Source organism: Mus musculus, chromosome 3 (genome assembly GCF_000001635.26).
Source record: "Mus musculus strain C57BL/6J chromosome 3, GRCm38.p6 C57BL/6J".
NCBI classification, from domain to species: domain Eukaryota; kingdom Metazoa; phylum Chordata; class Mammalia; order Rodentia; family Muridae; genus Mus; species Mus musculus.
In genome coordinates, this window is record NC_000069.6 from 38,657,093 (window position 1) to 38,729,181 (window position 72,089).

Here is a 72,089-nt window from a genome sequence, read left to right on the forward strand (position 1 = left end):
CCTCTGCTCTGAGTGTCCAGTCCCTTCCCCTGTTTTAATCCACTAGGGCTCATCACTCAGCTTTGTTTGCCCCTGAGACACATGAGGAACAACTTTGGTCTTTGCTCACCTTCAGTTCTTGATCTCTGCATCCATCAGTGAAGCAAAACACAGGATGACCACAGGCTGGCCTCTGGGCCACCATTTCCTGCTCACAGCACTTTATGGATTCCATTGTCCATGTGAAACAGAATCAAATGACCAGCTCCGACCCAGCAGTTACCAGGATGAAATGGGACAATGGCCATAGGCACCTGGTCAAGGCAGGTACCCAAGTTACATAACCCCTTATTTTTTAGGGCAATGCTGTTTCTGGGATGGTTAGCTGTACATAAGAGGACAAGAGCTGATGGTGGATTAGAACTGGAGGCTGGCAGTGTTTAAACTTCGCTTTCCTAGCCAAGTCATCATGATAATTTCAGGAGAGGTTTTCTGTAGATTTAGATCTAAGTTGATAATGGGTTTTTGAGACACTGTAGATGGCCTTAGAATTCTTCACGTGGCTCAACTTGAGCCACGGTCATTTTGGTCTGTTGTTATAACTAATAAGGATAAGCCTTTAAGATGGTTTTAGATAAGCTGTGGTAGCTTACAGATACCTCTGTCTACACACAGGTACCAGTGTGCATATCTTTGACATGTCTATTTTGCAATTTCTGTTTGCCCATGTCTCTATGCAGGATCTCGTGGTTTTGATTTGTGCTTTTATTTTTAGCTTTTAACTGTGTGTGTGTGATGTGCTTGGGTCCCCAGAGAACCCAGAAGAGGGGTTCAGATCACCATGGGGCCGGAATTCTATATAGGCAGGTGTGAGTACTTGATGTGGGTGCTGGAAACAAATGAAGCTCTTGTGGAAGAGCAGGAAGTACTCTTCACCCCCAGTCAACTCTCCAGCCCCGGTTTGGGCTTTTCTGAGGCAACGAGTGCCCTTGTACAGGATCTGAGATACAGTACAGTCGGCCTCTTACTCCAGTAGATTGCTGGGCTTCCTCAACCCTGCCAGTATCATTAAGTCAGCAGAGATTCAGCACACAGGTATAGGAAGAGCCAGCCGCAGAGGATGTGCAAGGCTGGCCTTCCAAATAGACAAAGCAGAGAAAAGGCTGTCTGCTCTCTGGTCCCTGGTTGCTACCAGGCAAAGAAGGCTTTTATTTGTGTAACAGATGAGCTCTGGGTACCATCTACCCAGAGGACAGTATATTCCAGGTAGAATAAGGAGATATGGTTTATTGTGTCTTATGAAACTATATTCTTATAAAGCATTTGGGGGAGCAAAATTCTGGGAACCAACTTTCATTTCGGAGACATGAATTCCCAGATGAACACTTCTGGCTCCCTGTCTTTTTGTTAACAGTGTCTTCTCTGAGCCACGGTCAGTCAGGGTCCGAGTTGCTTTTCTGCATTTCATGTCTGTGGTTGTGGTGCTCACTTTCAGCTTCACAGGTCATAGAAGCTCCTGGGCGTGCTTTTGAGGGCTTTTCTTCACCGAGCGCGCTGAGGTGGGAACATGCACCGTAAAGTTGCTCCTCGACTGAATGAAAAGAAGACAGGAAGCCGAGCGCCAGCCCGCACTGCTCTCTACTGACCGAGCTGTGAGCAGCTGCCTCAGCTCCTGCTGCCTCGACTTCCCCATCACGATGCACTGTGAGATGGACAGCCCCTCCCTTCCTTACATTCGGTGTGTCAGAATACCTCAACCCAGCAACAGGAAAAGAAAGAGTGACTTGTGGTCTAACTGTGTGAGTCCAGACACACCGTTTTATAACTGTTTGAGAACTCTATAGGTGCTTATGTGTTTTGCTTAAATCGGCTCTCCTTCTCTCCACCCCACCCTCTCATCCCTTTTCCCTCCCAACTTTGCATGCTTTATTTTAAAGACCACTGAGCACACATCGTACTGTCGACATGTGTATGGATGTAGGAGCATCTAACGGAACACAGGTGCCAACCTCTCAGGGACCACATCCATGAAGAACATTGACCCCGCCTTACCAACAGCCACCAGCTTCCCATCAGCTAGGAGTGAGACACCATGAGCCACCCAGGCTGTGATTTTCTTTTTTCTTTTTTTTTTCCATTTTTTATTAGGTATTTAGCTCATTTACATTTCCAATGCTATACCAAAAGTCCCCCATACCCACCCACCCCCACTCCCCTACCCACCCACTCCCCTACCCACCCACTCCCCCTTTTTGGCCCTGGCGTTCCCCTGTACTGGGGCATACAAAGTTTACGTGTCCAATGGGCCTCTCTTTCCAGTGATGGCCGATTAGGCCATCTTTTGTTATATATGCAGCTAGAGTCAAGAGCTCCGGGGTACTGGTTAGTTCATAATGTTGTTCCACCTATAGGGTTGCAGATCCCTTTAGCTCCTTGGGTTCTTTCTCTAGCTCCTCCATTGGGAGCCCTGTGATCCATCCATTAGCTGACTGTGAGCATCCACTTCTGTGTTTGCTAGGCCCCGGCATAGTCTCACAAGAGATAGCTACATCTAGGTCCTTTCAATAAAATCTTGCTAGTGTATGCAATGGTGTCAGCGTTTGGATGCTAATTATGGGGTGGATCCCTGGATATGGCAGTCTCTACATGGTCCATCCTTTCATCTCAGCTCCAAACTTTGTCTCTGTAACTCCTTCCATGGGTGTTTTGTTCCCAATTCTAAGGAGGGGCATAGTGTCTACACTTCAGTCTTCATTCTTCTTGAGTTTCATGTGTTTAGCAAATTGTACCTTATATCTTGGGAATCCTAGGTTTGGGGCTAATATCCACTTATCAGTGAGTACATATTGTGTGAGTTCCTTTGTGAATGTGTTACCTCACTCAGGATGATGCCCTCCAGGTCCATCCATTTGGCTAGGAATTTCATAAATTCATTCTTTTTAATAGCTGAGTAGTACTCCATTGTGTAGATGTACCACATTTTCTGTATCCATTCCTCTGTTGAGGGGCATCTGGGTTCTTTCCAGCTTCTGGCTATTATAAATAAGGCTGCTATGAACATAGTGGAGCATGTATCCTTCTTACCAGTTGGGGCATCTTCTGGATAAATGCCCAGGAGAGGTATTGCTGGATCCTCCGGTAGTACTATGTCCAATTTTCTGAGGAACCGCCAGACTGATTTCCAGAGTGGTTGTACAAGCCTGCAATCCCACCAACAATGGAGGAGTGTTCCTCTTTCTCCACATCCACGCCAGCATCTGCTGTCACCTGAATTTTTGATCTTAGCCGTTCTGACTGGTGTGAGGTGGAATCTCAGGGTTGTTTTGATTTGCATTTCCCTGATGATTAAGGATGTTGAACATTTTTTCAGGTGCTTCTTTCGGGCTGTGATTTTCGATGGCTGCATCTTGTGCACACTGCCACAGCTTCTGTGAGTTCATGCTGATGAACGTTTCTGCCTTTTCTGAGACAGGGTTTCACCATGTAGAATAAGCTGGCCTCAAAACCCACAGAGATCTGCCTGCCTCTACCTCCTAAGTGCTGGGATTAAAGGCCCGTGCCACCGCACCTGGCCTAGAAGCACACCTATAAAACAAAATTTCCGAGATAAAAATCACTACATTCACAAGGTAGTGAGTGATCTGGAGCAGATGTTATGAGGCAGCAAGTTGGGTCTCGTGAACAAATAAATCTCAGAATCTCAGACTCTGAAAACTCATCCCTACTGTGACAGGGAAAATAATGTGTTTAAAGAGACATTCAGGGAAAAGCTCAAGCATCGAACAGGTTTGAGACTTTGTTTTCATGACTTCTAAGAAGATGTAGAAAAGGTCAGAAGTTATTGTTAGGTGTCTTACCTGGTCTGGTGCTGTGGGCATATAGCTTTTAACTGTCACTCAGATAGTTAGACTGAAGTCACTCTGGATGAAAATCAGCAGACACCCAATTCAGAATTGACATCGATCTCTGCTGGCAGTAAAAAGCTTGAATGTTCAAGAGAGCAGCACGTTAGGGGTTGTGGCGCTCTTTCAGGTTTCAGGAGTTAGAATGTCTTTCATCTCTGATTGCTTGTGACCACACCCCCTCCACTCTAACACTGTGCTAACCTTTGTTGTCACATAGATAAAGACCCCTTAGAGTACAGTTGAAACAGTTCAGAGTCCTCATGGTCGGACCCGAGGTAGGAATGTAGCAGTCATGATCTGGGCAAGGTGATAAACGCCTTTAATCCCAGGACTAGGAAAATGGAGGCAGGCTGATCTGTAAGTCTGAGGACAGCCTGGTCTCTCTAACAAGTTCCAGGCCAGCTTGCCCAAAGAAAGGAAGGAAGGAAGGAAGGAAGGAAGGAAGGAAGGAAGGAAGGAAGGAAGGAAAGAAGGAAGGAAGGAAGGAGGAGAGAGAGAGAGAGAGAGAGAGAGAGAGAGAGAGAGAGGAGAGAAAGAGAGAAAGAAAGAGAGAAAGAAAGAAAGGAAGGAAGGAAGGAAGGAAGGAAGAAAGAAAGAAAGAAAGAAAGAAAGAAAGAAAGAAAGAAAGAAAGAAAGGAAGAAAGAGACAAACAGTAGCATTCAGACTGGGAAGCCACCTCAGGAAAGTGCTTTCTGGGTAAGCATGAGAACTTGAGCTGATTTCCCCAAAGCCCACCTGAAAAGCCAGCATTGGTGATAGATGCTTGTCATCCTGTCCCTGGGGGATCAGGAGGATCCTGGAGCTGGGTGGCCATCCAACTAGCCTAATCCTCAAAACCAAAATCCACCAGAGAACTTGTCTCAAAAACAAGGTGCAGAGCTCCTGAGGGACAGCACCCATGGTTGACCTCTGGCCTAAACATGTGCTTGAGCGAGCACATGAGTATAACCACACACATGTGTATATCCACGTACACACAAACGTGAATACACACTGACAAGTGTACTTGCAGGGTAACCATGACAACTGAAAGGAGGGAGAGATTAAACAATGTCTTTAACTTTGTCAGTGAGGTGCTTATAGTTCATTGAGCATGAGGAGTGGGAAAAGAGCAAAGAAGGGTCTAGGTGTGTGTGTGTGTGTGTGTGTGTGTGTGTGTGTGTGTGTGTGTGTGTGTGTGTGTTTGGATGATGGGTCATAAGTAAAAGCCTCATCTCAAGTGTCATATGAAGGAAGGACACTTGGGGGAAAGACCTGAGGTCAGGGTTGCAGTGCTCATGTGACTTGCCCACTTAGTGGGATGTCAGGCAATCTCCCAAATGTGTGATTTAGAGCTCTGGACTCAAGGTGGAGAGAAGCAATTGGCTGTCACTGGGGAAAACTGGGCACTGAAGTCCTATCGGTAAATCTTTCACTCTTATGCAGCACAAGCAAACAGGGACAAAAAGTCAGAGACAGTGAAAGTGTACTACAGCAGAGGGAAGCCAAGGGCAGGCACAGACATCCCTAGGTCACCCCCTAAAAACTGGTGCATTAGAACAGGGGAGAGGGGCTGTGAAAAGCACAGATACTCATGAGCAAAGTCACAGTGCAGAGTGACTCGACTCCCACCAGGATCCACGCCTGGAGATAATTAGTAACCTTGGGAGGGGGGCTTGCACAAGACAGTGTTGAACTTGAGGCCTGATTAGTACGTGAATGTAGACATAGGTGCCTTTCTGGGGAGACACATACCTGGGAAGGGCCAAGGGAGGATTTTTGTTTCTATATTTAAGAAGATAGTGACTTAATTTTGTACACAGAAGGGAGTCGACAGGAAAAGGACAGAGAATGAGGCAAGTAAAACTAAACCAGGGAGGGAGTGTCATGGATCAGACCCCTACAATGAAAATCAAGGAACAGCACGTTATATCAGCATGAAATATCTATAATAGAAAAAAATCACAGTACATAAGGTAGATTAGGAGTTTCTAGATGTTGATAGAGGTGAAAAATTATTATTTCATTACTGAATGAAAAATGTGGGTTCACCTGGATTCTCTGTGTCAAGTCCATCTCTTTCCTTTTTTTAAAAAAATATAATAAAATGTTTTTTTTAAAAGAAAATCAAGGAACAGATAGAAAATTAGATTTAAACAGAACCAGAAAATGTTATAGCTAATATAGTAAATACTATAGTTCAGGTTTAAAGATTGTATGTGTGTAGTACCTAAAGAGGCCATTAGAGGGCGGCAGAGCCTCCAGAGCGGGAGTTACAGGCATCTGTGAACCACGTGATGTTGGTGCTGGGAACCGAACTTAGGTCTTCTGCAAGAGCAGTATGCACACCACTGAGCCACATCTTTAGCCTCCCTAATTTTATTTTATATCGATAATCTCATTACCTATGAGATCAGAGATAAACTAGCCAATAAGTAACAGATGGTGGTGCTATTGTTTATTCCACAAAAGTTCAACGTTCTAGAAGCTTTATCCCCTCCAACCCTATTTTAGGTGATGGCTCCTAGAAGAAGGGAAGATCACATGACCACCACTTTCCTGAATGAATGAAGGCTGATGTGGGAATCCCATGGTTCACCTCTCTATTTATACACACGATGTCACCACAAGAAGGGAAGCATTATGCCAGGAGCCAGAAAACATCTACTCTTGAGCCAACTCCCTCTTTTCCTAAGGATCTCTGATGAGCAAGGGTCAGAGGGAAAGACCCCCCACCCCTTTTTTAAATCATGTGTCGTGTATAGGGTTTGAGCTGATGTGTACAGATGTTCACAGCTAATTCCTCCTTCTGTCCTTTGTCCACTGTGGGTGCCTGCTGGTTGGCTTAGTTTCCTACCACTTCCCACCTTCCGTGGCCTCTCTCATGCCACACTAATCGCTCCACGGACATTTCCGATTCCTTTGCAGACGGCTATGGTAACTATGGTAACCAGTCCCGTGAGAGTCCCCTCTGGTTGAATTGCTCCCTTAAAGTGGAACAGACGCTAATTCTGATGAAGAAGACTTCGCTATCAGCCTGTGCCCTGCCAGAGCTCTGGTCAGTGGCTGCCCAGCTTGCTAAGATGTCATTTCTGTCATGAGGTTATTCCCACAGGAACCTCAGTGAGTACTGGCACTTTACAGGCGGCACTCCAGGACAGTCGTGAGCACTGCCTAACACACAATGGCAAGGTTGCAGTGTCGTGAGGCTTGGCTTTTTTTTTTTTTTTAATCTATTGAGGGGTTGCTGTGCATGAATTTTGTGGACACTAGTGTGGCACGCTAAGGGAAAATTGGTGCATGTCTGTGGGGTCTTTCCACTCTCTGCCAGTGTCAGGCTGCAGGCCCGCACCTCTTCCATGGCCCCAGCTTGCTGGTGGCTGCATCCAGCCTCGTTTTGCTGACACAGTCTTTGAAATGCCCTTTCTTTATTCTAGGTGCGTTCTCTATTGTAAGCAGAAAATCACTAAAATATAATTTCTCCATTTCTCCTTTGTAATCAAAGGGCAAGCCACAGCTTCAGTCACGGCTGGAGGCCTTCAGTGTCATAGAAATGTGGTTTATCTGACGATCTGAAAGCTTAGGTTTTATGGTTCAATTACAAGTTTGGTTGGAATCCAGGTTTGAAAATTATATTTTACAAGCTCTGTAAATACCAGAATAGTATATTAAGTTCACCCCTAAGCAAGCAGCCAAACTGCTAGACAGAAGACAAAATGTTCGGAGATTTGGAGAAAGAAACAGAAAATTTTAACTTTTAAGAGATGGTGGCTCTGTTCTAAATGGAAAATTAATGACAGCCAGGAAGCTGCATTTTTGGTCGCCGTTCAGTGTTTTCTGCCTTTTTGCCCTACGCCTGCTAAATTTCTTCTCACTCATAAGCTCTCTATGTGGGAGATTATTAAAGCCTGTGGCAATTGGTTAAAGGATAATGACATTTGGCATTTGTGTGGGATACAACTGTCACACAGTTTAGTGATCCTCAGACGCATTTGTCAGAGGGAAATAGTTTAGTGTTGCTGTCAAAGCTTACAGCACTTGAAGTTGAGCTCCCCAGTCCACCCCGCCCATGTGTGTGTGTGTGTGTGTATACCTTTGAGTACCCTCAGAAGACAGAATAGAGTTTCAGATCTCTTGAAGCAGGAGTTAGAGGCTGCCTGATGTGGGTGGTGGGACCTGAACTCGGGTCTTCTGCAACTGCTTTTAACACATGAGCAGCCCCTCTTCCCTCTCCACCCTCAACTTTCTCTTTATACAGGTACCTCTATGAAAGGATGGTGATGTGAATTGCTCTCACTTCCTTTTACTGGGTGTTATAGAGAGGACGAGAGCCAGGACGCGTAGAGACACAGGCACACAGAGAGCAAGGCTCCCAGAGCCATGCTTCATCAGCTGTTGGAACAAGAAAAGGAATTCAAGTGAACAGGTCCCCAACTTACTTACTTCCATTTTGTTAATGTGGTTTCTCAGTTATTTATGCTTACAGTTTTTATCTTTTTAAATGGAAAATGTTTGAAAACGGGGAAATGAATAGAGAGGACTCTTCGGGGTCCCATGGTATGAAACTTTAGATTGCAACATTTGTTTATGAGTGAACAAGCCCCATGTTATTTTTTCTGAGAAGATGGGACCAAGTCCAGATTATTATTGGAGAGATATTAGAGTTCGGCTCATGCTATATTCTCAGATCTCACTCAGTGAAGTTACCACCAATATGTATTGATAAAACCTAATGTGCATACCACGGCCTGCCAAGGCCACCTCTGTTGATGTGATTCACGTAGAATCTGAGGAAGAGAGGTGCCTGGGGCTCTCTTTGCCTGGGCTTCCGGATGGTTACTTGTGGATAGTATACAGAGAGGCTGCATTTCTCAAACCAAGGGCTCCCTGTCTTCCACCTCAGCCCAGCTGGTACCCGAGGGCATGTTTGCATTTTTCCTGCTTTTTGTTCATTGAGATGAAGGCTTCAGTGGGTCCACAGGAATGTGAGTGAAGGCTAGCCCAGGCCAGCATTCTTCCAACACTCATTTGAAAGTGTTTTTTATTGTATATCAGCAGGAAGCAGTGGGAAGGTATGTCAGACTCTGGCTTCCTTCTGTTGTTTCATATAACAGGACTTGTGTTTCTGAATTCTCAACCTGTCTACTGTAGAGAGAGGCCTCTGTGATTCCAGCATTGGAGAGAGCTGGGACAGGTATACAACCACCGTATGAGGAATCTTTAGATGTGAGAGGTTCATTAATTCTCACATCAGACAGCCCTGATCGAAGTGAATCCCCCACCCCACCCCAGGACCCCTATGCATCTTCACTCCTGTGTCTAGAGAAACAGTCACAGAAGAAAGGCTGTTGGAGCGGACTTGGGCTCTGAGGCCGGCTCATTATTTGGTGTTTACAGCAGAGGGCTCCAAGCTGAAACACCACTTTAACTTTCAGGAGTCTGCTTTGTCTTTGCTTTACCCAGCCAGCTCCTGGCTGCCTTTTCTAAGACGACTGCCAGCAGCCTAATTTCTATAATTCAGGTGATAAAAGTGCTAAGGATAAAAGTCCTTCACTGACAAACAGCAAATCTCTAATTTATTCCGTTTAATGCAACAATAGCTTAAGTGTCCTGTGTAACCATCAGGGTGTTGATAATAACTTGGAATCTTCTGAGATATTAGGACCAGCTTTAAACAAACAAACAAAAATGTTTTGACTTCAATACTGTTGCCATGTATTCTGTCTTATGGAGCGGGCTTTAAATCCAGTCAGAAAATGCTTGGTTACTCCTGTGATGTTCGAGCCACTGTCACACCAGTAGGCATTGTCACCTTAGCCTTTCTTGTAGCTTTCTGGGTGCACAGCTGGCTAAGATTAATTACGTTTCTCTCTGGCTGGCTGTATCGCATCTTTTGGTGCTTTGAAAGGAAAGCAGGAAGGAAGCCTGGGTCAGTATCTGCTTGGTTTCTCTGTGATCTGTGACTCAAGCATGTTGTGACTTCAGAATATGCAGGTAGCTCACAGGGGCTAGAGAAGGACCCCCACTACTGCTATTCCAAGAGGAATATAATATTAAATTGTCTTTTAGTGACTTCCTGATATACCCATAGACTGGTTTGTTTCTTGACCCTCATTTTGCAATAGATCATGATTAACATAGAGACCCATAACTGGCCAATCTGCCCTGAATAAAAGGGTGCGGCATGCTCATCCCCAAATGGGACACCTGTATTATATTCCCTCACAAGGCTCAAGGATCGTTGTTGAAGAAGAGGCAGAAAGACTCTAAAAGTGAGACTCGGTAGATGACTACAACACACAGTGCTTTCCAGACACAGCAGGGCAGTTATACTGTGAACTTACAGAATTATGACAGCACACACAGGACCTTTACAAGCTCTAGTCAGCCAAAGTCCCAGCATAGATGTGGCAGGGTGGTGGGCATAGAGTCCCATCCATAGCTGAGGAGCTATTGATAAGTGATAGCTGCTGTGAAAGGGAGAGTCGATTTCCTTCAAGGGTGAGGGCCTTGGTAGGTCAACCACACTCCAGGGAATAGTGCCACACCCAAGACTATTTGGAATGTACAAGTGAGACTCTATGGATTTGGGAAAAAAATAAGGAGGCATGGAATTGGGTAGGTAAGTGATGGGGGGAGGATCTTGCAGAAGTTGGGAAGAGAAGCAAATATTTTCAAAATACATTGTATAAGTTATTCAAAGAATGAATAAAGCAATCAAAAATAAATGTTTGTATTGCATTCATATATGTTTATGGTGTATGCAGATGCATGGGAGGTTCTGCATGTGTTGTTGCGAGGTCAGAGGGCAGCTGTTGAGAGTCATGTCTCTCTTTCCACTGTGTGGGTTCGGGGGTTGAACTCAGGTCGGCAGGCTTTATGGCAAGTGCCTTTACATGCTGAGCCATCTCACTAGCCTGGTCTTGTTCATTTTAATATTCTAATTATTTTCTTTTGTTTTTTGATTACATAAAATCACTTTATTGTAATGAACTCAAATGAAAATATCACACAGCTAGATTAATCACCTGTCCTGTTTCAAACTCTATATATGTCAATGAACTTCAGTAATTAGAATAGGTGTTCTGAAGCTATGGAGTGCTGGTTAGGGCTTTACATTTTACCACCAATTACATTCCTATGTGTTTGACCACCATAAAAACAGACCTAAAAATGTCCATGCACAGATGAATGGACAGTGGAAATGTGGCACATATACAAGAGGGAGTATTTTTCAGTTGTAAAATAAAAAGAATTTAAAGGAAAATGGATGGATTCAGAAAGTATACTAAGTAAGGTGACCCAAACTTGGAAACATCAGCAAAAACAAAAAATGCTTGTTATCCCTTCTATGGGGATCTTAGACTATGTTGTAAATATGCAAACAGGATTAAGTGTGGATGCAGAATGACATTTGAAAAGGAGACCCAGATGGTGAGGATGAAGGGGCTATGGGTGAAGGACACGAGACATGAAAGAAGATGTAAGGCTACGGTTCTCTAGCTTAAACCTGATAGTCTTGATTCTTCTTTTGTTTATTTTTATACTCCATAATTATATTCAGTTGGTTATATCTTTGCAACTTACTACATATTGGGTTGAAAAGAATCCGGCTTTGTACTAAACTGATGCTACTTTATGTAACCTAGCAATTGGGATTTTTTTTTGTTTGTTTTTTGACAAATTTATAGATTGTATAATCTGTTCGTGAGATGCTTGCAGTTTGTTAGAGTTATCGGACAAATGTGTCCAGCCGTGACTTCCACTGTACAGTTATGGCCCAAGAAACCAGATGAAGCAGCACACATTCCACGTCTCATTTGAATGGTGAATGGTAGGAAAATTGGAATCATTCCTAGGAAAGAAATGAAACATCTTCTGTTTTGAAAGCAAAAATATACTCCTTTGATTGACAGGGATTTCCTTGGCGGAAATGAAGACCCGCGTGGACTTAGAGATCAAAGGCCTTTGGTAGCTGTTCCTAATGACAACACATATTCTGCTGTTTGGGGTTTGTTTTTATATGAAAACTTTTCCAGACAGGGTTTGTCCAGTTGCCTTTTCTTCTCCTGTCCCTAATCTTGCTTCTGTATCTTCTGTCCATGGCAGCTACCAACATCTCACACATCATCTTTCCTCTCTCCTGAAGTCAGCTGCACATGATCCCAGGGTTTGCTAGTTGCTTTTTTCTGTATTTCTGTCCACGATAAAAACCACACATATGAGCTACTTGAAGAAGGAGGTCTGGGGTTGGTTTTCTCCTCTCCACCATTAACCTCAGAGGAGTGCTGTCTCCTGGGGGTCCTTCCTGTCTAGTGTCATTCCACTCTTGACTGTCAGGAATGGGAAAGACCTTTGAGGCTCCATCGTTGCCCTCAGCGAGTGATCCTCTCTGCAAGGCTTCCTTACCACTCCATGATCCAAGATAGCCTGGTGATCTAAGATAACCTCTCATTTTGGCAAAGAGGGTCCCCTTCCTCTGTCATTACTTTGCATTTTGCTTGCAGTCTTTTGTCCTTCTTAACCTGCACTGTCAATATCCATTCCATGAAATCTATAGGCTGGAATAGGATACATGACTGCTTTAAAGCCTTAATGGAAAAGGGAAATAAAGAAAAGTTGGGCTCATGATGATGATGGAACTGGCCAGAGCAGTAGCATCATCAGGAAGAGACAAGGGCTGAGAATAAGTGAGAGTTGATGTCCTTAGGGCTGCTCAGGCAACACACTCAATCCCTGGCCCTGCCATTACTATAACCTAGAGCGAAGAGGATGTGTCTGCCACATCAGAATGGAATGCTGTTGCCAATCAGCCAACAAATTTACCCCATCAGCCCAGATCCCATCTAGTCTGCTCCATACGTGAGAAACAGATTATGCCTGTCGGCCTGGCCTTCAGTGGCCTCTTCACAAACCCCACTGTCTCTAAGAAGAAAACAAAAAACAAACAAACAAAAAACAAAAACAAACAACAACAAACCAGTGTACCATTGATTGAGAAGTCTATAGTCAGAATGTGCAATTTATTTCTGGCAGCTGTCTAGACACATATCTAAGTTAGTGATTCATATGTGCAATACCAACTTCAATGTGGAGAGGATTTTAAACCATAAACTCGACTATATAATGTAAGGATTTCAAAACCAAACACTACATGCCTATATTTATAGATTTAGCTATACAGAATACAACAAGACATCAGGCTTATTTTCCTGCCTCAGGCCTACTGGTACTACAAGACTATGATGCAGCCTAAGAAAACACTACATTTTAATTTCAGGGCAGGTAGCGCCACACATCAGCAGTACCCAGGAGGGATGGGGGCAGGGTGAGAATAGCTCTGTGCTCCTGTGTAGACCAAGCAGGACTTTAGGGGAATTCCAGTGTTATTAGCCAGCAAGTTCAAGAGTTCAGAAGAGCATAAGGACCCTACATTATAATTGATATACTTCATGAAACCAGAAGTGAATTGCACAATATTAGAGACAACTAATACCATTTAATCCTCTGCAGTCCTCTGGATGGCAGAGGCTCCTCGGGCTCAGTCCTATGATTCCTTTCCTATATCATTAACTTTTACAGTGATGTGATTTAAAATCAGGTTTTACATCTCCAACTCAAAGACCATAAAATATGCTACCGTGAAGTTAAGGACCTGGTTTTTCTTATAGATTTTAAATAGAATATTTACATTTAGGTGTTTTGTACAACCCCCCACCCCACCCCATGCAGATTCATACAAACAATTCAAAATAAATTAAAAAAATAAAACAACCCAGAGGGCTTATGAGAAAAAATAGAGTTAAAGTTAAGAGCAAAACACCAACTCTTTGTCATCCATGCATACACACGCACATATGGGAGCGCGCGCACACACACACACACACACACACACAACCAACAAAGCAAAAAATAGGTAAACAGAAATGGCTCATGTCAAATAATTGAGAAGTAAATTCTATAGTAAGTTGACTCAGAAGCAAGCTCCGACATTTGCTTGTGGACTAAATGCTTTGACAGTATCAGGAAGGGTTTCATGTGTGGTTCAGTGCGTGTCCCGTGTGTATGCAGTAGAAGAAGTCAAGCTGTGTGACAGGAACAGAAAGTGGGTGGGAATGGATGGCCAAACCCAGGAAGCTGGCCATGAGGGTGAGGGGTGCATCAGCCATTCTGCACAGGTGACCTGGGCCTGGTGGCTGCTGGGTAAATCTCTCTGTATCTACCTTGTGATGCTCAAGGATGAGTTCGAGGACAAGCAACTGTGAAGGTCATGCAGCTCAAATAATCGGGTCGGAGATTTTTAAAGCGTCGGAGATTTTTAAAGCGACTCATTAAGAAAACACACCTCTTTGCTTTTGTTGGTGCCTCTGGGGCTCCATGACACAAGGTTCCATGACACAGATGGAGGTAGCCAGGTTTCTACAATCGAAGCCAGATAGAAATAGCTCAAGGTGAGTCAGAAGAAATACTGTAGGATCCATTGACCATGTGAGAAGCATTTTCCTTCACTTTGACAGTTATGAGCTGTGGGGAGGGCGAGTGGGGGAGATGGGAAAGGTTCGGGGCAGAGTGAAGGATAGGGGATAGGGGTGGGGAGTGTTGTGGGGAATCAGTGTTCATTCTGTCAAGTGTTCCACCCTCTCACATGCTTGAGTTCACAGATTTTCACACTGTCTTCAGTGAGGAGCAAGGGCGGGCTTCCGGCATGCTGATGGAAAGTTCTACCACTTCACTACTGACTGATTATGCAGTGACAGAGCTAAGTCCAGGTCTTCGACTGAGCATGGTGAGTGCTCTGCAGGTGAGCATCATCTGCAGTCCCACTCTCTGCCTATTCATTTGCAGCTAAGACTACAGCCACAGAAGAACCAGAAGCAAGAGTGGCCCAATGCATCATGTTCAGGCTTTCCTCAATGTAAATTGCATTTCTGTTCTCTCAAGCAGGAAAGCTAAGGAAATCTTCAGTATCCATAGTAAGTTCAAATAACAGAACTGGTTTCTTTTCTAACAGTGTTACCTTTTCTGTAAGTATGTTAAATATTCAAATGAACACACACTCGTGCGCGCGCACACGCACACACACACACACACACACACACACACACATACAAAATCAGGAGTTTACAGATGGATTTGTCTTACGCGCGTTCGCAACCGGCCAGGAAAGACGGAACAAAGCTTTATTGCTTACTCAGGAGCAAGAGAGGAAGTGCGTGGCAGAGAGAGGCAGAGAGGAAGAGAGAGAGAGACACAGAGAGAGGGGCAGAGAGGGAGAGAGGCAGAGAGCAGAGGAAGAGAGCAGAGGAAAAGACGAAGAGAAAGAGACGAAGAGACGAAGAAACGAAGAGAGGGAGTGCCAGAACCCCGTCCCTTTTAAGGAGAATTATCCTCCGCCTAGGACGTGTCACTCCCTGATTGGCTGCAGCCAATCGACCCAGTTGTCATCACGAGAAAGGCAGAGCACATGGCGGGAAAACTGCCCCTGCACATGTGCAGATTATTTACTACTTAGAACACAGCTGTCAGTGCCATCTTGTAATGGCAAATGTGAGTGCAGCTCCTCACAGATTTGGTAGATGAGATTTTACAGATTTTACAGATAAGAAAAGTGAGGGTATTTGTATTTCTCTTTATTAATAAAGGCCCAGATTTCACTATACCCCACAGCTGAGCATGGGTAAGTTGTTGTAGACTCAAAAATATTTAGGGGATGAACCTAAAGGAGGAAGCTCTGAGATGGGACCCAAGCCTTACATTAATGTTCCAATCAATAGCCTGCCATGTGACTAACAATGATGAGGTGAGGTGACGAGTACTGGTCAGGCACTTGGAGGTTCCCCTCATGCTGAAAGACAAGTGAAGGGGAAAAAGACACAAAGAAAACCTGCCCCTTATTATTTTTTTTTTTTTTTGGTGTTTATAATTTCTGACCCTTCTGATCATGTGATAAGATTTACGACCAAGATCATTTCCCTTGGCAACCGAACTTTCAGAAGTAGATGTGTACATTTCCATGGTGAGCATGGACAGACCTGTGTCAGTATGGCGCTTGAATAGAGTCGGCATCAGACATGCTGTGTGACCCTGCCCTCTCCCGACTTGATTCTCCTGGTTTAGTCCCTTTTCCAAGCCATTCACAACTCTCTATTCTATTTCCTTTTCCTAGGGAGATCTACTTGCCTTTCTATCTGTGGTCCCTTACTCTATTCCTACACCCTGTGGTTCTACTGACTGTAGCTTAATTATCACTTACTTAACAGCTAGCATCCACACATAGAGTGATTCTTACCATATTTGCCTTTCTGGATCTTGATTATCTTACTCAGGATGATTTTTTTTTCTTCTAGTTTCATTTATTTACTTGCAAATTTCACTATTCCCTTCTTTGAAGTAGCTAAGAATCCATCTAAGCTGTTTCCAGTTCCTAGCTATTATGAATAGAGCAGCAGGGAACTTGGTTGAGTAAGTGTCTCTGAGCTAGGATCTTGCCATATATACTTCTGTGTATATACACACACTGTGACGTGTATGCCCTAGAATGGTCAGTCTAGGTGGAATTTAAGATAGATCTATTCCCATCTCTCTGAGGAACCACCATGTTTGAGCATGATTCAAGAGTGGAGTCCTGTAAGGAGATTTCTGAGTGCTTGTGAGAAAAATTTCAAGGAATCAAGACAACAGTCTTGTGACATCAGTTTCTTCAAAAACACGGGATTGCTCTTGGATTGTGCTTTGTACCCCACCCCTTCTATGTGTAGCAGATAGGAGTGAGTTTAATTCATATTATTTATTACAACTGGCTATTACTTGTTTATATGCCTCTATGGAAAAAACATATTTGTGCATGGTGAAGCTTGTCCTTGTGACGGTACACTTTACTCAGGTGACTCCTCTTAACCCTCAGAATATAAATTGTCTGATGCTCTGAATAAAGTTGGTTATTGAATAGACTTTAGTCTGCTTTATTGACTCCAGTACTCCCAGGGCCCACCACTATTTAGACAGTAAACTCCAGCACAGTGATTTCCAGGGTGGCTGTACAAATTTGCATTCCCATCGACAATGGATGAGTGTTCTCCCTACTCCACATCTTCACTAACATGAGCTGCCATTTGTTTTATCCATCTAGGTTATTTGGATGGGTGTAAAAGGAAATCTAAAAGTAGCTTTGATTTGCATTTCTGTGATGGCTAAGGATGTTGAAGTTTTCTTTGAGTGTTTCTTGGCCATTAGAGTTTCTTCTTTTGAGAATTGTTTCTGTTTGTACACTGCTTTTAAATTGGGTTATTAGTTTTCTTGATACCTAACTTTTAAGCTCTTTATATATCTTGGATATTAGCATTCTATCAATGAATAGTTAGTAAAACAAACAAATAAACAAATAAAACCCCTTTTCTATCCTGTAGCTGCTGCTTTGTCTAAATGACAGTGTCCTTTGCCCTACAAAAGCAATTTCAGTTTCATGAGGTTGCTCACCCCTATTTATTGTTGATCTTTAGAGCCTGTGCTGTCAATGTTCTGTCCAGGAAGTCTTTTCCTGTGCCAATGACTTCAAAACTCTAAGGCTATGCCTCTCTTCTGTTGTCGTTGGTGGTAGTGAGTTTTGGTTTGTTTGTTTGTTTGTTTGTTTGGTTCGTTGGTTAGGTTGGTAGATTTTAATAAATGCTTCTAGTTTGAAGGGACTTATAGGTCTGTTTAAATTGCTTATCTGATCTTGATTTAACTTTGGTAAGTGATATGTATTGAGAAAATTAACCATTTCTTTCTAATTTGGCAGAGTATATGTTTTTAAAGTATGTCCTTATGATTATCTAGATTTCCTTGGTGTCATTATGTCCCCCTTTTCATCTCTAATTTTGTGAATTTGGATACTCTCTTTTTATCTTTTGGTTAATTTGGATAAGGGGTTGTCAGTCTTACTGGCTTTCTCAAAAAATTCATTGTTTCATTGATTCTTAGTAGTTTTTGTTTCTATTTTATTAATTTCAGCCCTGAGCTTGATTATTTCTCATCATAGCCTCCTTTTGGGTATGGTTTCTTCTGTTTTATTCTAGAGTTTTCAGGCATGCTTCTAAAGTTAAAAGTGTAAGATATCTCTCTTTGTCTCTCTGTCTTTGTCTCTTCCTGTCTCTCTCTGTCTCTCTGTGTGTCTCTGCCTCTGTCTCTCTTTCTCTCTGTCTGTCTGTCTCATGTAATGCTATGTGCTTTCCTCTTAGCACCATTTTCATAGTGTCCCATAATTTTGGCTATGTTGAATATTCATTTTCATTAAGTTCCAGAAATTCTTTAATTTCTTTTTTAATTTCTAGACCCATTTTTAATTCAGTAGTGATTCATTCAGTTTCTACAAGCTTTTCTATTTATTTGGTCGTTGTTGATATCCAGCTTTAATCTGAGTGGCCAGATAGGATTCAGGGTGCTATTTTAATGTTCTTGTATCTGTTTAGACTTGCTTTGTGTCCAAGTATGTGGTCAGTTTTTGGATAGTTCCGTAAGGTTCTGAGAAGAAGGCATATTCTTTTGTGTTGGGTGAAATGTTCTGCAAATATCTGTTATTTCTATTTGATTTATAGCATCAGTTTTCTCCAGCACTTCTGTTTATTGCTTGTGTGATGATCTATTGGTATGAGTGTGGTATTGAAGTTTCCCACTATCACTGTGTCAATATGTGATTTAAGCTATAGTAGTGTTTCTGCACAGTGTTTGTGCACAGATGTTAAGAACTGTAGTGTCCTCTTGATAGATACTTCCTTTGATGCTTATGTAGTGTTCTTCTCTGTCTCTTTGGGCTTTAAGTCTATTTTGTCAGATAGTAAAATAACTCCTCCAGCTTGCTTTTTAGGTTGATTTGCTTTTGATATCTTTCCCATGTTTTTATCCTGAGGCGATGTCTATCCTTGATGTTAAGATGTGTTTATTGCATGTAGCAGAAGGGTGGATGTTATTTTATATCCATAATAATCGTTGGTACCTTTTTATTGAGGAATTGAGACCATTTGTGTTGAGAGGTATCAGTGAGCAGTGTTCATTTATTCCTGTTATTTTGCTGCTGCTGTTGTTGATGGTGGTGGTGGTGTATTTGTGTGTTTCCCCTTTTTTGAATTGCTGGCCTGGGATTGATTATTTATTTATTTGTTTATTTATTGTGTTTACTTGGTTGTGGTTTATCTTTTTTATATTGGAGTTACCACTGTGGCACATTCTGTAGGCCTGGATTTGTAGATATATCTATTACAAATTTGCTCAAATTTGGTTTTATCCTGGAATATCTTATTTTCTCCATTTATTGTGATTGAAAGTTTTGTTGAGTATAGTATCCTGTGGCATCCGTGTCTCTTAGAATCTGTAGCACATCTGTCCATGACTTTCTGGGTTATAAAAACTGCTTTGAGAAGCCAGGTGCACATCTGCTCAGGCCTTTCTGGGGTTTAAAGACTGCTTTGAGAAGCCAGGTGTTATACTAATAGATATGTCTACCTTTATATCTTACTTGATCTTTTTGCTTGCAGATTTTAATATTCTTTCTTTGATCTGTACATTTAGTGTGATTATTATGTGCTAAGAGGATTTTCTTTTCTGGGCCTATCTATTCTGTGTTCTGTGTATATCTTGTGCTTTAATAGACATTTCCTTCTCTGGACTAGGAAAATTTTATTCTATGATTATGTTAAAAATATTTTCTGTGCTTTTGACCTGGGTTAGTTCTCTTTCTTCTATTTCTATTATTATTAGATTATGTCTTTTCATAATATCCAAGATTTTCTGGATGTTTTATGCCAGAAATTTTTTTAGATTAAAATTTTTTTGACCCAGGTATCCATGTTTTGGAGGATAGGAAGAAGAGGGGAAACAATTATCCCACCTGCTTTTGTGGCCCTAGAACTTAATTTTAATTTATATTCTGGCAAATACGTTAAGACAAACATGCTTATAAATCCAAGGATCTAGATTCAATGATACCAATCTAAGCATCGAATAGCTTTGCAATTTCCCCCTGAATTAACATTTTAGTTTACTTTAAAACCTGAACAATCCTCGTTTGCTATAGTCAGACTCAAACTGTGTAACACAGCAAAAAAAATCTATTAACCTATGTCTTATCTCCCTAAACACCCCAAGGAATAGAATACCTCCTTGATTTCCAAAAACAAAATATCTTGCCTGACATAGCCAAAGTGTGAAATATTGCTGATACCACGTATTTAAATTGTTCACCCCCAGGGACAGGAAATTTTCATGTTATTACATTAATGCATGTATTGCTTTCTTAATAGCTAAGCTGTCTGTTTTATCTGCCTTCCCAGAAATAGTGCCACCACCAATGGGATGGGCTCTCCTGCATCATTTAAAAATAAGAAAATGTCCCACAACCATGTTCATAGGCCAATATGATCAAGGTAGTCCCCCAACAGAAACTCTCTCAGTTAACTCAGGCCAGTGTCAAGTTGAAGCTAACTAGGAGGCTTGTCTTCCTGTGCCAATGGGCAGGAATCCCAGGATAATGACGTGCATGGTTCTGGTGTATGATCCATCTCTCACAAAGAAACCTTAGACTGCTGTCTGGGGCTATGCCTTGTGACAGTTCAACTGTATAAGGATCTATTAAACTTATTCCTGCTGACTTTAGTATACCTGATAACACTTCTTCCACTCCTTCACAGGGGTGTCTTTCCAGGGAGCTTTTATAGCACCTGCTTTCTCCAGGAACTAGGTGGTTTGAAAGAATAGGAGCACAGAGGTGCACACAACCAAAGCCAAAATGTCGGAATGGAAGCAACCCATTGCTTCAGCCATGTGATACGTCACAAGAATTAGTCATTAGGTTTCACATCACTCAAGAGGAGGCACTGGGTATCAGGAATTCTGAAAGAGGAAAGGAAGGGCGTGGAAGCAGACTCAGGATTGAAACTAGAGCTGTCATCCAAGCCACCCCCTCACTCCTCTGCAGGGGACTGGAGAACTCACCATCTCTCATAAAAGCCATAACAGAGTGCAGAAAGAGCTTTTGCTGAAGTTCTGTTCTTCACCTTACAACTCAGAAGACAGAGTCATCAACAATAAATGCCTTCTCAGAGACACACTTGAAATTTTACTTTTTATTATTTAGGTTGTGAAATTTGATCGTAAAATACCTCACCTTTCAAGGTGAGAATCCAGAAGAGGTAGGAATGTAAATGAGTGAAGGACTGTCAAACTAGAAGATGAATATTTTCTTCAACAAATCTCAAACACAAGGAGATATCTAGTGAACAGTAATTACACAGAAAAAAAATGTAACATCTTAGAAATATATGTTTTCCATTTGCCCAAGAAATACCATGTTTTCTGGTCAGCTTCAGGATCCAAATAAAGACCCACTGGCACTGACGGCTGAGTGTGTGGTCTTTGTGTCCCTAGTTCTGCAGTGTCTTCTATGGCCAGAGGCTTGACTGGTCTCAAGCTAGGATTCTTTGGTGAGACCATTATGTAAACAATTACATGCATTTCTGCTCCTCTGTGAACAGGTCCGTCTGGTAGCCTGTGATGGTGTCTCAATCCTCCTTCCTATATCTGGAACTCAAACAGTCTCACAGTTTGTTATCTGCTTATCTGGTAATCTCCAAGATAAGTTCTTTTACTGTCTACTGAACAATGGATGTTTTTCTAATTAGATTACTTTCCAGCATGTTGGAATTCTAAAAAGCATTATTTCTTCTCATTGTCTTTTTGGTTTCCCTGAGATGAAGCTTATTGAGAAAAGGCAAGATAAATGATGTTTCCCTTTTATTGATCAGTGTCTCAAATTATTGGCCTACAGCCCTCTGAAAATAATGGTTGGGTTACATATACACTTCTATAATATATAATATATAAACTATGTATGGCAAAATAATAAGATATAATAGGCAAATATATATGATGTAACTTCATACATTTATAAAATCTTGGGATTTTTGTAAACTTGGCTTTCTCCTTGTTTCATTTGAATTGATTTTCCTGTCACATCTAACATACTACCCTTGGTTGTCTGTCTTCTCTACCATAGCAAACATCCACACAGGGGCTTTCATTTTCTTTGTTAATTGTTTTCAGATCTTAGAAGAGCTGTTCACATACATCAGATACTTAATAAGTGTTCATTGAAAATTAATTGGTAAGACTGGACCTATCTCTCTCTCTCTCTCTCTCTCTCTCTCTCTCTCTGTGTGTGTATGGTGTGTTTGTGTGTGTATATATTTGTATGTGTGGTGTTTATTTCTCTCTGTGTGTCTGTGGTATGTGACTCTGTGAGTATGTGTATGTGCATTTTATCATATCATATCATATCATATCATATCATATCATATCATATCATATCATATCATATCATATCATATCATATCTGTCTATCATCTATTCCTCATGTGTGTATTTTAGTGGGTGGTATGTGTGTCTTTGTATATGTGTCTCTGTAAGTATGTGGTATGTGTATGTTGTATCTTTTTCTGTGGTGTGTGTCTCTGTAAATATGTGTACTTGGCCTCTCTTTTATTGTGTGCATTATGTGTATAAAGATAGATAGATAGATAGATAGATAGATAGATAGATAGATAGATAGATAGATAGCAGAGATGTGAAGTGACTGAAACACTGTTATTCATTCAGATTTGGTGCCAGGAAGGGAATTACTCTGAGGAAGGAAAATCATACAGTTTTGTTTGCAAAACAAATTAACAGAAGGATTTATAATATGTAGTCCTAGTTCTGTTTCTATTGGTGTGAAGAGACACCATGACCAAGGCAACTTACAGAAGCAAGAATTTATTTGGAGCTTACTGTTTCAGAGGGTTAGAATCCATGGACACCTTGGTGGGAGCACAGCAGCAGAGTCAGAGAGGTACCAGTCTTTTGAAACCTCAAAGCTTGCCGCCAGTGGCACACTTCCTCCAACAAGGTCCTACCTCCTAATCCTTCCCAAACATTCCATCAAATGGGGAACAAATATTCAAACATATAAACCTATGGAGGTTATTTCCATTTAAACCACCACAGATGGAGAAGTGAGTGGAGTATTGGGATAAAACAATTATATCAATTTAGCAATATATTGCCAGAGCATTCCAAAACTGGGTATTTAAATAATTTGTCTTTCTATACTTAGCACTTTGGCAAACACATCTAGCTATTAAACTAATCCATTCTCCCCCACTCCCTTCTCCAGATCCCTCTCTTTGTCTCAGAATCACATAACTTGATAAATACCTAAAATCCGAACATCCTGAATCCGAAGTGACTCGTCTACATTCCAAGGTGTTCAATAAAGAGCTAAGTATTTGAAAAAAACACCTCTCAAGCCATTCAAGTTTTGCATGTTGCCCACAGTGCCCAGGGTTCTGCCTGCATGGTCAGACGCTGTGTCTTTAAAACTCAAGTGATTTTCCAAGTGCTTTGGAAAAAACGTGACATTTAAAGACTTTTTTCATTATAAATTTAAATATTCTCTCTCTCTCTCTCTCTCTCTCTCTTTCTCTCTCTCTCTCTCTCTCTCTCTCTGTGTGTGTGTGTGTGTGTGTGTGTGTGTATTTTGTAACAGGAGCTTACTATGCAACTCTGGATTCCCTGGAACTTCCTCTGCAGGCTAGGCTGTAAAGATCTGTCTGCCTCAGCTTCATAAATAATAGGATTGCAGATGTGACCACCAGGGCTGACCAAAAACTACAGAACTTACACATGTGGTGCTTTGTGACTGAATTCATTTACTGATCTAATATCAAAACAGCTTTAAGTGTGATGACAATATATTAATCTCTTTTCATTGTTGACAGTAAAAAAAGGTGTCAGCCTTTGTGTCCTTAAATGTCTGTAGGTAGATTTTGGGAGAGGGAATCCTCTAATTACATGATTACGTTTTCCTTTATTTCATTTGGTAGTAGCCTAAGTGGACTTAGAGCCTTATGTAAACTGTAAATGTGGTCATCACTGGGTACCACCTCCTTTTTTTTTTTAATTGCTATTTACATAGCTTCATCAATTTGCCAGGCTGGCCTTGAACTAGTGATCCTTCCCTTCCTTGTCAGACAGTGGAAGAGTTATTACTTCAGGGTCACCCCACCATGTCTGGTACCCACAGACCTTGAAATTTCATACAGCTGGGATTGTTGTTCTTGCACACTTCCAAATGAGACTGCCATTCTGCCAATGCTGCCCATAATCTCCATGTCTCCTATTCTGCCCACATGGCCCACACAGCCCATGTTTGCTGTGCTGCCCACATGGCCCACACTGCCCAGGATGCCCATACCTCTCAAGCTGTTAGCTATTCATGCTGCCCACCTTGCTCAGAGCTCTGCCTGTGCTGTCATACACTGTGTTGGTATTTCAGGAGTGGATGCGCTCACACTGTCAGCAGTGTGTATCACTGCCCTTGTGTTTGTTATTCTGAAAGTTATTTGCACCAGGTGGTGGCTTCTGGTGCGATGCAAGATGGTGGAAAGCAGAGAAGAACAACTGGCAGGGCCACAGGCCCATCACAGCTCTATGGCCAGCCTAGTGAGGGTTAGGCTAGAGTGTTCAAGGAGCTGAAAAACAGAAGACATTTCTTTAAAACTGCCTCAGGGCTGAAGAGATGGCTCAGAAATTAAGAACATGACTGCTCTTGCAGAGGACCAGAGTTTGGTTTTCAGCATCCACATTGGTTAGCTCAGACAACTATAATTCCAGCTCCTAGGTATCTGATGCTCTCTTCTGGCCCCCATGGGCATTGTACTTACACATACACATGCAGAGATCCACAAAAACATAAACAAAATAAATCTTAAAAAAAAAGACAAATAACAACTTCTCTTTGTTTTTCTACCCTTTAGGAAGTGTCTACACAGCCTAGCAGCACATGTTTGTTTCTCAGCATGTCTTGTTGAATGCTGCTCATTAGGCCTGATTGCAGAGCCCAGCATGGGATTCTGATCAGATTGAACTCATCAGTTATATAAAGAGTAAATGATTTAACATGTAAGGGCTTATCCTTACCTAATTTATCTAATGTGCTCACAGAATAAACTATTGTTGGGAAATCACATTAGTATTAGTATGAAAGACCTGCTTCACTCACTAGGCCTTCAACATAGACCACCTTTCCCATTTCTTATGGTCAAGGTGAGGATACAGTGGAAAGACTATTCATTGCATAAGCTGGTGATATGACCACTCCACGGTATGGCTGAGGGGAAGGTATTTTTTGTTTTTTATTGTAAATATGAGGGAAAGAGCAGCCAGTGGCATCTGGAAGAGTCCAGATACAAAGATGTAGACTGAACATGGCCCTAAGAGGAGAGTGAGAGAGGACAAGAGAAAGAGTGTGGGCAAAAGCGAGGAAGGCATAAAGAGTGAGCCTAGCAGAAATAGCTGGGTTATAAGGAGAAGCTGAGAGAAGGAAGTTCCTGAGCTGGAGGAAGGGCAGGATTAGAGTGGGGCGAGAAGAGCTGGGAAGAACCAGGATGCTAGCATGGACTCTGAACTGTGTAACAGGCACTGTGATGCTGAGGGAGCCTTGAGGCCAGTGTGGGCTTTACTAAGCTAGTAGCATTTGTCCCCTCTCCCGGGATTCAGGAATGGCTCCTTTTGGTAGAGGGGAACTAGCTTCTAAAGTTCCTGACGATTGCTGGCTTTTGTCAAACTACCAAAATTCGGGAAAATGGAGTTTCTTTTGACATTTATGTAGTTTCCATATATTTCCATGAATCCTTGTTCATGGCCATCTGTACGCAGGATAAAGCATTAAACTGTGGTGAGCAATCAAAAATACATGAACCTGATGGTGGGAGAAATCATTGAGGCAAACCTGCCCAAGTGCCTTCCCTGGTTCTCCACTGGCCCACACTATGTTGGCCAGTGTTTTATGAGTTCATTTTGAAAGATTTCAAAGTTTTACAGATGTATTTTATACCCCCATAGATGACAGTTTCTTTAAAGCTATATACTGTAACTTTTCTTTTCTATTTGTCCATGGATCTTAGAAAATGTTGATTCCCGTAACAGATGTCTAATAAATGCTGGTTGGCTGAAGAAATAAAGATTCAAAATTGTTTCAGACATTTCCTGCTTAATTTTGGTCTGTAAGTGTGCATAGTACATTTATTTATACTCTCATTTTGTTAAATAAAATAAGGCCATATTCACTGCCAGCCAAATAAAGTGTCCAAGGGAATCTCTGCCAATAGCATGCATACTTGATTTGAAATTTAACGCTGTTTAAACAAAAATTCCAAGACATATTGAGTAAAGATTTCTGACTGTTGAAGTTAGACTACCATGTCTCCACACTCAGTGAGCTTGGATAGCTTTGGCTACAGCTTTTTCCTCAGAGGTGATATGCTAAAAGAGCGAGTGTAAAACAATGATGAGAAAATAGAGATTATAAAGTGAATGTCATTTCATCAGGACAAATGGCTATAGTGGGTTAGTCACATGGTTCTCTGAGACAGGGATATCCTGACATATGGAATCTTTGGGAGTTCTATTCATTGTCCTTCTAATAATCTGTATCAAGATAAAGAGGAATTTGAGAACTAACCAACAACTTTGGAATCCTGTATTATGACTGTACAAATATAACCCTCCATCTGATATCAGTGTTTACAGAGCCCAGAAGCCATGATTAGGAAACAATACCACAGCTCTTGGTATTTTATTGAGTCTCTTCACTTCTTGGACTTACCATATTTTGTCGTTTGATCTGTGCAAAAATTCAGTGTGTGCCCACATGTCTGAAAGACTGGTGTTTGAGTGGTTGTGACAGACGACACAGATGCTATAACTGTTTTTTTGTTTGTTTGTTTGTTTTTATTTTTAGAAAAGCCATAATACAGAGAGTCACAGCATGCATATCAGTGGACACTGGAGAATGTCATGCACTCTTGAGTTTGACAATGCCTTATGTTTCTGCTGAGAAAAAGGTGAGCTGGTAAGTTAGAGGATAACTGTTCACTCTTGAGTGACCATCTTAAACAGGGCAGTAGTATATTTTTCTCAATGACCCCCCACCCCAGTGGTTAATTTAATATAACTTGTCTTATTAGAAAGTCCAGTTGACTCTCATACTCTAGAAGAGCAATTCTTTCCTCCATTCATTAGAAGTAACTTAGGGAATAAAGGAATAGGCTCGGTTGTTCAGACTCAGACTTTCATCTTTTACTGGATGGTATTTGAGATACTAAATGGAGCTACTGTGACTTTTCAGCAATGGCGTTTTCTGATTCTACTTCTTCATTTGAAGATAAAAGACAAAAGTGAGTTTTGTAGAACTCTAACTTCAATATAACTGGTTTAGTTGTCAGCTCTTAAAAGTGGTTATAGCCATTAAACACAGCAGACACAGGACAAGAAGAATAGAGTGTTTAATGTTCCAAGCAGCCCCTCTAACTGCTGTGTAACAGGGGAAGGTGGGACTTACCATCTGCACAACAGCCAGTGGGCTCTGTCAAGTTGAAAGGCCACCAGCGGTGTAGCTAGAGGTGTGGAGCAGTACTTTGCCACTACAGTGGCACATTCTACAGTTATAACACAAACGGAACTAATTGCGGCCATAAAACTCTGGCCCCACAGGAACTGCAGGGCTTCTATAAACCCTGGGAGGGACAGGCAATTATAGGTGGTGCTGCAGAAAGGGATTTGGCCATCCATGACTTTTTCATGTAAGTGCCCTTAGCCAGTCCCCAGACACACCTGCTGCATTGTGGCTTTGTCATTTGCCACTGTTGTTCCAGTGGAAAAGCATAGGAAAACATGAGCCCACTCAGCTGGCTCCAGGAGAGGTGGCCGTGGGTAAGCAGTTCATACCATAAAGAAGCTTTATGGATTTGTTTCAGAGCTGGGGTTGGGACTGGTTAATACTGCTTCTTCTCACTGTCTCTCAGTGCTTTACTCTACCACTTTGCATGCACAGCACAAAAAGTAGAGTCCTGGTTTATCTCCCTCCCATGATGGGCTGCAGCATTTCAGTTTACTTCCAAATGAGTCACAGATGAACCTTGAAGCTCACCCTGCCTTTGTTTCTCTTATGTCCTTGTTTAGGTCTCTTCGGTAAACAGATTAAAATAACTTGGCTTTTTGCTTGATGATTCAGTCCATAGTTGTCTAGTCTTTTTAAAAAAATGACAGTATTTAAGTGAAGGTTAAACAATAAATATTTTTTCTGGTTTTTTTTGTTGTTGTTTTTGTTTTTTTGTTTGTTTGTTTTAGTGTGCATTGGTGTCTTCCCTGCTTGTATCCCTGTGTGAGGGTATCTGATCTTGGAGTTACAGTTTTGAGCTGCCGTGTGGGTGCTAGGAATTCAACCCCAGTTCTCTGGAAGAACATTCAGTGCTTTTAACCTGCGGAGCCTTCTCTCCAGCCCAACAATACAAGTTCTAGAATCGTGTTGCTGTTCGAGTCTGGTCCTCAGTCAATCTATATTAATAGAGCTCATTGAGCTGATATAGTTTTGATAGCTTCCCCTCCTCTTCTGTTTGCTATTTTATCCCTCTAAATGTCTCTACCATTAGCCCCGGTTCCCTCCCCTCTCATCCTCCCTCACCTACCTAGTGGCCTTTGAGTTTCTGAATATTCGTCTGGGTCATGGGGGAAGGTAGGATGTTGGGAAAATTTATCAGCAGGAAAGAGAGGCTACAACAGAAACAAACAGCATACTTTGTTACTGATATAATTTTTTATCTTATGCCTACAATATGCAAAGAAGTTACAATTATTATTTCTTGTAGCTATTTACAGGTCAGAGGTTCCTTAACTTGCTTAGGTTACACATTGATTATTTGTCTACTGACAACCAATTTTCACTAATTTAATAGCTGACTGATTCATAGATGTAATATATGAAGGGAATTCTTATGAACTTACAAATTATGACAAATAAGAAAGGCTTAATTGGTCTTTGTATACAACTGGGAACAGCTGATTAAAAATCCAGCTGACTCTATCAGCCTTCATGTTTGCATAAAAATAATCAGTTTATTTCTATTTAAAGGAAGCAGAAGCATATAACTTATATAGGTGATAAGAGTATTCTGCTTTGGCAGAAATTAAAAAAAATATATGGCCTTTATAAGAAAGCATAACACTATTCTAAAATCAACATGAGAACAGAGAAGGAAAATGTAGCAAAGCAGGCAGGCCTCAGAGGCCCCTGAAATGTTTCCCGCGCCTGTATGACATGCCCCAAGGAAATGAAGATGCTCTAAGAAGGCTGTTGTGTCTATCAGAGTGTCAAGACAAAGGACCCCACAGAAATGAGAATTTCCTCAGAAATCTCACAGGAGAAGGAAAGGGCACCAGCTAGAGGAGGAGCTTGCCCCCAGAAAGAGATTTCAGGCAGCTCTAATGACTTGTCAAACCACTTAGAAGATGAGCCTGACTCAGCTGAGATGGGCCCACCACATGCTGACCAGAACTGCTTGGTTGTGCACATCCCTGACTTTCTATTTAAGCTTTGATCTCACTTCAGAACCCAAAGATAGACTAGACTAGAGGGCCTTGCTGGACCTCTTTGTCCCTCTCCCCGTATGGGCCACATTGAATAGTTCTCCGTTTCCTGTTGTCTGCCTTAAATTGGCTCTTTTAACTGGCCTGCTGAGGGCAAATGGCTGAATCTGACGTGGGACACGGATTATTGATTTCTAGACAAACCTGAGCTACTGATCAAGATCCTGCACCAAAAAGCCAAGAATATCATCAACAAAAGTGAAATCCTGAGTACGCTTTTGAAATAAGCCCACTAAGTTCAGAATGATATGGGGATTAGCATGGCCCATGAAAAAAGGATGAAACACAAATTCATGAAGCATTCCATAGTTCTAAATTTTCTTTCTTTTTTTTGTTTTTTTTTCTCTGTCATTTTTTAAAAAAATTTTATTAGATATTTTCTTTATACACATTTCAAATGCTATCTCTAAAGTTTCCTATACCCTCCCTGCGCCCTCCTCCTCTACCCACCCACTCCTGCTTCTTGGCCCTGGCATTCCCCTGTACTGGGGCATATAAAGTTTGCGAGACCAATGGGCCTCTCTTTTCACTGATGGCCGACTAAGCCATCTTCCGCTACATATGCAGCTAGAGGCACGAGCTCTGGAGGTACTGGTTAGTTCATTTTGTTGTTCCTCCTATAGGGTTGCAGACCCCTTCAGCTCCTTGGGTGCTTTCTCTAGCTTCTCCTTTGGGGGCCCTGTGTTCCATCTTATAGATGACTGTGAGCATCCACTTCTGTGTTTGCCAGGCACTGGCATAGCCTCATACGAGATAGCTATAACAGGGTCCCTTCAGCAAAATCTTGCTGGCATATGCAATAGTGTCTGGGTTTGGTGGCTGATTATGCTAATCCCCATATCATTCTGAATTTTGTGTGTACTGTTGTAGCAAGCATTACTTAACAATATTAACTATTACTACATAAACATTGAAGTGTACACAAAGTATAAAGATAAAGAGCTCCAAAGCAGTTCTAAAAGCACTGATAAAATTATCGTATAGTTTGTTGCAGAATCCTTTATATAAGTTTTCAAACAAAATTGTGGCATTTTGGTTTACTTATTTGAATTTAAAGTATCTGTAGCTAAATAAGCCTTTGAAAATTGATGATTTGAATGCTTATTGATTATGTATCTGATAGATTTATTACTCTTACTTTTATCATTACCCCTTAATTGAGAAGTAATACAGATTTTAATTTCTTTCTAGAAATAATATTATAATGAATATTCCTCTGTGCAAAATGATCTGTATCATCAACCTGTGAGAAAATTCAAAGGTTGAATTACTGGCTCAAAAATTATCATTTTAATAGCTTAGGTAATATTACTGCTAAATATATTTTATGGCATGCCCATTTATCCTTATTGTATTTATAAGAATTGCTATTTCCTTTTTTTCTGATGGTGTTAATTGTCATCTGAGAATAAATATTTCTGGTGCAAAAATATTTCTGGTGAAAAAAAAAACAAACAAACAAAAAAAGAAAGAAGCCCACTACTGTTTATTAGCCATAATTACAGTATAATGTTGCTTTTACAGAACAGTGTCCTGAGATAAATTAATACATAGACTTTTAAACCTCTGGCATTTCAAATGAGGCAAGTTTATAGTAGATGAGATTTTATTTTCTGGTATCTGAATGTAGAATTTTGCTTTAGTTCTTGTGGTATAGAATACTGTTTTCTTTCCAATTGAGTCAAACAAAAAAGGAAAATGTTATCTTGCAAAAATGATTTTTGTAGCTACAATTAAAATATTTTCTTGAGCACACTACTTGTGGATAATGATGAAACTTTTGGTGATGGCTTCATTCCTTAAGTTTGGCTACATTTTAAGAAGAGCCCAAGCACTCAGTCACCATGTGATGCCAATCTAATGGTGTCTTTTACAGAAATAACATCAAGCTATGCATATCAGTACTTCTCTAAAAGTGTTGGAAAGTTATCCAACAGTGCTGAAGACCATGTGTCAACCCAGGGCTTCGACTATAAATGATGTGCAGCTATGTGATGAGATCTTTCTGATGTTTTCTAGCATTGTCATGAGAACTGGCTGGAGTTTTACAGCAATGGTATGATACCCGGGTGGAGTTTTGTGGCCATATGACATCTGTCTGATGCTTCGCAGCAATGCCATGACATTTGTCTGATACTTTATGGCAATGTCATGATACCTCCCTGGAGCTTTATGGCAATGCTGTAATACCTGGTTAGAGTATTGCTGCAATGTAGTTGACATCATCTATTTGAAGTTGGTGAATTACAGCCTCGGTTTTACTTTCCCTCTTGGTAAAAAAGGAGTTTCATTCATTGACTCAGTGGTGGGAAGCTATCTTGTTAGTGCAAATTTATAAATGTTGTATTTTTCTCTTAACCCAACTACCTCTCAAATAATTGAGACAGGATTGTTTTATTTACTTAACAGCTTTAAGGCACAACAACTGAGCAGTATTAATCTATTTTAATCCTTTAAGCTAATTTAACTACCTTCCAGCCAAAATCCTCTGAGATACTGCTGCAGCTATTTTCTTATGATGTCTTCTGGACCTTACCCTCATAGCTGAATTCCCCTTCCTCTCTCCCCCTCCGCCTCCCCTGGCTAGGAGGAAGTCCAGCCCTATTCCCCTCCCTCCTCAGTCACTGGCTGATCAGCTCTTTATTGGCCTATCAAGAAATAATTGGGGAGCAATGTTTACACAGCATTGAGACAGGAAACTCTCAGATTAAGGACTGCAACCAGATGTTCAGTTCATTTTTGTCTGTTTATTCAGTTCAGGACTCCAGCCCACAGGCTAAGTTAAGGTGGATCTTCCCACCTTAATTAGCTTATCAATATCATCCCCTCATAGACATGCCCAGAGGGTAATATATTCTAGATAACTTCTTACAGGCATCCCTAGACGATTGCCTACTAGGGGATTCTCAATCTCTTGACAATTGATATGAGCTATCATATCACAAGTAGAGGAGAGTCCAGGGGATATAGCAATTGTGGCAAGGAGATGAAACATAGCTGAGGGTTTGTACTTGTAGTGATGAAATGAGCAGAGAGAATGACCTAGGACTCAGCAGGACGCTTAGACTCTGTCATGCAGCATGGACATAAGAATCATTCATGAAGCCATGTATAAAAGAAGGGAGTCAATAGGACTCTTCCTAAATTTTCTTCTCAGATGCTGAATAATTCCAACTGTAATCAGAAGTGGAGTTAACTTGGCATATCAGATAGCTTAAAAATTCCCTGCAAACACAGCATCACATAAATGGTACGTCTATATCATCCACTTCTCTCCAAGGCTCAGGGAACAGCAAGAAGAAGGGGCAGAAGATTGTAAGAGGAAAAAGTCTGGGGGAATCAGGAGAAATAGCATCCTTTGCACTCGATAGGATGAATGCACTCACTAACTCATAGCAATAGTGGTAGTCTGCACAGGAACAAGTCAGTCAACTTTCCAGCCCAGAAGGAGGAGGTTTTCTCGAACCTCCTCCCATAGCTGTGGATTGTTGACAATTGATTGCCTGTAGAGGAGGGAGTATGTTTAGGGAGTATGTTCCCTGCTAAGTCAACTAGTGAAGAGTTTCACACCCATGAGTATACAAGTAGCACAAATTGAACCCAATGGGCTACATAAAAAAGAAGATATGAAGCTATGAGTGTGGTGAGGTTGTAGGTGGATCAAGGGATAGTTGGGGGAGGGATGTTGTTGTGAGGATGATCAATTCTATGCCTGAATGAAATCCCCCCAAAATGATAAAACCATTATATTTTAAAAAAAGGATTGCAACCAGATATGGAGGCACAGAACTCAGCATTTGAATAATACAAGAATAATCTTCACACAGTTGCCTCCATTATCTGAGATCTCCCCTCTGCATCTCCTTGTTCACCCTTTCTTCTCTAGTCTCTTTAAATTTCTTTAACATAAGTTTTGCTTTCTAACTTCAATGCTAGTTAGCTGTACTAGCGAGTACTCCTCCTGTGCTTGTTAACAAGTTAGTGATGCAGCACTGAGCTGAGGAGAATCTCACTGTGTCCTGTCCAACAGGTAGTGGGCAGTTACTAGTTACTCAGCCAGGCTGTAAGTTCCCTAACACCACAAGCTGATGGTGAACTGGAACAGACCCAAATTAAAATTTAAGCCACAAGTTCTTGCTGAAATACTTATTGGGATAACCTGAAAGTGCGATGATGAACTCTGTGGGCTGTCACATTGAAGGAAAAGGACTTGTGTGGTGACTTACAGAAACAAAATAAAAACACTCTGTGGGGTTGAGGTAGTAATGTCTACAAATCCACAATGACCTTTCACACTAACTGTTCATACAAACCAGTGAGCGTCTGATACATTATTCACCATGGGAACAAAGTGCATCATGAAAATTTTAATGGGACACTAAACCAAAACTTCTTTAACACACACACACACACACACACACACACACACACACACACACACACACTGCTATTGTGGATTTGGTACTTTTCGGATCTTTGAGTCCTAACATTTTCCTCTAACAACCTACGGCTTTTGAATCTTTGGTTCTATCACTTTCTTCCAACAGCGACCTCTGCAGACCCCACAACACATCTACTTTGTTCATTATTTCCTTAATCTTGGAACACTGAGCCATAGTTTTTAAATGGCCCCACCTCCTCTGTAGGTTTGTGAGATGTGACACGGTATGGCTCATTAGTGTTGTATAAACCTTGATAGTTTTCGTCAGCTGAAAACTCTTCAAAACAAAGCCTCTTCGTCAGCACCCCAACGTACTCCACTTTCAGAAAAGGAAATGTGCTTTAGAGAAGAGAAGACAAACCCTGATGAACTGCCATGCCTTAAAGCGCTCTGCGTTCAGGACAGAAAACTCGCAGGATATTCAGGAACTGTGTAGTGCTCTTCATTTGGAGTCCCTGTCTGTCATGTCCCTCCATGTTATTTCTCTTTAGGACAAAGAATATTGTTTTGGTTTGGTTTAGTTTGGTTTGATTTTTATATATTTGTCTCAAAGTCTTTGCTAGTGGGTGGAAGCTGGCAGCTTTAATTTTGGAGAATTCACATCTGTCTCTGTTTCCTAAAGATGCTCACAGCTTTCAACATGATTTGCTAAATAAAGGAAGGAGCACAGGAACTTCCTTCCCTCCCTTCCCCTCCCTTGTCCTCCCCTCCCCTCCCTTCCCTTCCTCTCCCCTCTCCCTTTTGTTTCTTGTTTCCCTCTTTCCATCCCCACTTTCTTTCTCTTTCTCCTTTTTTGGTTAATGTAGCACTAGTACTACAGAAATAGCAAAAACTAAAAAAAAAAAAAAAAACAGTGTTTGCAAGTCTTCTAAATAAGATCTGAGGTGGCTTATATGATTTCCATGGGTCCCTAAGTCTATAAAAGGATCAACTAGAGGAAGTTGGATAATTAGACTAGATTATTTACAGAATTTTGTTGGGCTAAAAAGGAAAACGTGATATAAATTTGGGGATTGGCTTTAAAATGACTTGTTCTCTATTTTTGTTTCAATGGAAGAAGAAAATGAAAACAAATGGTAAAGAAAAAAAGATTATGTATCCAGTGAACCTTCAAGAAAATTTTATTTTTTAACTTTATTTATGTGTCCGTGTGTATATGCTATGCTTATACAGGTGGCTGCAGAGGTCAGGAAAGGGCATTGGATCCTGTTTGTGTTCAGTAAAATTAGTTTTAATATTTTGTTTGTTAGTTAGTTTGTTTCTGAAGTCATATAAAAAGCTGTATGGGAACCCTAGACAAGGGCTTCAGAAATCTCAGTGTCAGCATAAGTGAGACAATAAGCTAAGCATTCCTCCTTCGTGTTGAAAGCCCCACGGCTAGGAGCTCCACTTCCCTAATTACCACCTGAAGGTCAATATTGATTGACTGTCCTCACAGTACAGGATGTGTAATGAGTTCCTGTGAGCTTTAAAGGGATGGAATTGTTCATTGTTGTGGAGATGAATGCACCAAAAGACTTATTGATTAATTTTAAGACAAAATTGGAATGGAAGAGAATTACGAGTCTTAACTTTCTTCATATAAAACACCCAGCAAGGTTTTACCTAAAGAGAATAGCTAGTTGGGTCAAGTTATTTGCCAGTTAAATAAATAGTTTGTTTTACATCAAATTGTCCTTCTAATGTCAATAACTGTATTTGATTATACTAAAGGAAAGAGAGAGTGTTAAATGATATGGAATAGAGTGAAGTAAATTTGTTATATAGAACATTTTTCATAACATGTTGATATCAAGGCAAGGAACTGAAGCTATGCCTGATTGTGGTGTTTGGGGCTCATTTTATTTGCACCAATCTCTATTATTAGGAAGAGCAGTATACAGGAAATATAGAAGGTAACTATTCTTTGTCATCTATATTTTTAAAATTATGTGTATATGTTTGAAGAAGACATCAGATACAGGATCTGGAATTAAATGTGGCTCTGAGGGTAAGTGTCACACAGCAAGAGATCTCTGTGACACCATTGATATGGTTATCAAATTTTATCAGAATAGCCCAAATGCTGCCTTATCTTACCTTTGTGCACAGTGTGGCTTCTCTGAAGAATAAGCTAGCCTGGGATGCTCCTTACTTCTACTGTTGGTGTCACTCTAGCCAGTGCACAAGTTCTAAGTCCACTCTCAGAAGACATCTTCCTTAAATACTATTGAGTCACATGACACCCATGTGCAACAGCCAGCATCTAAACTGAAACTTGGAATTATTTATTCAGAGTTAATTCTATCACTAGTCTTCAAAAATCTCACTCTTTACATCTCAACTTACAAACAAAAATGTTTTGAGCATTATTGATGGTGAGCTAGGAAATGTAGTCAAATTCATGTTGCACATCTGGGGCTTCCTACAATTGTCCTTGCATGAACAAAGATATAACCGTTATTAGTCTGATGGCAATGGAGAGTGATACAAGTGACTCTCTTAAGAGTATCTTTTCCCTAGGACTGCAGTAACTCTGAGTTCGTGCATGGCTGGATCTGGAAGACACATCCACAGAAGTCACACTTGAGCATGAAGGTCTGAATAGGTACTCCATTCAGTATTCCTTTTTCCAGAATTCTCTTTTTAAATCAAAGGGTTGGGGTGGTTTTTGTTGTTGTTGTTGTTACATGTGTATTCTTTTACCCTTGAAGTTGTGATGGTTGGGCCTTTCTCTCCAAGAACCATTAATACTTTCCTGACACAGCTGTGCATGGCATCTCTTTAATTGCTTTAATCTCTTCAATAACCAACATGTTGCCTGAACCTGCTTTGTCTACCTTCCCAGGGCTTTTAAGCAGTAAACTGCAGTTTCTACATCTTCTGTTCCATCTTGTTCTCTGGAGCCTCCTTGTCATCCAACTATAGAAGCAACTGTACCACTGCATGGAGTATGGCTGCCTTCGAATTCCTCCATGAGAATACATTTTTTCCATTGTTTGGGAATTAATCCTCATTTGAATTTTTAACAAATTGCTATTTACTTGTGGTTTTGAGTAAAAGTACTTTGAGAAATATTTTCCTTTTCCATAGTTAAACAACTCGCAATGGAAATCATTACCAAGTACTGTACTACCATGCACGTAATCCATGAACTTAATTCTACTAGTAGGTTGAATGGGTAGACAGGTAGATAAATACTGAATAAGTCCCCAGCTTATCACATTAACCCTCTTAGTTGGTACAAAGAAGTGGGAGAAACTGGAAGACGAATTTGCTCAGGGGTACAATTCAGCCATGTGTATCTGCAGAAGAACTACGTGTACACCCACTAAGCAGCTAAGGCATGCCCGGGAAGATGATGAGTTGGCCCGGGATACTGACTTCCTCACTGAAATGTCATAGCAGAGAGGCCACAGCAGAGACCAGGCTCCATTTTTAGCAACTAAATACATTGATTTTTTTTTCAGAGCAGCACACTCAGTAGAGATGTAGATAATGGGCAGGAAAAGGTTTCCAGGAATGTGTGCTTTCTACCCATCAGTCCCCCGTGTCAGCATTAGAGTCATTCTGCACTCTCAGGGGTGTGGAAGGTCTATAACAAATGCATCTCGCTCCTTATCTTCTCCTGTGTCCTGTGAATGAGGAAAATGTACCAGTGAGTGATGGTTTCAGGAGATGCCACAGCCTAAAACATAGGGCAGGAAAGTCCTTTGCAGATGAGGCATTCTGGAGGTGAGAGGTCTTAGACCATTAGTTCCTTCTCTGTTGACTAAGGCAACTTAGAAAAGAAAGCATTTAATTGGGCTTACTGTTTAAGATCGTTAAGAGTCTATCATGGAAAGCCAGAATAGCAGCAAGCAGCAGGCATATTAGCTGGAGCAGACGGGAGTTCACATCATGATTCACAAGCAGGGTGGATGAGAGGAATTGAGGGGCAAGACAGAACAAGATGGGAATGGTCAAAGTCTTTTGAAAAGCCAGAGCAGGAACCCTGAAACACACCTCCTCCAACAAGGCCACACCTCCTAATCCTTCCCAAATAGTTCTACATTATGAGTTTATGGATGCCATTTTTGTTTAGACCACCATGCCCGGAAGGCAACCAGTGTTAACGTAACCATAGAATGTAAATTTTATAAGAAAACTGGTCTGTTGGCTATAGCCAGCATGGTGTCGATAAGGTTTTAAAATGCTTTACACCCAATGCAATTCTAAGAATGCCGATATACTTTGGGTAAGGCTCTTAACAAAATTTGGGCTGGTTTAGACTTGTTTAGGTGGAAGTCTTTTAAGATTCACTTAATTTCTCTAGGACCCATCAATGAACAGAAAGCCCATTTCTTTTGACAGAGCTATTTTATCCTACTGAGACACATAAGCTTAGAAAAAGAGTACAAATGGAATAGAAATAAAATAATGTGTCTCAAAACAACTTACACTGAATGAAAATTAGATTTAAATAATTGTTCATCTTAAACCAAACAAATTAGATTTAAATTATATTAGAAAATTAGATTTAAGTAATTGTTCATCTTAAAGTCACCATCAGAACAAAAATGCTCATTTCATCATATTTTTCATCCGTAAAAGTTACAATATTTAATAAGAAAATTCCACACTGGCTTAGAGACCACTTTCCCTTCTTTATCCTCAAAATAAGATAGTCATATAGCAAATCATAAGATTGCATTGTGTGTGTGAGTGTCTGTGTGTGTGTGTGTGTGTGTGTGTGTGTGTGTGTGTGTGTGTGTGTATGTGTGTGTAGGTCACAGAACAAATTGCAGGAATATGGGTTTCCTTCCAGCACATGGGGCTCAGGAATGAAACTCAGGCTTGGCACCAAGCGCCTTCACTTTCTGAAGCATCTTGCAGACCCCACCCGTGAGGTTTTTCTATATTTTGTTACTCTTTCTGTCTCTGCAACATCTGAGAAAGACTTCTTCCAGTAAGTAAAACGTGGAGCCCCTTGAATCATTCAGTTTAAATCATCATTTACAGGCTGGCACAGACAAGCACCTGAAATGCATTTTCCAAGTATTTTTCTTCAGTGGTCTTTGTTTTTGATGACTTCAGTCTCCTCCAAGTTTGCTGGCCTGCTATCAATCAGTAGCAGAGAACAGAGCAAGCCCGGGATTCTCCGCTGGCATGAACTCAGGCAGTGTGGAAAACTCATGTTGCCAAGTCAACAGAGCACTCAAAATAGAATTAAAATCTCGTGATAACGGCGACCACAATATGCCAAGAGGGAAACAAAAACGAAATTGTTCCCAAAGAAGAGATGAAGGATGGCAGCGTACTCTGGTGGCTCCCCCCACCCTTTGAATTACATGCATTATATCTTTGGGTGATTCATTTAATTTCCCTGGGTTTGGATTCCCCTCTGTAAAATGAGACCATTGGACTAAATCAGGAGTTTCCAAATTATGAACCTGGAATCATTGTGCAGAGGCCTTGAATTCATATGCGCTATATACCCCTACAATCACTGGGGCCCACAAATCCAACTGCAGTCATGTCGGGGTTGGAAAAAAAATTGACATTTTAAAAATGAGCTCTTGTGTAGGACGCACTGGTTAAAACACATGGAATGTCTTCTCAGAATATAAAATGCAATCATTTTAGGAATAGGAGACCCAGATGTTGAAGAGCCTGCCTCCCAATGAACTCTTGTCCCAAGTAGCCCTACAGTTAGGACTCAGCCTTCAAGACCCATCTTCCTACTCTCTGTGGTTTTGGGCAAATTACATAAACTCTCAGTTCTTGCAGTTAAGGGAACTATACAGAAAGATTTCCAAAGGACTTAAAGTGTTCCTAAAACACAAGACTAGGTAGCAGCTTGTCATCAATCCACACTGTCACCAGCCTTAGACACCGCAGAGTGGCCACCAACATGGCCATCAAGCCAATGTTCCACACAGGCTCTGACCACCGCCCTTGCCTTTCCGTGTTCCTCCTGGGTATGCTGCTCATTGCTTCCATTCCTTTGCTAAGTTGAGGCTGATGCGTGACTCATGTTCTAAGAATTTTTAGTGATTCTATAATTCAGTCATCAAAACTTACAAGTTTTGGAAGAGAATCAGTCCATCTATGTACAGTTGTTTGTTTATGTAGCAGGGTTTCACTTTGCTGAGGCTGGCTCAAACTCCTAAGGTAACTATGACCCTGAAGGTCTAACATGCCTGTCTCCACCTCTGGAGTGCTGGAATGACAGATGTGTACCACCATACCCAAGTTTAGATTCTCATAAACAAATTTTTATCAAGGTAAACTATAGCCAGGGAGCGACGGACAGCAGTAAAAGGGGTGCTGGCTCAGATACATTCTAGGGTTCCTGGGTCCCGCTATGCCTGCCTGGATTCCTGCCCCACGCCCCATGTTTCTGCTCACAGTGTCTTCTGGAAACAAGAAACCGCTGTCTCCAGGAGCCTGTGTTCCCTTCCCTTGTCTGAGGATAATACCCCTCACGCTCCTTCACCCATCTGCCCGTGCATCCTTCCCTGTTAGTTTTCCCAAGAACAGTTTTGCTTTCTTTATCCAATGGGGTCACTTTTGGAGACAGGGTCTCCTATAGAACCTGGAGCTTACTGTTTCTGGTAGACTCGGTGGTCAGCAAACATCAGAGCTACCTGTCTCCACCCATTCCTACTCCCACCCTCCCCTACTGCCTTCTATCCCCTCCCATCCTCACTCTATCCCCTCCAGACCTAGTGCTGCTTCCACAGTCCCCTTTTAACTGGTTGCTGGGGACTTGAACACAGGTCCTTATTCTTGCTTAGTGAGTGTTTTATACTCAAAGCCATTTCTCCAGCCCCCTTTTCACTTTTCAAAGAAGCATCTATTTAAAATATTTTAGTTATTTTCTTCATTTCTGCCTCTCCTCTGTCTAAGAGTGTGAGCCTTACAAGGAGTGGGATTTGAAAACTCCTGGCTGTGGAGTTTTCAAAAACATCCTCCTTAGATGGCACGTGACATTGTGGAGATTCTGAAAACCCTTGGTAAATGCGTGAATCTGTGAGTCCTTGTGCTCTGACTCGCTCCCTACGGATATATGCAAATATCTTGGGAATAGGATGCACACACTGGCGTTGTGTTAGCCTGCATTGTGTTTCAGCAGCCAGCTTTCTTGACATCTGTTTTGTGTCCCGCAGTGTGAGGAATGGCTTTCTTCTTTTCAGCAGCCAGTCTCCATTCTCTTCCAGACTCACAAAGCTCCACTGTGTTTCAAAAGATGCTGATAAATGCAGCAGTGGCCTTGAGATCTGGAAGTGTCCTGCGTGGGAGAGGGAGCTTGTGGTTTAGCTTTGCCCTCAGGCTCCGTCAAAAGCAACAGGAGCTAGACACTTGGGTTTTTCAGTTGACTCCAGAGACTTGATGAGCGTGGTCAGGCTTTAAAGACTTATTTTTAGCAGCAAACTGGACGACATTTAATTTTCTAAGTTTTTCTTCAGTGTTGTCTGTAACTCTTTTCTTTCACAGGCAGTAGCAAGCGAAGGAGGGAGGCAGGGGTGAGATAACAAGCTTTCTGCCTTCCACAGCCACTTCCTGTCAATCTTTAAGCGTTTCTGATCCTCAGTGGCTGTCCTCAAAGGCCACGGATAAGGGGCCTGTGGACCTCTTCCACCAGATACACAGAGTTGTATGTACTCACAGGCCTGCACGCAGAGAAGAGAGGACCCACCCCAGCCAGAATAAAAATGAATATATGAGAAAGGGAACGTCTAGATTCTAGATCTTTCTAAACAATGCACACATACTTTCTTTTATTTCTGGCCAGCGATTCTTAATGCCATGTTAGCAATGACAAGAGGTGGATAACACTTTTCATGTATCTCAGAGATACTGAAAAGCTCTCAGGATCATGTTTGAATAAAACATCCAAACAAAGACATGGTTTTCTTTACTCCACAGTGGCTTTGAGATGGAGCTGTGAGCACCTCCCTTCTCTCAGGAACCTGGGGACCAGGTTGTTGCTCACGTAAATTAGTACAGAGCTTCAGTCCTGGGACAGTTGTGACTGTCGTTGCCTACATGCCTGGGTAGCTCAGAACTGTGTTATGAAGTCTTTAGAGGACAGAGAAAGCTTTTGAAGACCGAAATCTGAGAGAGTTAGGAGTATTCTGCCTTATGGCTATCATCACTAGTGTTCAGCTGTTTAAAACATCATGTGTTCCAGTTATCACACCGGTATTTTTTAAGTACACTTTTATTGCATTGCAGTTTCCAAAAGGAGGAAAGTGGAGACTTATTTGGAATATTGAAATATAAGGCCCCTATATAACTGTAAGGATCCCTACATACATACCCTGTTAGGGCCCCACACATACAGCCTTATAGGATTCCTCCCACACATACCTCCATACTTACCGTATTATGATATTTCCATTCCCCCACATCCCGTTTGCACACACACATACAAAATCCTGTTAAGAACCTCCCAAATCCTGTTAGTAGCCTCCATACACAGTCTGTCAGGAACCTCATCACCACACACAGCTGTTAGGACCCCTTCATACACAGTCTGCCAGAAACACCCACCACAACCCCCTACACAACCTGTTAGGATCCCGTCATACACAGTCTGGTAGGAACCCACACACACTCAACCTGTTAGAAAGACCCACACAATCTGTTGCAATCTCTACACACACACACACACACACACACACACACACACACACACACACACACACACGCACACACACACACACACACACGCACACAGACACATACACAGCCTATTAGGAGCCCCACATACAACATATTAGGACCCCTTCCACACCCCATTAGGACATCCACATACACCATGTTAGGACCTTACATGTACACTGTTAGGACCTCCACATACCTTGTAAGGACCCTCCACCCTGTAAGGACCCACACAACCCTGTAAAGACCCTCACACAACCTTTAAGGACCTCCACATTCCCTGTTGTTAAAACATACATTATTCTGTTTTATTATGCTGCTTGCATATTGTCTTCAGAAAGCTTAACAACATTTGTGATCTTAAGACATATTTATATGTAACTGTATACATATGCAAATATGAATGGTGTGTTCATTTTTATTAATAATATAAATGTAACACTTATATCAACAGAACATTATTCACACTTAAACTTTATGGGTGTTATTTCATATCTTGTAGCTTCAGCTATAAAATGCAAAGAAAGTGAAAAGTCATTTGGAGAATGGCTACAATCTTCTGAGGTACAATAATATGAGAATATTTACCTTCAGCAGCAGGACTCCAAGCTAACTGACTAAGGCTAAGCCCACTCCTCTGTATGGGACTGAAGAGTAAAGTGCTCTGGCATGTTGTGGTAAATATTACTTGGGAATTTCTACCCCAAATTAGACCATTTAGTTCCCATATAAAAGATACAAAACCTTATATTTGTAATAAGTCTTAAAAGCACTAGAGCTGGGCAGATATTAACTTTCTATGCTATTTTGTCTGCTTCCTTGTCAATAACCCTGGTTTATAACTTGGCATGTTCCACCTGGGCTGGTCCTACTCCAACTGGCCACCCCTCATGCCATGTTCTCCTGATCCACCTACCTTATGGCATCTTCTCCTCTTCTCTTCTCTCCTCTCTTCCTTGTAGTCTCTCCTCAGACCCAAAGGATGAGTCCCATCCTACTTCTCTTCTGGCCAACTACAGGCTGTAGGCATCTTTATTGGCCAATCAGGACTAACTTGGAAGGCAAGGTTATATAGCATCACTTGGTGTATATGCCAATCTGGGGCAGCCAGATCTTAGGGACCAATATTTAGCATTACAATACATAGCAACAAACCAAACCTCAACACTGGTAGAATTCAGCCAGTGGGTTATGTGTCTGTCTTAGTTAGGGTTTTATTGCTGTGAAGAGACACCATGACCATTGCAAGTCTTATAAAGGAGAACATTTAATTGGGACTGGCTTACAGTTCAGAGGTGTAGTCCATTACTGTCATGGCAAGAAACGTGGTGGTATACAGGCAGACACATGGTGCTGGAGAAACAGCTAAGAGTTCTACATCCTGATCCACAGGCAGCAGGAAAAGAATACTCCACTGGGCCTGGCTTGAGTCTCTGAGACCTCAAAGCCCACCTCAATGCTATACTTCCTTCAAAAGGGCCACACCTACTCCAACCAACCTCACATCCCAGTAGTGCCCATCCTTATGAGCTTATGGAGGCCATTCTCATTCAGGCCACCACAGTGTCTGTCCATACACTGACTGCCAACAGTCAGGTTTGACTGAGTATCTACTCACCACTTGGCACCATGGAAGCAGTAAGGATAGAGAGACAGCCATCTATTGTAAAACCACAGGAGAGCAAGCTAGTAAGCAGCACCCCTCCATGGCCTCTGCCTCAGCTCCTGTCTCCAGATTCCCACCGTCCTCATATCCTTTCATATGATCAGTGATGATGACATGGAAGCCAAATAAACCTTTTTTCCTCTAAGTTGCTTTGGTCATGGTGCTCCATCACAGTAATAGTAACCCTAAACAATGGTCATTGACTCTCACTCTCTGAAACCATATGCAAGATCCTAATTAAATGTCTTCATTTATAAGTTGTCTTGGACATGGTGTTTCTTCACAGTGATAGATTCTAAGATGGCCTCAAAGCCTTTCATAGTCATTTGCACTCAATGCTTCAGAAATTACCCTGGAGAAAGAGGCTACTCTCTGACCTTCCAGGTGCTGTCTGCACCTATCAGTAGAATATCTTTGCATCTTCCCCCCAGATTATAAGACACAGGCTTTTCACAAAAGTACCAGTGCAGATAGGGGAGGGGGTATTTAATATTAAAGGGAGGTCTCTGCAAACTGAGAAAGACCAGGGTTATGTTTAATACTTCAAGAAGAGAAACATGAAAAAATATTGAAGATCAGCTGGAGTCATTAAATCCAATGACAGCATTTCAGGATAATTACCCACTGGGCTGTTCTGAGATCTCCGTCCCACCCACACTGTAAGCTTCTAAAATTGGGGACAGTACCAGCTCACACGCTGGCTTTTTACAACACAAACATAAAACTCTGGAAGTCTTTGATAGCAAGAAGTGAATCATAACAAATAAAATAAAGAAAATTATTACAACAACATACAGTACTCAAAGGAATCCTGGGCTACCTGTGAATTATTTATTTCTGGAAATTCCCATGTCTCATTTTTAGATCAGGTTTCACTGCAGGTCACAGAAACTACAGAGTGGGAGAATGTGGGGGGAAGGATGTTGCATGCAGCACCTGCGGGGAATGGTACATGTGGGGGGTGGACCAGAGTCACTGTGTCCTCCAGGCTATGGAAGAAGTCCTCTTCCAAAAACAACATGCTTTTCTACATGTATTTCTATGATGAGACTCCTATTGAAAGCTCCTTTGCTACTCCCTCGATATCTTCAATCTGAGAAAATCGAAGGAACTCACAAATGCTTAACACTAGAAGTAGTCACTATGTCAGAAATTAAATATGGATTTTTTTCTCCCATTCATTCCTTTATTTTAAAGATGGACATCAGTTATAAAGCTTCTCTCTCATTATCATTACAGTGCAGCTACCAGGGCCCAAGCCAAGAAGAGGACAGAGTAGCTTTCCTGTGATAATATGTCCCTGGAGAGACATTGGCAGAGGTGAAGCCAAAGCACATTCCTTTTATTAAATTGCTAGATAACTATATAAGTCATGGCATTTACAGTTAGAGGAAAATTTTCTCATAAATAGAGAGAGATAAATGGCAACAACACAAAAATTTAGGTAATTTTCACGGCAATAAGCATCATCTCAATTTCACGGCTGATTCTGGGGACATGAGCACAAGTCTGTAAAATAAAGCCCTTTAAAATCCGGGCTTGGTCCCACTCACCATTCAGCTCAGAGCCTGATGGTCTTTGTCATTTTTGAAGGCTTCACTTCACAGCCAACATGGTCCTAGTAAGATTTGTTTTTTATCAAGATCATAGACAAAGAAACAGAGAAGGCCCGAGGGTGGCTTACTAGCCACTCCGATTTTCAAATATTGTCAAACCTGGAGACAACGAACAAAACCAGCTCGTTCGTAAAGTGGATTGGAACCGTCTTGGGGTGAGGAATGTTCTAAAAAGATAGTGTTGAGTTCCTCTCTGGGAGTATAAGACTATTAAAACAATAGACCTAAGGAATTAGAGTTTCCCCTAGGAATCTTTTGCTGAAGACTGGTGCCTACGAAAAGGATCTTATATCCAGGATGAAATTTCACACAGTTGTGAGTTTGTCAGATGCTCTTCAGTAGAGAAAGACCCTAGATAAAGGCTGATCATGGCTGCAGATCCCACCTTGACTGGGACTGCTCAGCAGAGCTCATCCCTGCCTTTGATTTAAGTCTAAGCCCCATGCCAGGACTCTAAAGATGGACTTGCAGGGGTGGGGTCACAGGAGCCCTAAAGTGTAAGTCTCCTTTCTCTGCTTCTCACAGTCACTTGTTTTTTATTGATGACGATGACTTGAGTCTCGCTTGTTGGGATTACCGAGGCTTTCACCATAGTAAACTCAGCAACACTGTGGCCAGCAGGCATCAGCAAGGACAATTCTGTCAAGAGTGCTAAACTCAAAAGGAACCGAACTTCCTCCAACTGGCATTACCCTGTTGGGATAGAAGGTGACAAAAAGTGGTCTACAAGAGTCACTGGTGGGTTTTTACAGATTTTGAATCAAAGTTCTTTTAGTGTGAAGAGATTCTGACCAGCTCAAGTGTGGGGAGCAGGGCTCTGTCAGGCCTTGCCCTTCTTCCCCATTCCCTCTGTCTTGCTGAAATCTGTTAGATTATGTTCCTAAAGTTAACCAACAAGGTCTATCCCCTTATTTGGCCACTTCTTCCTTCTGAGGCTGACTATGAAGTCCCTGCTATCAAAGCATTGAAGCCCAGCAATCAAAAGCCCCCTTTGGCTCATCTAATTATCATTCCCAATTAAAATGAACCCACTCATTCTTAGGGTATAGGGTTTTTTCTTGTACCTTTATAAACTGCCATTTGCTTATGGGCTACATCTGTCTTCTCTCTAGCCAAAGGCAGTCCTTTGTCCCACTCCAGGGCACATACCCCTCTTCCTTTCCCCTTGTACCTTTCCTCTTCTTCATTCTCTCTCTCCTGTCTTTCATCTCTTATCCCCTGCTCTCTGTCCCTCTGGGACAAATAAATCTATTTTGTGCTCAGAATTTGGTCGTAGGTGTCCCCAGCCAATATTTTCCTTTCATGGTGAATGTTGATAAGATAGATCCTCTTTTGGCTGATTTTTCTACCCCAAACCAACTATAGCAGATTAAATTGGAGTTTCCCTAAGCTTTGAGGGACTTTGAGTCAGGCCAAACTGGATTAGTGGCTTTATGCTTAAAGTAATTTCAGAACCAACCAATGTAGGATGAAGCAAACAGGCTTGGAGATTAATAATAAAGATATTTTAATATAGACATAAGCATGCGGGTAGTAAAAGAGAGGCACTCTGGATGAAAGACTTATGGAATTGTGGATATGGAATCTGAGAGGGTAAGACAGTTAACTATTCCTACTTCCTCATTGCATCTTTCTATTTTTTTCCTTTTTATTAATTAAACCAAAATGGAAGAGTGTTAGTATTCCTTCTAGGCTCTGCCCAACAGCTATCTGGCAACAGCCAGGTAAGCCTGCCTGGCTTGCAATATTTGGCCCCTCCTTGAACTCTCTACCCCTTTTCTCGCTGACCCTCTGACCCAATTTCTCCCTGTCTTCCCCCCACCCCATGTGTTCCTAGTTGGCCTCTCCCCCCCCCCCTGTTCCATCTTTTTCTCTGCCTCTATTCCCTTCTCAGCTCCCCTTCCCATGCCCTAAATAAACTCTATTCTATACTATTCCCCCTGTATGACTGGTACTTCAGAATGAGGGATACCTCAGCATTGGCCTGCTGAGGCACCCTCCCTGCAACCTCACCATGCCACACTAGATCAAACATATCCTGGTTTCCCTTTTTTATAAAACACAACAGAAAAGACCACAAAGGACTCTGGGGTTGGGAGGGCATCTTAGGATTGGCCACTTAGACTCTTTTGGTGACTCTCAAGTTACATCTCAAAAAAGTTGCTAAGAAACTCTTTTTCTCATCCCTTATATGATTTTTAAGATTTTCTTGGAACCCTGAAGTGCTTTGGGTGGAATCACACTCCCATAAGGTAAAGCCAGGAGCGATTAGGACGGAACAAGGTGTTTAGGACATGCCATTTCCCTGGGTGGGTTTCTAGTGAGAGTCTTGGAAATGTGCAGGTTCACAGCTGAGAGGGGGAAAGGCCTAAAGCAGTTGTTAGTGCTGCTGGAAGTCTTGCTTCCATGCTGACAGAGGTTCCACCAGGCTCCAGCGTAAGGAACTCCCCTCCCTTCTCCTGTCCTCAAGATTTTTCTCTGTATTTCTATGTTACCTCCTACTATGTATGTATATATATATATATACATAATATACATAAACATTCTATGTGGGCATGTAGAATAACTGAACCTTCATACCACTGACGTTTACATTTTGAAATGTCCTACTGATTTTAAATTAGCATATGCAATCTTTTCCATGTATGTCCACTGGGTAATAGACTGCCAAGAGTTTTTTTCTATACACTTAGAAAAGGAAACCTTGAAATTCAAATTATTTCCTGGCCATTAGGATGATTTCTGCTTCACAAAGACAGCACATAAAGTAAGCACATCTGCCATCGGAGTGTTCAGTAGCTTTCCTGTTTTGTATTTTAGATGTAAGAGACTCTGAGCTAGTATTTTACACCATTTAAGAAGCAGGTGGCCAAATAATGCTGCCTACTTTTCTAAATGACAACCATCATATCAACTTGTTGCCAGCCTTCATATTCTAAATTTATCACTTAAGATTCAGCCCTATCAGACACACTGCTGAACAATCCGTAAACTGGGGCAGTTTTCTGAGGACTTAGTAGGACTGTGAAGATTTTAGGACTATTATTATTAATAAGCCCAATTAGACTCTCCCAGAATTCTCATTCTAAAACACTCCTTCTGAAGGAATACATATGTATGCATGCCCTCATATGAACATACATGCAGACACACATACACACACAAGTGCATGCACACACATACTAATGCATACACACACACACACACACACACACACACACACACGGGGAGAGAGGCGGGGGAGAGGGGGGGAGAGAGACAGGTAGAGAGAGAGAGAGAGAGAGAGAGAGAGAGAGAGAGAGAGAGAGAGAGAGGGAGAGAGAATGTCTCATATCTCATGTAGCCCAGGTTGGCCTCACATCTGCTATGCAGCTAATAATGACCTTGAATTTCTGATCCTCTTGATTCTATCAAAGTGCTAGGTTACAGGCATGCACCACAACATTCATTTATGCACTGCTGGCTTTGGGTGCCAGGAGGTTGATGAGGGCAACTAGAACTGGACAACATTTCATTAAGACAGATTGCTGATGCTGAGGAGGTGGCTCAGTCCACACAGCACTTGTGGGACATGAGTTCTGATTCACAGCATCCCTGGAATGCAACACTTGTGGGACTACGGGGACATGAGTTCTGAACTCACATTTATGTGAGGGCCTGCAGTCCCAGTGCTAGTGGATCACCAGGAAAACCCTTGGTACTCAGTAGCCAGATAGTCCAGACAAATTTGAGGTTTGGTGAGAGGCACTGTATCAAAAAAACAAGGTGGAGAATTATTGAGGAAGAAACCCAAGGTTGACCTTTGGCCTCCATACACATGAATACATAAATACACAAAATGACAGCAAAACCCAGGCCATCAGAAGGTACAACCCATCCAGAGAAGAGACAAAGAAAGTTGCTGTCAGTGGGACGTTTCTAAATGACAAATATCTGCAATTTTCATGCAATGAAGAAATTCAGAGATTAGACAACAGCAAATTAAACAACTGGATTACCGTACATGATCTGTGTTTGGACTGTCTGGGTTGGACATATCCCTTGTTCTGTGGCAGTCCTACTCCTGACTGCCTGTCCTCTGCTCACAGGAGGAGACACTAGCATCATGTGTTCCTGCCCAAGGCGGGCTCTCTTTGCATGCCTACTTCCTTTGTTACAGTGCAAAACCAGCCCCCTGCTTGGGGAGAGACTAGGACACCTGCAGAGATCTTTCTATAGCAAAACATTTCCAGAAAGTATTGTGTTTTCCATAGTTCTCAGATATTTGGCTTCTTGGTTTTTAAATTTAAAAACATATTTATGTGTATGTGTCCATGTGCATGTAGGTGAAATATGGTCAGGTGCTCACAGGGGTCCTGTCTGTGTTCTGAGACATTCGGAGCAGTCACAAAAGAGGGTCACTCAAGGATGAATTAAGGCCTTACTAGTAGCAGGAAGACCCAAACTCTATGGACTGAATATCAAACCAATGTGCAAAAGTCTATATATTGATTATCAAGTTCCTCATAGCAAAATCCCCTAATCTAATCTATATGGTTTCTGAAGGATAGTCTCAATCCCTGCAACATTAATCTCTTCTGTGCACTGTTTGCAGTACTCAATAATGAAAAAACATCCCAGATGTGTCAGGACTGTCCTGTGACCAAGTCACGCAAGGACTCGGAAAGCTTCTTCAGAAAAACAGCTGCAGAGATAACACAGAGCAATCACTGTTCAACAAGGATTTCTTCAAGGTCTGTGATGGTTTCGATATGTTTGGGTCAGGGAACTGCCATTATTTGGAGGTGTGGCCTTGTTGGAGTAGGTGTGTCACTGTGGGTGTGGATTTAATAACCTCATCCTAGCTGCCTGGAATTCAGTCTGCCACTATCAGCCTTCAGATGAAGATTTAGAACTCTCAGCTACTCCCACACCGTGCCTGTCCGAATGCTGCCCATGTTCCCACCTTGATGATAGTGAACTGAGCCTCTGAACCTATAAGCCAGCCCCAAGTAAATGCTGTCCTTTATAAGACTTGCCTTGGCTATGGTGTTTGTTCATAGCAGTAAAATCCTAACTAAGACAAGGTCAAAGGGCATCTAGAAAACAACTGTTTATTTTAATGTTTACCATAGATATAATAATTCTACTAGAATTCCTACTACAATATTTCTCAAGTATTTGGTTTCTTGGTTTTCAAATTAAAAGAGATATTTATGCAAATGTGTCCATGTGTGCTCACAAAAGCCGGGGGAGGGTGTTAGGTTCCCTGGCAGTGGAATTCCAGGCAATTGTGGGCAGCCATGTGGGTACTGGGAGCAGAACTCAGTCTTCTGGAAGAGCAGCAAGTGCTCTTCAAAGCTTTATTTCCTTCTCTCTCCGTGGCTCATCCTTCAGAGTTGAGAGATCAGGGAAGCAGGCTCAATTCTGGGAAACTCTAGAAGGAGAACATAGCTCTGGGTGTATTTAAATGCACGCTAAAGTTGACAACATGCCTCCACTTCTCTCATATAGATGTCATATTTCTGGTTGGTCCTGAAGGAGAAGAATAGAGTATCGCTTACACGTGCCCATGAAACATAAATATCTGGTTGCATGTGAGATGTCCTGGACCAGAGATCTGCAAGCAGACGTGGAGGTGTGTCAGACACATGGGTGCTATGACAGGAATGCTCTCTCTTATGCTTGCGCTGAGGCTCTCTGGGTCATTTTCCCCGGAGCAGTTTACAGAGGTGTATACTGAGGTTGTACTGCTGTGAAACTCTTTTAAAACTGCATGATCTTCAGCAAGGCATCCGGGCATTGGTATATAGAGAGCTGCGGCTACAGCTGCGGCTAAGGTGAAGGCAAAAAACACAGAGATGTCCATGGCCAAGGCCCAGAGCAGAGTGAATTCTCCACCTGGACCCAGCAGTGCTGCCCGCTTTGGCACACAGGTCATGGAATATGTATTCTTTCCTGTCGCCAGATGTTCCTAAGTGGGCCCTGCCTGTAGCTCCTCCCTCATCTCTGTACTGGGATCCTGAAATTTTACCAAGATCTATAACTGATTTAGTGGCTTCAGCGTTTGGAGATTCTTGGCTTAAGTCACAAGGATGGGACTCATCTCACCACTGAACCAGTCAGGAGTCAACTCTACTCTGCATAACAAGTATCCTACTTTCTTGGCAATAGAATGGAGTAAGTAGTTTCCACCTGGAGCCAAAAACTAACTGGAAGAAACTGGAGGCTTGTGTGGACAGACGGTCCAGCTTGTGAGGCGCTTGCTGTGCAAGCCTGAGGACTTGTGTTAGATCCCCAGGCATTCCTGTAAATGTCTGATTACGAGTACATATGTGCAATCCCAGCACAAGGTGGCAGAGAAGTGGATCCCTATCGTGTGCTTGCCATGCAGCACAACACTCAGTGAGCTCCAGGACAACTAGAGAGGCCCCCATCTCAAACAAACAAACAAACAAACAGACAGACAGACAGACAGACAGACACACAAACAAACAACCCAGCGCGTGCGCACATGCACACACACACACACACACACACACACACACACACACACACACACACTCACATACATACAAGGTGCATGGTGTCCAAGGAACAGCACCTTACCCTTGTCTGTTGTTTACATGCACACTTGTGTACACACACACAAATGCACATCTGCATACACAAATAAAGATAGGACTGGGGTTAGAAAAAGAGGATTGAACAATATGCTTTGGTTTCTTGTGAGAAGAGAAAGAAAATAAAAGCAAAAACAAAGCAAGGCCATTTCCTTAGGAGAATTATTTTATTTACTAAGAACATGCAAGGTCAGCCATGAAGAGACTTTAAGTATTGTTAGTTCCTGTCCTCCTGAGCCATAGACACTAATCTAAATTTAAGCCTATATATGATGTAGTTACTGAGACTGGTATACCTTCAGTGTATAAAAGGCAGATCAGGAAGAGAGGACCGACAGTGGGGATCTGAACCTCATTTAGCACCAGATGTTGTCAAAGAACAAAGGAGCTTCTAGAATATGTCCTGTGAGGAGAGATGTAAATGGAGCTTGTCTGTGAATAGCTTTGAAAGCACAATTTAAAGAAGAAAGGAATACTTTCAAAGGCCCTGGAACAATCTTGGCTAACTTAACAGGAAGGCCAGAGTGACTCAGGCAGTGAGGGCACACGATGATGCTGGGAGCTGTATTGAGACACCCCAAACATCCCTTCCTATATAACATAAACCCTGGCCATCCAAGCCGAGGACGCAGGGAGGATACTGGGCTTGCATCCTCTGGTCCTGATACTGCAGCCACATCAATGCAGCATCTGTGTTTGAGAAAGGGGACAGATGTCCAGGACCTACCTCCACTGGAAGCCCAAAGAACCAGTGCTGCACCCACCTGACAGTCCATCCTCTTCATGTGCCATGCAGGCTTCTCTATGCTGTTCCCACAGCTCTCGAAACCTCCAGCTCAACACCCTGGTTAGAGAATCACTGTCTTAGGGTTTTATTGCTGTGAAGAGAGACACCATGACTAAGGCAACTCCCAAACAGGAAAACATTTAATTGGGACTGGCTTACAGTTTCAGAGGTATAGTCCATTATCTTTATGGCAGGCAGACATGGTGCTGGAAGAGCCGAGAGTTCTACATCTTGATCTGCAGGCAGCAGAAGGGGACTGTGCCCCACATTAGACAGAGCTTGAGCATAGGATTAATCCCACCACCACAATGATATACTTCCTCCAACAAGGCCACACCTTCTAATAGTGCCACTCCTTATGGGCCAAGGATTCAAACACATGAGTCTATGGGAGCCATTCCTATTCACCACATTCTATTCCCTGGCCCCAATAGACGTGTAGTCATAACATAATACAAAATGCATTTACTCCAACTTCAAAAGTCCCCATAGTCTATAACAGTCTCAAACTTGTTTAAAAGTTCGAAGTCTCTTCTGAGATTCACGCAATCTCTTAATTGTAAAATATAAAATAAAAAGACAGATCACATGCTTCCAACATACAGTGGCACAGGACATAGATTACCGTTCCAAAATGGAGGAGAGGCAGGATGGGGGTGGGGCGGGAGCTGCGGAGGGGATGCTGTACCAAAGCAAGTCTTCAAACTTCAAGTTTAGCACCTCCAGGTTTAATGTCAACATGCTCCTCAGATCTCCAACTCCATTCAGTTGTGTTGACTGTAACCTACTTCTTTCTCTTGGGTTGGAGCGAGGAGTAGGCTTCAAATGTTCTAGAGACCAGTGCCCTGGGAGGAGAGTCCAGACGTAGGGCTTCTGGGAGGCTCCGATCAGGGAGTCGACAGACAAGGTGAAGGGGGCGGGGGGGGGGCTAAAGGGTGAGCTTCAAGGAAGGTTTCCTGTGTATCTTACATGGGAACAGGCCGATAAACAAACTAAACACTGGCCACACGATTGCAGCCCTCCAGAGTCCCGGCACAAACTCCTGGGTTATCAGGAGCAACTCCATTGAGGGCTGCCTTACGTGTTCAAATTAATGTTTCCTTTTTTTTAATGAACTCTTACCCTGCCTAGTTTTTGTCAGATTGGATCAAATTACCTGGGCTAATTAAAATGATGAAGCCGAATTAGGGGTAGGACCATAATTACTTTCCTCATTATCAGGCCGCACTGTCAGTGGCTCTCTGCGTGCCTTTCCAAAGCAAGCAATCTGACGCTGCAGATTAGAGTCTTCTGGCATAAGCCGTCAGCCAAATGGATCCATGCAGCCCTTCCTTTGAAGATAATTGTTCAATGAAATGAGAGGTCAGCACCACACACCCTTTTCTACTCAAAGCAGACCTCTTTCTTTCTTTCCTTCTTTCTTTCTTTCTTTCTTTCTTTCTTTCTTTCTTTCTTTCTTTCTTTCTTTCTTTCTTTCTTTCTTTCTTTCTTTCTCTCTCTCTCTCTCTCTCTCTCTCTCTCTCTCTCTCTCTCTCTCTCTCTCTCTCTCTCTCTCTCTCCCTCCCTCCCTCCCTCCCTCCCTCCCTCCCTCCCTCCTTCCCTCCCTCCCTTCCTTCCTTCCGTTTTTTTTTTTTTTTTTAATTTTGACATTAACACTTCAGGACTGAATAGGTCATGGGGCAGGCCACTATCTGTGAGAGTAGAAAGAACAGTGTTCTGCCCGTCATGGGAGGGCTTTATGTCTGATGTTTAGTGACTGAGTGAATAAACAATTTAACCATGGACACATTTCTAAATACAAAATCATAGATCTGTTCCCATGCATGTATTCCTACAGAAAACGTTTGGACCTCTTTTTTTGTTGTTGTTCTAAATTTCCTGAAACTCTGTGGTGTATTTAAAGATACTACATCCCTGTAGATAAAACCTTCCCAAGACTATCTTGAATTAGAATAGAAGCAGCTATAAAGGGAGGGGCGGTCTCTCTGAAACTGCTGACGTGGGAATCCAGTTCAAGGTCTATTCTGGTCTTTCTGCATGTGAGAACATATGGTCTTCTGCCGTGAGAGGCACACAGAGACATTGCTGTCCCCAGTATGAGGGGACACTGCCGCATTGGAGAAGGTCCTTTTCTGGCACGTGTGACATTTCAAATCTTTTCACCTCAGGCGTGAGGGTGACAGCTGGGGAGAGGGCATGTGGAGTCCCAGGAGCTCTAAGCAGCATTAGCACTGCCCCCTAAAACACACACACACACACACACACACACACACACACACACACACACACACACACACACACACACACACCACATGCACACATATTCTATACTGGAACATTGTTACAATTTTCCTCCCTCCTTGCAAGCATGCCTGGGAAATTGAATTCTAGAGAGAATGAGCCAACTGAGGAAAGCATCTGGATGCTTGTGAGGCAGCCCCTCCCTTTCGTGAGCACACACAGAGGGGGGTGTGGTCTATAAGGAAGGCTCCCACCCCAGCCCCCACCCTGGCCTGCAGCTTGTGTTTTAATGACAGAGCAGCAGGATTTCGTGTGCAGATTTAATTTGTATAATTGGTCTGCAGGATGATTGCTAACGAGGACACAGAGGGAAAGCCCAGATAATCTTGTGTTAGGGCTTTGCTGCCTCTTCTTCCTGATCCTCCCTCCCTAGTTGACAGAGCTACTCTGATAGCCTCGGCCTCTGACCTTTTCCTAAAGGCCCCTGATTATGTTTCTTTCCTCATATTGTAAAATGAAAGAGTTCAAACCTATTGACCACGAAGCCCCGAGTCTTGTTGGTGCTTGCTCTGCTGACTTGATAAGTGATCATTTTGTCATCTTTGTACCATCTGGTTTTAAACAAGACACTACTAATCCCCCTCTCTAGTCTTTATTGATTCTGCCTCTTGCTCTTAAATTGACGTCACAGACACCCATGTCTAGAGCCCTAAGGAAGGTGATCGCAGATACCTTCCTAAGGAGGGCGTTGCACATTTGATACCTATGACAGCAGCAGCAATGGTTTTAAAATTTTGTACATTTTATCATACAACTACATTTTGCAGTTTGCATTTTTCTTTACCTGTGTGTGCGTTTGGGTAGTATAAGCAAGTGTGTATGGTGTATGCATGTGTGTATGTGTTATATGCATGTGAATTGGTGTGTGTGTGTATATACAGTGTATGCATGTGTGTGACCTGTGCTGTGTATCCATGTGTATGTGTGATGCATGCACATATATGTGCATGCCCTTGAGGTAGACTTGCCTTTGCATGCATGTGTGGAGGCCAGAGGTCTACATAGAGTGTTCTTATGGGCCTACTCTCCTGGTTTGGTTACTATTGCTTAGGAGTTGGGTTAAAATTTTAACATTTAAGGACTGGGAGATGGCTTAGTGGTTAAGACCACATACTTGTCTTACAAAGAACCTGAGTTCAATTCCCAGCACCCACTTCAGACAACTTTACAACTGACTGTAACTCCAGCTCCAATTGATCTGGTGCCCCTCTGATATTTTTTTATTACACACACACACACACACACACACACACACACACACACACACACACACACACACACAGAGTCACACAGACACACACACATACACACACATACACATATTCCACATCATAATTAAACATAAATAAAGAAAAACATTTAAAAAATTTTCAACATTTAAAGTGTTTTCTCCCTTCCACAGCATAGTAGATGCGTTGTGATTTTTGTTTCGCAGGGTTGAGCACAGCGGTCTCAGGTATGTCCAATGACAAAGCAAATTCACCACTCTCTTGTGGAGAGAAACAAACACCAACATTGAAGAGAAGAAGCAACCCCACATTGATGGCCCTGTTTGCAGTAGGTAGAGGGCCCACGAGGACTACAGAGTCAGAACGAGTGTTCATGGGGAATATGGGGCCTGTGGGGAACATGCCATGTGGAGTGTCCATTGTGAATGAACATGGTGCATGTTCACGGTAGGTCACAGGTCCAGTTTTAAATTCCGTTTGTCAGGAACATAAAATTGCTTTCTTAGAAAAATAATTAGTTTGATTGATTTTGTTTCAGGGAAAATGGAAATTTTGCCTAGAGGCCTTGCAATACCATGAAATACTGACAAAATAAAACAGCAATGTGTAACAAAGAAAAGACTGCCAGCCCCATGGCGTGAACTGTGACCTGGGTTGGAATGCTCTGCCTTTTTAAGTTTCTATTTGATAAATGTGTGCTTTCTGGTACATCAATAAGTTTATTGTAGAAGTAGGAACCAGGAGTGGGACTGAATAGATGAGTGAGTGAGCTAGTGAGTGCACGGTTGTGGCTGCACACAATCCACACACTTTGGCTAGTGCAACTCCCAGCTTCCTCCTGCAGTGTCCTCTGTCCACAGTCAGGGCTCAGAAATTCCTTCTTGTTAAGTCTTCTTTGTTCTCATCATCCTCTGTTTCGTGCCCCTGATCACTGGAGTTCCAGTGTCCTTTAGGTATGGGTAATATTAAGTTGTTGTTTTCTGTTGTTCTGCTTCAGTGAAAAGCTGACTCTGGAGTTGGGTTATGGCTCCCCCTTCTCTAGACCCAAGCATGCTTGCTTACAGGCTTCCTCCAAAGTCTCTGTCCTGAGTCAGGCAGGCTACCTGATTATGTGCCAGAGAAAGGAGAGTAAAGCAAGATAAAATGATAGACTGACAATTCACAATGGGGATTGTCAATAATGGGGATTATCGATCCTCATCTTATACTCTATTTGGTTTTGGTTTACTCTAAAACTTCTGATAAAGTATGAATCTTATCTCAAGATTTGTAAAACTATTATGCAAACTTTCTGCACTTCAAGATTTGTAAGCCTCTGGCTTCTGCCACTCTATGAATCCAGGAACCTCACTGGGACTCCTCTCGGATATCCTGTTGCTGTCCTGTGTCACGGAGATCCTGTAGGTAGATCTGGATCTGTAGGAGCAGCCGCTTCATTCACTCCAGCAGTTAATCGATTGGCTAGATCTTGGGGTGGGCCAACTCAAAGCGTGGATCTGGACCTGAGAGTTATCTGAGCTGGTCAGCCCAGCAGCTGCCACACCCTTTGGGCCAACTAACCAGCAATGCCTGGAAGCAGGGCCAGTTCTACCCAAGTGAGGTGCAGGGTCTGCTATTCTGAGTGTTGCAGCCACTTAGAGACATGGCCACTTCCCTCACTCTCCTGACCCCTGGGCCAGGTCTCCTGCCTTCCATAGGTGGTGAAGGATGAGGGAGGGGGAAGGTATCTCTCCCTCATTTGTGTCACTACACAGCAGACAAGGTGCAGAGCCTGCTTTTCTACACTCACACCCATAGGGCCAGCTCACCTGCAACACCCATCCAAGGCCAGCTCTACTGTGTTGCCTAGGTCAAGTGCAGGGCCCACTCTCTACTGACTGCCGAGGACCAGCTCTCCTGCTCTCAATATCTCAGGGTGAAGTTTCCTGCCCTGCTGTAGATGGTAAGGGGCGAGGGTGGGAGAGGGCATCTCTCCCTCACCTATGCTGCCACATGGCAGGCAAGTTGTGGGGGCATCTATCCCACACTCACACCCTTGGTGCAGCTCACCTCCACACTGCAATCAGGGTCAGCTCTACTGTGTTGCCTAAGTGAAGTACAGGGCTTGCTCTCCTGATGCAGATGATGAGCAAGGCCAATTCTCCTGTTCTCATGACCCTGTGGGGGTCAGCTTGCCCTCCGGTCACAGGCCTGAGGGCCGGAGATGTATCTGAGCTGGTCAATCTGCTGGCTTTCCCTCTCTCATATCCTCAGGGCTGGCTCACCAGCAATCTCTGCAACCAGGGATAGCTTTACCCTGCTGTCAAGGCAAGGTGCAGGACTCACTCTCCCAAATATTGCTTCTGGTGAGGGACAGGGTCAGCTCTCCTTCTTCCATAGATGATAAGGAACAAGGGAGTGGAGGAGAGTGTCTTTCCCTTGACTAGGGCCAGTCCAGCAGAAAACAGGTAGGGCCAACTCTCCTGTGCTCATGCCCTCAGGCCTGGTTCACCTGCAACTCTCATGTCCAGAGCTACAGGCCAAACTGATGTTCCTGGGCTGGACTGCTTCCTGGAGCCTTGCCCCTGTTCAAGGGCTATGCAAAGTTGGCTCCACCCCTCACCAGCTCTAGCACTCCATGGGCAGGAGACCTCTCCTGGACAGCACAGTTGAGCGGACACTGTGGTGTTTGGGGAGGGACAGATTATAAATGAACTAGCTCTGCTCCTTGCTTCGACAGTGCTGGAGAGCTGGCCTAGAACGTGTTAGCATGGGAGAGCTGATGAACTGGTCAACTCAGCTACCAAGCAGGCTCCAAGATCCAGGGATCTGAGTTGGCCCATCCTAACATTACCTTGGCTATGAACTGCTGGAGCTTGAAGGGGCTGGTCCTGTAGAACTCAAGCTGCAGGATCTTCATGACACAGGACAGCAAACAGGGTATCTGAGAAGAGTGCCAATGAGGATCCAGTATTGACAGTGTAGGAGAAACCAGAGGCCCCAGACCAGACCCATGACTCATTGAAATGAACGTTTTGAAGTAAAGCTATTTGGACAAATGGATATACTCTGTGACACACCATGGCACACCACAGCTTTCATGGAGAGATGTATTTTGTTTTTTGTTTTTGTTTTTTTTGGTTTATTGTTGTTCTTGTTTTGCTTTGGTTTTGTGTTTTTCTTTTGTGGGGAGGTTGCAAGGGCAGAGGGCTTATGTGGAGAGAGGAGGAGATGAGTGGGGCTGGGGTGCATGATGTGAAATCCACACAGAAGCAATAAAAAGTTTTTAAAAAAGAAAAGAAAGAGCATAAAAGAAAAATAGAAAAAATATGGGGAAGGAAACAAGAAACAAAGAAGTTAGGTATGAGTCATGAGCACCCAAACTGAGGTATTCCTGTCTTATGATGTAACAGACCATGGCCTAAGCAGTTTGGCCAGAGCCTTTGGAACATTTCTCCTTCCTCACGTCTACTCAGGTTAACAGAAACTGCCTTGTAAGTGTATATCTGGTCTTTTTGTCTTTGCTTGTAAGACTCTGGGAGTCCCTGAGTGAACCATGCAGAGCGGGAAATCAATGCAAAATGCAAGAGGGATTTATTGTTTCAATGAGTTGGGGTCTTCCTACACCGAAGGTGAAGTAGCGAGCAGGTGAAGCTCATTCAGTGATCTTTTTGTACAGTTTTCAGGGAAGCAGCCATTAGGCACAATGTGATTGGCAGAACAGTGTGACTTTTTAAACTGGTTGGTCTTTAGGGAATGAGGTGGCAAGGATTTCCCATGTCTGAAGGTGGGCAATGGTTCCGGTCCGTTCTGTGGAATGTGTCCTCACCTGCAGGTCAGTCCCCCCACCCTGTGGTCTGAGGAATGTTAATTAGCCTCTCCCTTCCAGAGGAACAAGTGTTCCATGGTCTTCCCACCCAATGCTCTTTAGCTGACCTTTTGATGCTAACTTTGCTAAGCTTTAACTTAGGTAACCTGAGTCATATAAGAAAATGTGATTTTTCTACAAGATACAGCATAAACAGATTAAAAATTAAGATTCACAGTCTCTTTAGGGGTTGCATTTGTGATTTGAAGTTTTATTTTGGTACTAAAAGATCTTCAAGAATTGTAAATTTTTTTAAGACTATAGTTAGGTCATGCAGATTAACAGTCAGTCACCTTACAAATGACCAAATTATTTGACATACTCAGAACTTTGGTTGTAGTCATGCTAAGGACATATGTAATATCAATAGGCATAAACTTTATTTAACCTTCTGTATATGTTTTAAACCTAAAACAAGCATCTAAAGACAAGTAAAACTTATTTACAGTCAGATGTACTTAGTAGATAGCCTTCAAAAACTCTTCAGAGATCTGCTGACTATGGCATTTAAAGTATTTAGTGAAAAGGGCTTCCCATGTTACACAAAAATGCCAGTTCCTGAGGCAGCCCTCAGGTCTCCTCCAAGGATGACCTTACCTGGATTGTAGTAATGCTAACCAATAGGCTCCATGCCTCACCCACCATAGGCCCCCTCTGAGACTGTGGACAATCAGGACACTTGAGAATTGACTGCCCCTTTTGCCTCCAGTCAAAGTAGGCCAGTCTCTCAAGTTCCTGAATTTTCTAGAGCTATTAGTGTTAGCATTTCTTTTAGGCTACTCCTAACAGTTCCCTAGCACCTAGCAACAGTCAGGTAGGAGCCTGGCTCACTATAAAAGACTGTTTGCCTCACCCCCTCTCTCTGTCCTTTCTCTCACTGCCCCCCACCCCCGCACCCCTGCCTCTTCTCCCCCTTCCTCTCCCTTCTCTCTCTGTCTCCCCACATGTTCCTGGGTGGTCTCTTCCCTTCTTTCTCTTTTCTCTCTCTTTCTGTCCCTCTCTGTCCCCTTTCTTTCCCATACCCTTCTTCTCATGCCCCAAATGAACTTCATTTTATACTAGACCTGCTGTGTGGCTGGTACCTGGGGAGTGGGGGATGGGAAGGATGGGGGCTGGGGGGCTGGGGATGCCTTGGTATGGGCCACTGAGGTGCCCCTTCCCGATGCTACCACATTACAAACTTATCAATTAGATTTCCTGGTAAGAAAGGAACCTCACAAAACAGATTTCCATGTAACTTATACTATTCCTCTTTTTAAAAGAACTTGCTTTGCAATGAACATTCTCAGTAATCAACCACTTGTATCTCATGGTAAATGACTGAATGGAAAAAAAAAAGATTTGAGACTTATTTAAGTAATAAGGTTTTGAAAAAATAATTAAAAGATAAAACCTTAAAGACAATATATGACTTCAAGACTTCAAAGATTCAAATTTCTAACATATTAATCAATGGAGTTCTGATATGCTATTAATCTGGTTCTGGTAAAGCCTTGGCTACTATTGTAGTCATGAGTTCACATTTAAAGATTTCTTTTGGTTGTTTTATAAGTATAGACTAAAAGGTGCTTATATATATATATATATATATATATATATATATATATATATATATATATACATACACAGACACATACATACACACATATAAAATTTTGGGTTTCAAAGCTTTCACTATGGTCTACTGATTTTTTTCTACAATGTAGATTTCTTTACAGAAATTATAAATTATAAATTATATTTATTAATAATAAATTATATGTATTATAAATAGTAGAAATGCCAATATATCTAAAACATTTATCTCATTTTGTAAACATTAAATTCATGTAAGCTTTAGAGAATTGAGGCTTGGATTCACCCCTGACAGTTCAAACGAAGGCCAGATAAGTACTCCTGTCAATCAACAGCCTAAGCTTCCCTACCTAATGCTAATTGGTGAGGGGGGAAGCTCTAAATGCAAGATTTTCCTTTAAGTTCCTAAACTTTAACTCCTGCTTCTAGTCTATATCTGTCCCAGCAGGTTTCCGCTCAGCTGACAGACACCATCCCTGAATCAGCTGTGGACTACAAACTGCTCCGAATTGCTGTGAGCCCTGGACTTGCTAAATGCTGATGTGAACCTGTTCAGCCAATGTGACTGATCCTTGTCACTTCAGCTGGGTCAGCAGACCATCTGCTTCTGCTGAGTGCGCCACTCCTCCCCCGCCCCGCCCCTCCCCAAACCCATGCCTTGGCTTTGGGCTAGCCATTCAGTTTTTATGGATGCTGTCAACATCCTAATCTCACTGAGAAGCACGTACAGAAGAGAGTACATAACCCTTATCCTCAACAAAAGGCTGTAAGGTTAGGTCTACAGGAACTGGGACCACCTCTCTGGAAGGGACCACACAGTCTCATCTTGCCCACCTCCACTGCTGTCAAGGTAGATGGCATCCACACCTTGTTACATTATCCCCAGGTCAAGCGCATCATAAAGGATGATGACCCAGCCACAGAAAAGTAGACGATCACCACCCAGGCTTGAAAAGACCCTCTAAATATAGGACTGATATGGGTTATAGACTAATAATGTTCTTTTCTGTCACATTCCCTCCTCATCTTTCATGGGGTATATGTCTAGACTCCCCCTTTAAGAGCAAATGCAAACTTGCTATAAATGTCTTACAGTTCCTGGCCACCATTTTGTGGGCATTCCTTCCTTCACCTCCCAGTTGAAATTGTTTGGTTCTCATGTGATGATGGATTAGATCCCTGCTTAGCTCTGTAGCTTATGCATCAAGCCCCCAAATTTTATTTCATTGTATCCTCACTTCCCCAGACGTTTGTATATGATCCAGTAGGGAGTTACACCTGTATTGGCAAATTTTTTTAATCCCCTGGAACAGAGAAAAACGTGAAGTTATTCCCCGCATAGTAAGCTTAGAATTTGGAACAGCTGGAGCCACTCTCAGCACAGTGGGTACAGCAATGTCTAATGCCAACTACAGAAACTTATCAATCCATAATCCAGGATTTGTTTTTTATTAGAAAAGCCTACTGCAAAATTAGAAGAATAAGTTGACTCAGCGGAGCAGTCTTACAACATAGTAGGACTCTTGATCTGCTTTATGAAGAATAAGGAGGTTACTGTATGGCCTTGGGAAAAACTTGCTTCTTCTATGCAAACCACTCAGAAATTATCAGGGATAATTTGGCTGAACTTCAAAAATGCCTCACACACAGAGAGAAAAGTCCCTGTGAGGAGGAAATAAATGGCTCCTGATTTCTTTCCTGGGTTCTTCCCGGCTAATACCTCTGCTGTCCACTGTTGGAGGGGCTTTAGCTCTCTTGCTCCTGCTGATTATGGTTGGCTTCTGAGTCATTAATATCTCATAAACCAGATATATAAGTTCTCACACAGCAGCTGTTAAGATGATGGAAATTAAGTTCCCATATGAACAGTTACCTACCACAGAGACAAGAATTTGGCTCAGGGTATAACTCAAGGTTATGTTTAAAGGTTTAAAGTCTCTGTGCTCAAAAGAAAAAATAAATAAATAATAAATAAAGCTAAACCGGACCTCCATATGTTAAGAACTGTTAAAGGTTAAATTTCTTATGTGATTTTTGCTTCTGCAAATAACCTTGTTTTTCAGAAGAAGTCAAAGGAGGAATTCTAACTTTGTGTTCAAACACCTGACTGAGGCTGCCAGGGACTGCATTCAGAGTCAGAGTTCAGTGTAGATCTGCAGCTAATTATAAGAGTAAAAGCCTCTTTTTGTTAAAATGTATTAATGGTCAGACTGGTGAATCTCTGAAGGATCCCAGGCTCGTAACTTTAGCAAGAATCCACAGGGCACGCGGGGCAGAAGCACTTATAACTAATAGGTTTCTCCACATACATAATAAGCCAATTCAATCCAAATCAAAAGTATAAAGGCAGAGTTTATTGAGAGGCAGCTCTCCAGTGAGATCACTGATCTCACAGGTGGAGGTCAATGGAGTTGCACGTCCAGGTTAGAGCAAGGAGACTTTATAGATCTTGGGCATGGGATGATGATGTGTATGCTAGGAGCTGAGATTACCTGTACATGGTAAAAAGAAAGCTGAGTCCCTGGGTGGGTGGGCAATCATGAGTCAGTTGATTGAAATGATGAAAATGAGGAGAGATCATATGTTAGAGTTTTCTAGTTTGTGTGCAGGGTTGGGGGAGAAAGAGTAAACAGGGTTTCCATAGCTTGTGTAGGAGATAAGGAGGGGATCCAACCAAACACTAAGCTGTGTTGGACCAGGAGTACTCAGAAAATTTATAGGGGACAAGTTGTGTGAGAATTTTTTCCTGGAAAAACCCAACATATGCCTACTCACCCAGATACAGAGCTCACAGTAGACCAAAGTACAAATACGACCCAAATCCAAATCCAACCAAAAGCCAGCTTGGTTTTATTCCAGTTACTTACAGGAATATGGGTGAGAACTTACTTATAAGACTGAAAATGACTGAAAGACACTCGTGTCACTAAAGGTCACCTTAGAATGCATAACAGTTCACAAAAGCTGGGAACCTGGAGCACACTGCACAGCATACCAGCAATTCAACAAGTTAGAGAGTATCTTTCCTAAGCGACTCAATTGTCATTAAACTGAATCTTCCAGTCAGCTCAGCTCTTCTAGGAAGCTGCTCTCATAGTATCCCCCGCCCCCCACTTCATTGCCTAAGAGAAGCCACCTTCTTTGCAGTTGGCGTAAGTGTGACTTAGAGCATCTTGGATTTCCCCTAGGAAGGAGGTGCCTATTGAATGTGGTTCAGTTTCAGGGACTTCCTGAATCTATTTTGTGTTGTTTACCTTCCTATTAAGGAGCTTCCCTCAACAGAATGTTTCAATTTCAGAGGAAACTGTTACACAAGATTCCACCCTTTCTTCTGGCTCTTGAATTCTTTTCTACCCCCTATTTGGCAATGATTCCGGAGCTTTAGAAGGGGCTACTGTAGATTTTTACCAATGGCTAAGAATTAGGCAACTGTGCCATAGCAGCAGTTACATGTTCTGGGGAGTCTCACCAGTGACTGTGAGTTGAGGTTGACAACAGTGGTGATCTATGAATATAAATGCACATAGGCATCCCATCCACCTAGTAAGACATAGAAGCTGCTTCCTCTTTTTGATCTATGATCTCCCCAGCCACATGTTCTTGTTCTGGCTTACAGTACCAGACACGAACTCCCTCTTATGAGCTGGCTTTAAATCCAGTTAGAAGGCTGTTGGTCTTACCACTGACAGTTAAGCCACTGTTGCACAAGTCAGCACATCCTGTCTGGTGTGTTAGTATTTTAGCATGCAGGGTCCATGACTAAGCAGGAATGTTGGTGACAGTTCTCCTGCAGACCTGCCTGGCCCCTTCTGGCACTGCAAAAGCCAGCCAGCAGGATGAAAATTTCCAGTTCAGTAGTAGCTATATTTCTCTATTTCCTACAGTCAAAGCATGCACACCTGGTATCTTCAGCAATAGGGTCTGACCACATCAGTAGTTGGTAAATTTGTAAACTTGGTGTTGTGGGATTGCTTCAAGGCTGTCACTCCTTATCCACAAAGCTTTCATCTGCTCTTAATTGAGTTTTAAAAAGGCAAAATGAAGGACAAAAAATGTATTAATCAGCGAGGAAAAAGTTCAATGTAATACAAATGACTTTGAAAAATCTTTTAGATGCAAAAATCTAAGCTTCACAAATAGTAAGCATTTTTATCTTGCTTTTTAAAGAACTATTTGGCCTTTAGCCAGAAGTGGAAATTCCCCACTTCATAATTTGGCATTATCCTTTGACATGTTATGTAGAGAGAAAGATCAACAAAATATCCAAACTTTTCTGTTTTAACAATTATCCAATTCTACTTGGAAGTCAAGAGGTCATTTGTAATAATTTGTTAATTAGGCCTTTAATTCTTGGTATTATTAAAAAAAAGCCGTTTCTATCTATAGTTACAATGAGGGTTTGTGTTTCCCATCTGAAAAACTCCACAAGCATTGGATTTGATCAAGGAATATATGTGTGCTTGGAAATACTTTCCCAGCAGATCATCAAGATAGAGTGGGAGGAGACAGAAGGAGAGGTCAAAGGACCATTACCCGTCAAGCCCACGCAAGAAAGGTCTTGACACTCTTAAAAATATGTGCCACAGTTAACATTACCAATAAAGATTCATGAAGCAGAAATCATGTCAAAGGTCAAGGAGCAAGCCAGATAAGAGTCCTGCCTCGGGTGTTTTCCTGAGGAGGACCATTGTAATAGTAGAAGATAGAAGCAGAATCCACGCCCTTTCAGGAAGTGAATTGGAGGAAGTCGTGGAAGAGTTGTTTCTCACATACATTTGGCAAATGGTCAGAAATAATGTAACCAGGCAATGGGAATATAGGGATGTACAATAAAGAAGTTCGTTTATTTTAAAGCTTGGGATGTACTATAAGTGGCTGAATTCTCAGTAAGCAGGCTCCATCTGGAAGCTAGTGAGGGTGGAAGGTAGAACCTAAACCATAGTTAGCCCTGTAAGCTGTTGACTTTACCATCCAGTAGAGGACGGACACCATTTGTTCTGTCCTCCAATGTCAAAGCGAATGCCTCACACAATTAAAACAGCATCTTTTTTATATGTAGAGTTCATTCCCAGTCTGGCTTAGACTTATCAGCCCTGGCAGTTTAACATTATTACTTAAGATCATGTTACCAGTGTTATTCAGAGAGAAAGAGCCCATAGATCATATATTTGGGAAGAATAAATGCCCACTAACCTTAGGGGGGGGTGGGGGCTAGAATTATGTAGAAGCACAGATGTGGCAGAGTTTTAGCAGAATTGTATCTGGCATGATCTCTCAAGTGGTGGCACTGAGGCTTTGAAGGAGCTTTTGTCAAATAGTCAGTGACTGTTATCTGAGGTTTTATGGGGTTGTTCTTCCAAAGGCTTCACAGAGCCTTAGCAGAACTTAGTCCCAAGACATAGCTGGCAAACCAGGAATTGTCATATAGATGAGAACTGCTTAGACAACAGTTCCTTCAGGCAACTGTTAGATCAGATAAGAGGTTTTGGTATGGAGACATTGACTAGCTAAAAGTACCTTTTGTGTAAAATAAAGAGGCTCTGTGTCTTAGTTAGGGTTCTATTGCTGAGAAGATACACCATGACCAAAGGCAGCTCTTCTAAAAGAAAACATTTAATTGGGGCTGGCTTAGAGTTTCAGAGATTTAGTCCATTATTGTCATGGTGGGATGTCTGGCAGTATCCAGGCAGACATGGTGCTGGAGAAGGACTGAAACATCTACAGCTTGGTCCAAATGCAGCAGAAGGTGATTGTGTGTCACATTGGCATAGCTTGAGTATGTATAAAACCTCAAAGCTGCTTCCATGGTAACATACTTCCTCCAGCAAGACCATACATACCCCCAATAAGCCCACATCCTCTAATAGTGCCACTTTCTATGGGCCAAGAATTCAAGCACTTGAATCTATGGGGGGGGGTGCACCTATGCAAACCACTACACTCTGAAAAAAAGTTCATAGTCCAGTCTTTGAGAGGCTGATCCCCTTGCTTCTGAGAAGCCCAAACCCATCGTGAAGTGTCTTTTTTTTTTCAATCACTCATCCCTTGCAACCCACAACACTGAAATACAGATATACCTAGCAGGAAGGTTGGATCTAGATAAACATAACCATTACCAGTCACCTCTACCCCCACCCCCATATCTTAAACTTAGCTAAAGTCTCCATGAGGTGATAACAATACCATAACTTTATCTACTGTGGTTATATGGCTTATGGGGACACCTGAAGATTCACTAAGCTCATAAAAAGGAAAAGGCAGCTACCATGTGATCCAGTCTTCCCTAATTTCTCATAACTACTATCACCTAAAATTAATGTTAATTAATTTTATGGAAAATATTATGGAAAAGTTTAGATTGTCTTAATTGATATGATAAATAAATAAAAAAGGAAAACTCCAAACACACACACACGCACACACACACACACAGAGCTGCATGCCATACAAACATAGTCACAGTAAAATAAATAGGAATGCTCATGACAGTCAGTATTTCCTTTTTTACTGTATAATGGGTTGTATAAGAAAGTTTGCAGAACAAGCTATGATGCACAAGCCAGTAAGTAGTATTCCTTAAGAGCCTCTACATCAATTCCTGTCTCCAGGTTTCTTTTTGTGTTCCTAACTTCTTTTCATGGTGGACTGGGACTGGGACATGTAAGCTGAAAAAAGCCCTTTCCTTACCAAGTTATTTTTGGTCATGGTGTTTTAAAAGTAATCAAAAGCAAACTAAGACAAGAGCCTGAAAACAAAGGGTAAAAATTACACTGCTTTCTCACAGTGGAGGAAATGGAGGATTCGTAACAACATGGCATAGGGTACAGAGATTATATTCAACTAAATTGGAAAATCTGGATGAAATAGACAATTTTCTAGACACATACTAGGTGCCAATATTAAAACAGGATCAGATGAACCATCTAAACAGTCCTATAACTCCTAAAGAAATTGAAGCATTCATTAATAGTCTCCCAACTAAAAAAAAGCCCAGGACCAGATGGGTTTAGTGGAGATCTTATCAGACCTTTAAAGAAGACCTAGCACCAATACTCTTCAAACAATTTCACAAACTAGAAACAGAAGGGACACTATGAATTTCACATATGAAGCCACAATTATGCTTATAACTAACCCACACAAAGACCCAAAAAAGAAAGAGAACTTCAGAACAATCTCCCTTGTGAATATTGATGCAAAAATACTCAATAAAATTCTCCCAAACCGAATCCAAGAACACATCAAAATGATCATTCACCATGATCATGTAGGCTTCCTCCCAGGGATGCAGGGATGGTTCAATATATGGAAATCCATCAACATAATCCACTACATAAACAAACTCAAAGGGAAAAAAAACCTACATGATCATCATTAGATGCTAAAAATGCATTTGACAAAATTCAGCATCCCTTCATGTTAAGTCTTGGAAAGATCAGGAATTCAAGGCCCCTATGTAAACATAGTAAAAGCAATATACACCAAACCAGTAGTCAACATCAAACTAAATGGAGAAAAAATTGAAGCAATCCCACTAAAATCATGGACTAGACAAGGCTGCCCACTCTCTCCCGATCTATTCAATATAGTACTTGAAGTTGTGGCTAGAGCAATTAGACAAGAAAAGGAGGTCAAAGGGATACACATTGGAAAGGAATAAGTCAAAATATCACTATTTTCAGATGAGATGATAGTATATATAAGTGACCCTAAAAATTCCACCAGAGAACTCCTAAACCTGATAAACAACTTCAGTGAAGTAGCTGGATATAAAATTAACTCAAAAAAATTAGTGGCCTTTCTTTACACAAAGGATAAACAGGATGAGAAAGAAATTAGGGAAACAACACCCTTCACAATAGTCACAAATAATATAAAACACTTTGGTGAAACTCTAACTAAGGAAGCAAAAGATCTGTATGATAAGAACTTCAAGTCTCTGAAGAAAGAAATCGAAGAAGATCTCAGAAAATGGAAAGATCTCCCATGCTTATGGATTGGCAGGATTAATATAGAAAAAATGGCTATCTTGCCAAAAGCAATCTACAGATTCAATGTAATTCCCATCAAAATTCCACATTATTCTTCACTGAGTTAGAAAGGGCAATTTTCAAATTTATCTGGAATAACAAAAAACCTAGGATAGCAAAAACTATTCTTAAAAATAAAAGAAACTGTGGTGGAATCACTATGCCTGACCTCAAGTTGTACTACAGAGCAATTGTGATTAAAAACTGCATGGTACTGGTACAGCGACAGACAGGTAGATCAATGGAATAGAACTGAAGACCCAGAAATATACCCACACACCTATGGTCACTTGATCTTTGATAAAGGAGCTAAAACCATCCAGTGGAAAAAAGACAGCATTTTCAACAGATGGTGCTGCCTCAAATGGTGGTTAGCATGTAGAAGAATGTGAATTGATCCATTCTTATTCCTTGTACAAAGCTCAAGTCTAAGTGGATCAAGGAACTCCACATAAAACCAGAGACACTGAAACTTATAGAGGAGAAAGTGAGGAAGAGTCTTGAAGATATGGGCACAGGGGAAAATTCCTGAACAGAACAGCAATGGCTTGTGCTGTAAGATCGAGAATTGACAAATTGGATCTTATAAAATTGCAAAGCTTCTCTAAGGCAAAGTACGCTGTCAATAAGACAAAACAGCAACCAACAGATTGGGAAAAGATCTTTACCAATTCTAAATCCGATAGTGGGCTAATTAATATACAATATATATATTTTGATCAAGAAGTTGGACTCCAGAATACCAGACAACCCTATTAAAAAATGGGTTATAGAGCTAAGCAAAGAATTCTCAATTGAGGAATACTGAATGCTGAGAAGCACCTAAAAAATGTTCAACACCCTTAATCATCAGGGAAATGCAAATGAAAACAACATTGAGATTCGACCTCACACCAGTCAAAATGGATAAGATAAAAAACTTCAGGTGGAGTACCTTCTGTTTCTATTTTGTGGAATAATTTGTGAAGAACTGGGATTAGATCTTCTTTGAAGGTCTGATAGAACTCTGCACTAAACCCATCTGGTCCTGGGCTTTTTTTGGTTGGGAGACTATTAATGAGTGCTTCTATTTCTTTAGGGGATATGGGACTGTTTAGATCATTAACCTGATCTTGATTTAACTTTGGTACCTGGTATCTGTCTCGAAACTTGTCCATTTCATCCAGGTTCTCCAGTTTTGTTGAGTATAGCCTTTTGTAGAAGGATCTGATGGTGTTTTGGATTTCTTCAGGATCTGTTGTTATGTCTCCCTTTTCATTTCTGATTTTGTTAATTAGAATAATTTCCCTGTGCCCTCTAGTGAATCTGGCTAAGGGTTTATCTATCTTGTTGATTTTCTCAAAGAACCAGCTCCTCGATTGGTTGGTTCTTTGAATAGTTCTTCTTGTTTCCACTTGGTTGATTTCGCCCCTGAGTTTGATTATTTCCTGCCGTCTACTCCTCTTGGGTGAATTTGCTTCCTTTTGTTCTAGAGCATTTAGGTGTGTTGTCAAGCTGCTAATGTGTGCTCTCTCTAGTTTCTTTTTGGAGGCACTCAGAGCTATGAGTTTTCCTCTTAGAAATGCTTTCATTGTGTCCCATAAGTTTGGGTATGTTGTGGCTTCATTTTCATTAAACTCCAAAAAGTCCTTAATTTCTTTCTTTATTCCTTCTTTGACCAAGGTATCATTGAGAAGAGTGTTGTTTAGTTTCCACGTGTGTGTTGGCTTTCTATTATTTATTTTGTTATTGAAGGTCAGCCTTAGTCCATGGTGATCTGATAGGATGCATGGGACAATTTCAATATTTTTGTATATGTTGAGGCTTGTTTTGTGACCAATTATGTGGTCAATTTTGGAGAAGGTACCATGAGGTGCTGAGAAGAAGGTATATCCTTTTGTTTTAGGATAAAATGTTCTGTAGATATCTGTCAGATCCATTTGTTTCATAACCTCTGTTAGTTTCACTGTGTCCATGTTTAGTTTCTGTTTCCATGATCTGTCCATTGGTGAAAGTGGTGTGTTGAAGTCTCC

General features: G+C 41.9%; 1 long non-coding RNA gene across 8 annotated transcripts; it reads left to right on the top strand.

Annotated features, from left to right (window-relative positions):
• Positions 1-6,515: 6,515 nt before the first annotated feature.
• Positions 6,516-52,447, top strand: Gm29879. 8 transcript variants are annotated; one of them, XR_389705.2, is made up of 7 exons: positions 6,516-6,987; positions 8,123-8,290; positions 14,526-14,665; positions 26,672-26,774; positions 36,299-36,383; positions 50,301-50,439; positions 51,200-52,131. It is a non-coding gene; the product is annotated as a predicted gene, 29879 (long non-coding RNA). The 8 variants fall into 8 exon arrangements; XR_880790.1 differs by lacking the exons at positions 50,301-50,439; positions 51,200-52,131 and adding an exon at positions 36,624-36,852 and having other exon boundaries at positions 26,672-26,782; XR_880788.1 differs by lacking the exons at positions 50,301-50,439; positions 51,200-52,131 and adding an exon at positions 36,624-36,852.
• The last annotated feature ends 19,642 nt before the right edge of the window (positions 52,448-72,089 follow it).